The sequence below is a fragment of the Berghia stephanieae genome, chromosome 1 (assembly GCF_034508935.2).
Source record: "Berghia stephanieae isolate SIO BIC M18660-M18661 chromosome 1, UCSD_Bste_1.3, whole genome shotgun sequence".
NCBI lineage: Eukaryota > Metazoa > Mollusca > Gastropoda > Nudibranchia > Aeolidiidae > Berghia > Berghia stephanieae.
In genome coordinates, this window is record NC_088360.1 from 47,414,548 (window position 1) to 47,467,047 (window position 52,500).

Genomic DNA, 52,500 nt, shown 5'->3' on the forward strand with positions numbered 1-52,500 from the left:
TATAATTCTTTATACATGTAGAGTACGTGATATGATTTGTTTTGGCTTTAAAAAAAATTAGTTTCGGGTCTCAATCAACACAAGTCAGGTTAGAAGAAAGAAAAGAAGATTGAAGATATTGATATGACCTAAGTCTATAATAGAACAGGAAAGAGAAAGGATGTTTCAAAGATCCTTCAAGTTGTCCTAGGGGTGTTTCTAGTGTCACCAATCTTTACTTTTGTCAAGTGGTTGGTTTAAGAATAAGTTGGACTATTATTGAATTGGGATTCCGACAAGGGACGGGTTTTAAAAAAAAAATGAAACAGTACAGCACCTAATGTGCAAACTATAGCAAGTGAAATATTATCTATCTCGAACTATATAGGTTACTTTTCTTCGTCGAGAGGAAATCTAAAAAAAGGAAAGATCAGGTCGGTTGTATTGTGCTTTCTCACAATCTATTGCTGAAGACCACTGACTTGTTTTTGTTCCCCTCTTTTTGGGTTGTTTTTCCTCACCAGTAACACCAGTAATTTGATTCCATATTGTAAAAAAAAAAAAATAATAAAAAAAAAGAAAAAAAAATTAAAAATAACAAACAACAAAATAATAAATTCAATATAATATATACTGTCAATTATTATGAGATATTGAGATCACATTGAAACCAAACCAAAACAAAAAGAAACTGTATCTGTCACCGGTGTTACGCGCAATGTTATTTTTAGACGTGACATAATATGGACGGCGATAACTGCTGTCCAACAACAGCTGAGTGACCCTGAAAAAGAGTTCAACGGAGAACTATGTGGGAAGGAAAATGAAACAACGTGCAATTCAAAATAATGTACAGATACTTATAAGATACTTGTTTAATAAGATAATGTTATGTGCTCATGGTCAATTGCAACATGTTATTTTATTGTTCGCGTGTTTGGCTATGTGTGAGTGTGTGTGTGTGTGTGTGAGAGAGAGAGAGAGAGAGAGAGAGAGAGAGTGAGAGAGAGAGAGAGAGAGAGAGAGAGAGAGAGAGAGAAACTCTTCCATTTCAAATGTAAATTTTCTAATTAATGATATGCGTTGCGGTAAAATACTCACAACATTTACCCGCCAGTGGGCCACCAACTATAGAGCAGTAAAGTAAGGTGCCCCAAACGTAAACAAAGGTCGAGAAGCACGTGGCAAACCACATGTTCCTGTCTTGACAGCTCACGTTCCAATGTAAATAATAGAAAAAAATAACCTTTAAAATTTGGCTGTTAGGTGGCAAAAGAAACACATATTCATAAATACTCGATCATGCATCAAATAATGTCTAGATATGGATATTTTATGGAACAAAAGGTAAAATTTTCTAAAATTTATCAAAAGTTACAGTCTATCTATTTTTAGACCAGAGCAAATTATTGCGCTGGTGTGAACAAAACGAGAATTATTCGGAGCCTGATTTTCATAATAATTTAGCCTTATATTATTATTTCTGCAACTGTTAGATTTTATGTAAACATATTTTCAATACTGAAAGTGTATTGCCTACAACTCAAACTACAAAATTGGGAGACCTATATTGTGCGTAAATTATTCCGGTCCCTAACGGAAATCACTAGCAACTTGTTATTGTTTACGTTTGGGGCACCTAACTTTACTGCTCTATGCGTAACCTTCCATGTATAATAAAGTCTGGTTATTTATTTTGTTGAGTACTATCACCCAACTGAAGGTCTGAAATAAAAAACAAAAAACAAGGAGTGGAATGACACATCTTCATTCGTTCTGTCGCTAGCGTAAATTTTTAAATCTCTTATCTTGACACCATCATATTCTTTGATGACGTCACGCCGCTGCTTCCAAGGATTTAGGAATCAAAAGAGTAGAGGGTTTGATGTCACGACTTTTCTTCATTATTGGCGATACAGTGTCAAGTACCATTTCCGAATATAAAATTTCCCTGCGTTTCCGAATATCTATTTTGTGAGTTGTTTCCCTTGAAATGTTTTCTAAACAAATCATGCGCAGTGTGCTTGAAACAAAATGGCTGAATCCAGAGATCAAACACTGATCGACTTTCAGGTAATTACCAATTTCACCATTCAAAGTGAAACATGGCTACGAGTTTTCGTTAAGTGTCAAAATTCGGAAAATTAGATAATAACAAGACCAATTTTGTTGCCTATTCCCAGTTATTTTGACAACTGGTCCGAGTAAATCCGTTGATCCAAATTGCTTTTTTTTGTTGACGTTCCCTTCCAAATCAGCTGTTTCATTGCTACATTGTTGAGTCACTCATTCAGGCTGGCTTATCCGCTGGACCGTTGATTATAGAATTGAGTACAAATATTTACGGTAATTTTACTATTACACCTAACCCACAAGCCGTTTGCCAAACCACATATTTTTTTTATTAATGCCAATTAGTAATCTTCCTTTCGGACTCTCACACTCTCCTCACTCACTCAGTTTTGTCACTCACACTCACTCTCTCATTCAAATTCGTAATTCATCTCCTTTGTCTGTGCTTCTTCTTCTTCTTCTTCTTCTTCTTCTTCTTCTTCTTCTTCTTCTTCTTGACTTCTTCTTCTTCTTCTTCTTCTTCTTCTTCTTCTTCTTCTTCTTCTCTTCTTCTTCTTCTTCTTCTTCTTCTTCTTCTTCTTCTTCTTCTTCTTCTTCTTCTTCTTCTTCTTCTTCTGCTTCACTACAACTACAATGACAAGTGTCGTGTGAATTTTGTTGGAAAACCAGTTTATATTTTGAGTTTGAGGTTAGACTTTGGTGGTGCAAGTGCAAGTGGTAGAGAGGCGAGCCGGGGTTACCAATACTTAGCTTCTTAATCCTTACTAATCATTCGTTTGGACAGAAAAAACCCCCCAAAAAAACTTACCTATCGCTTACCGTCAAAAGCAGTTTAGATTTGAAGATGCATTTGTTTTCTATCAAAAAACATTCGGTACTAGACAATCCTTGATGAATTTCAAAAGTTGTGTTTGAAATTATATCGTAAATTTTTTCATGATTCATTCCTCGCGAAATCGTGGAGTTTACGTCTGTTTCAAATTCAAATGGTGCCGTCGCCATAAAAACAAAGGTTTTAAAAAAAGTTTATTGAAAAAAAGTATCCCTAGATAGGTATGCAATTTTGTGCATAAGTGCAGTTAAAATTGGTGCGCAAAATTAGTTCGTAGCGGATGTGAGACTCTATGTGTGTGTTGTGTGTGAGTGTGTGTCTTTTTTTTGTTTTTTTTTTGAGTGCCTACGTACACGGTAACGGGGCATCTACCCTCAGGATCTATGTACACGTAAACTGGTTTACCGTTTCAACACAAGCAATAGATGGTCCTCGCTGTCGTGACCGCGCGCGTTCGTGTGTGTGTGTGTGTGTGTGTGTTATTTTTAAAAAAATCAAAACAATTTTAACCATTAATGGCGAGATTCCATCTTACACTCCCCAAACTCCAGATCTTAGTCTTAATGTTATTAAAAGACAAGCTTTGCGATTTATAGTTTAATTGAAGCCCGAGTCGAAATATACTCTTACTACTGCTCTCTTGGTGGAAACGATTTATTCTGCATAAGCAATCTGGAGAAAAAAATCAGTGTCACTGTAAAAGGTTAAAATTTCACGAAGTACGCACCGTGAACACCGCTGTAACAATCCTTTGATCTACGTCATCAGGCAACCCATTGTTTCTTTCATCTTTTCCCATTCCCCCTTACTATTCCCCCGGCCATCTCTCTCTCTCTCTCTCTCTCTCTCTCTCTCTCTCTCTCTCTCTCTCTCTCTCTCTCTCTCTCTCTCTCTCGTCATAGTGTTATCCCTTCCCATTCCCATCTCATTGTAAAATGAAAACGTTCTGCAGTTTGCAGATACATGTATGATTGTATTGTTTTTTCTCTCTCACTAGGCATTTGAAAAAAACAAAAACCTGAAAAAAACAAAACAACTTAACCTTTTAAAGGCGAATATCAATCTTACTTGGACCAAAAATAAAATCTTACCGTTTTCATCAAAAGACAAAAAACAAAATACAATTTAAAAACATGAGCTTTTATATAGGGCAATATCCACCCAACGTGCTCAAAGCGCTTTTTATCAATATTCTTACTGCTCTTATGGTGGAAAGGTTTTTTTTTCTGCGTTAAAAAATAATATAAATGGAGTCTATTATTTGAAAACAAAAAAATCAGAGTCACTGGCAAAGGGTTAATTGCAGTACTCCTGCATCCTGTGAGACTCCTACAGCACTTGCTAATCATAAAAAAGGAAATAGCAATCAACAATACTAAGTTGAAGGGGGGGGGGGGGGGGGGGAGAGCAAACCCAGTAGCAATGCAACCTTTTAGCGGTGAATTCGATCTTTGACCTAACACCAAATCTTCTATCATCAAAAGACAAGTAACGGCAAAACGATTATAGACAATTGAAGTCCGAGTTGCGATAGTCTGACTGCACTCTTGGTGGAAATGCTGTATTTCCCGTTAACAAAAATAAAGATAAAAGCAAACTATTATCTGAAAGCAAAAAATTAGCTTCGCTGTTAAGGGGTTAAGAACACATGCAAGCATCCTTGATGTGCTCTACGTCACCAAGGTCACCAAGCGACACGTCTCCCTTCGTCTGCATGCACCCCCCCCCCCTCCACTCTCTCAAGGTGGTGGTGGCGGCGGATAAAAAAGGCCTTTTTTCTTTCATTCAATCAAGTTGACTGCTGTTGGATCCTAGGCCTCTCTACAAGTACAAGAAATAATACTCACTTTTTTTCTGCTCCAACGAAAATATCTACCCCCCACCGGTCTAATTATTTGTAGCAGACGACAAATTTCTCAAAACGGTCACACTGTAAAAACAACACTGGAAGTCCATGAAAGCTTGTTTACGGCATTTCCTTTGAACCGTGTAAATAACAAAATTTCGTTTTCATTCGACTCAACGGGTCAGGTTGGCCGTTATTTTTTAACGAACTAAAGTTCTGAAAAATCAAAATGTTTCTTAGAAAGCTGAAAGATGCTAGTTTTTGAAACAGAGGTAGGTTTAAAAAAAAATAATTATCTTTTACTTGAATGTGTGCTCAAGGCGAATTGGACGTTCAGCGGAGGTTGGTAGGCCAAAGGCGCACCTCTCTAGTTCCTTATTATTAAAATTAAAAGTGGCGTTTGACTCTCATTTTCACATTTGAGAAAGGTAGACTGTTTCAGAAATAAATAAATATAATAATATAATTTAGGTTGAGTTGTATTTAAAGGAAATTGTGTTATAATTTCATTGGCTATTATGTTCATTTTCATAATTTTTATTGAAATTTAATAATGAATATTGAGTATTGAAGAATATCAATATCGAAACTGCTTAGACGATAGTTGAATCAATGCTGCCCAATAAAGTGCTTATATCATTTAGGATGTCGAATCTGGCCAGGTAAGTTTAAAAAAAGTGTCAAGCTTCAACCAAAATTATTAAAACAGTATGGAACAAATTAAATAATAATAATAATGATAGACTGGCTAAAAATCCCATAGCATGGCTCAGCGGTACAGTCTTTGCTTTGTACCCAAAAGGTACAGAGTTCGATCACCCGCCGCTGCTCTGTGTGGGCTTGAGCAAGTCACCTTGCCCTAGCTCAATTTGCGGCGCTGCACTGCTGCTGATGCCTGGGTTATTCCAGTCTTCCCTTGGAATAGACCCTAGAGACAAATTTCCCCTATGGGATGAATGAAGAGAAATTTATTTTTTAATTTTTTAATTTTAAGTAAGTTCCTCTTCCTGAAAGGATGGATGTAGTTAAATGAACATTATCTTACAATGCAGATGACAAACTCCTGAAAATGATCTAATGACATAATGAAAGTCATTTTTGCATTAATAACTGCATTGGTTGCCAGTGAAAGAAAGGGTTGAATACAAGATCACCCTTATCTGCTTTAAATGCCTTAGCCTTAATGGTTAAGCACATGTATCTTAATGAATTCATATATATGTCTATTCTCCATCTAGAATGTTACGGTCTTCATCTGACCACACTAAACTTCAAGTAAAGAACAAATAAAATTATTTATTGTATGATGGGAGATCGTTTTCAACATTTGGTCCTCAAATATGGAACTATCTTCCCAGGGCTATTCGCGAAGCATCAAGTGTCGACTTTTTAAAATCAAAGCGAAACATTACTTTTTTTTTACAAAAACATATTTCTCTGTCAATGTTTCACATTTATTCGATATAGATGTTTTTTGTTTTTGTTTTTGTTTTTTATTTGTTTGTATTTTCCCCTTCTTTTGAGTAATAAATGAAATTGTGTCTGTTTGTGTATGTGTTTTTGTGTTAGTGATATTTTAGATTGTCATTGTTGTAACTGTGAAACGCATAGAGCATGACCTAGTCATGGTTATGCGCTATACAGGTACAAGTATGATATATTATGATATTATTATTATTAAAAAATGTTGGGAAAGCTATTGTTTGTTTCTGATGCTGAAAATAGCAAATGGTGTCTTATCTATCAAGGATTTTAAAAAGGCAGTTTTTTTTTGTGTGTTTTTTGTGAACAAACGTTTTTGAAAGAAAAAAATGCCAATAAAGCTGAAACATGTAATTCTGAAATACTGTTTTTTTTGTGTGTGAACAGATTGCTTTTACTTTTAGAAATAAAAGTATACAAATATTCAAAGTCGCTAAGTTGGCTTAATTGAGAGTGCTTGTTTACAGGGACAAATATCTCTCATTGTAACTTGGGTCGACAACTTTTTTTTTGCTTTCTTCAGAAAGGGCAGACAAATAAAATAATAAAAGTTTCAATATTTTTTTTTTTTTCACTACAAACAGTTTAAATTTGGAGAGGCCTTTCATACAAAAGAATGAAACAAATGAACCCCCCCCCCCTCCCTCTAAACTACGTATACCTAATACTAATAGACTTTGAAAGTCACAGTAAAATGTTTGGTTTAGCAATCCTCTTTATTTCACTTTCAACAAAGCAGTCTTTCCCAGAAGTAACAAATAATAGATGTATGTTTTATTAATATACCAATCTGTATCGGAAAATATGAAAAATAATTTCATCATTACTGTTGATTTATAAATTTTATTTCACAGGCAGTAACTGGTATCGACGATTTTGACCTTTGTACAAATATTTTAACACAGCATGACTGGAACTTAGAGGTAACTGCAATTAGATTGAAATTATCGTTTTTACATATACCAATGTTATTATTATCACCCATCATGTTATTATTGTCTTCTCATTTTTTCTTTTCTTTTCTTTTTATACACTTATATTGGATTAGACTGAACCAGAGTGATTATTATAGGATCTTGATATCTTTTCTTTACAATCAAATACTTTTTCATTTTCCTATGAATAAGAAATTTTGTTTTTCTTTGTTCTTCTTTTTCATCTAACCTTAACCCTCGTGAAGCGGTCAGGTCAATACCGGAAGTGCATAGATAAGCGGCTGTTGCTACGTATGTAAACACAGGGTACCTCGCGCAGCTGATTTGTGGCAATATTGCATGTATATACACAAATAGCTGTTTACTGATTTTATTTGCAATAATTTGCTTTACAAACTATACATTTTCTGAAAGCTGATGTTTTGCCTATTTGATCAAATAAATATAAATAAAGACATTTCAAATTTAGATTTTTAAGGATTTTTTTACATTAATAGTTTTTGCATAATACCCTGGATAAAAATGCCCCCCAAAAAACTTGAGCGTTTATATAGCACAATATTCACTAAACACAAATCTAGAAAAATACGAAAAACACAACAATCTACTTTCACTTCCCTTCCTGATGAGAGCTAACGCTTGAATCAATATTGTAGAAGATTAAAGAAGATTAATTAAACTTGAGATGTTTATATATATATATATATATATATATATATATATATATATATATATATATATATATATATATATATATATATATATATATATATATATATATATATATATATATATATATATATATATATATATATTTTATTATTATATAGCTTGCCATTTTAAAAGATATTTCCCTTTTTAAAAACTCTTATTGGTTAGTAAACTCTTATTGTCATTGGCACACTTTCATGATTTTTCTCATTCAAGAGTTTTTAAATTTATGATGCCATAAAAAAATGATCAATTCAGTTTTGTGTTAGCATGAACCAGATGAACTATTATAATGGCAAAATAGTGAGAATTAAGAATTGTTTCCCCTCTTTGCACCGTAAGGACCATCCTCTTTTTAAGAAAAACATTTGAGTTAAAATCTAGGCATTCAATTTTTATTATCAGCACCAGGTCTACTCTGAAACAATTTAGCTCCTCTTTTCTTTCTGAACCAATAAACCTGAAGCCTTGAACTAGAAGACTTTGGTCATCATGTACTTAAAAGCAAGCTAAAATCTTTTGGTGATTGCTCTTTTCATTATTATCACCTTAAACTCTGGAACATCATCCCCCGGCCCATTAGAGAAATTGAGAATATCTCAAATTTTAAATCTGCTTTAAAAACCCCACTTTTTCACAATTCATTTTACGCCATGCTGACTGTAATGCTTGTATATGTTTTCTTTTAGAAATATGTTCCTTTTTTCCATGTTTAATTTAAAGACCTGTGTTCATTATAGTGTAATTCATTATCTGTAAAGCGTTTTGAGTATTTTGTTCATGGAAAGTACTCAACAAGCATCTTTTATTATAAATACTGAACAGAGATGTTAAGTCAATAAAAAGTGTATTAATAATTAAATTTACCTGTGTTTCAATTCTATATAATATTGCTTTGATTACATGGTTTGTTCAAAGGTGGTAATTACCTGTTTCTTAGGCGTTTACCTTCAAGTGAAATCAGGTACTGCCTCTAAACCACTATTTTCCAATCTTGAACCAAAAAATGCCTGTATATGTATATATATGGTGGCATTATCGTCTTTTCATTCACGTAAAATGTTTTTACAAAAATTGTATTTATTTATTGCATTCCTCTATTACTTTATAATTTATGAACATTCGATGTTCAAACTAAGATATTGCTACATTCTTATTACCATTTTCATCATCTGCAAATCATAAATATTCAGGTTTGTTTCATTTCTTTTCTGTCTCTCTTTTCTTTACTTTAATTTTTTTTTCTTTCACCCTAGAGAGCTGTGAACAATGTGATGGGATTTGGTCCAACAGAGGGAAGTGGAAATCCAGCAGATGATATTGGCCCTTCTCCTGCGACTTTCGACACGGGTGGATTCTGTGATATTAATCCCACAGGCTCTTCCTCCAGTTCGTTGAGATCAGAAACATTTCCTGCACGACCTTCAGATCATGGAGCCTCTGAAATGGCTTCAGGCCCATCTTACAGTACATCCCCTCTTAATTTTTCTAGTCGACAAATATACTTTAGTGTGGAGTACAGAGACAGAAATATCCCTGTAATTTTACCTGACAGTGAAACTGTTGGTAAGCAAGGAAATTGACTTCTTCATAATTTTTTTTCCCTGTGATTTCAAGAATTGGGATGGAGTCTGTTTTTATTGTACATTAGATATTTAAACATTGTTTGTGACCTATCAATTTTAAAATGTATTAATTCTGCGTTCAGATAGGGTAAAAACATACACCAAACAACAAAAAAATTCTTTGTAATTATATTGTTTTTGCTCGCCTTTATTTATGCAATTATTCTCTGAATAATTTGGGGAAAATGTGAAATATTAGAATATATTCTTCTTCATGGCTTTAAAGTGAAATTTTCATCATATTTGCCTTTGCTGATTGAAATGGCTCATTACTATGACAACTAATTTAGAACCAATTCATTTCATAGGATATGAATTGTAAAAGTTGTACACAGAACTCCCTACTATTTTCGAATTTTCACAATCATTATGGAAAAATGAGCGAGATTACAGATTTACAACACAATTACAACCAACATCTCCTCATCATCACCTCCACGAATAGTACAACAATCACCCCTTTGTCTACCACCACATCGTCATAATTATGTCCACCACTTCTACAACTTCTACACCACTATCATCATTACAACCACCACTACCACATCATTATCTGGGTTATTTATTTATTTTTACCTCGCATAATGGGCAGGGAGGTCACTTGCTCTGAATTATATCCCCCTATATCTTTTTTCCAACTTGCTTTATGTCTCTGTCTTGCAATGAGATTACTTAGTTTTGTCCTGGCTGGGAGTGAAACAGTCAAATGTAGTTATAGTTTTGGGAGTTTCCTTGTAAATACTCTCTCTGTCATGTACTGTTGCAGTTTTTGTTTTGAATTTATAATGTGTTTTTTACACATTTGAACGTGTTCCTCTTCGTAAGATTCTGTGTCTTTGTCTGGACCAGATTTTTAGGTGATCTTAAACTAAGTGCACCAATAAAGGGCACTTGGAATCTAATCTGTTCCCTATTTGAATCATTATTTGATTTTTTTGTTTTTGTTAGCTGTTTGACTATTCAATAAAACAATGTGACAGGTCTGTTTGATATTGATATCTTTATATTTTGTACCTTAATTTTAAAGGCAAAATTAAAGAGGTCTTAGAAGAAGAACTTGGGATTCCAAGAGACAAGCAAGAATTAAAAGGGCTTGTGAAACGTAAAGTAGATGATTCGGTAAGTTCTGGCTGAAGCTTTCTTTTATATTTTTTTTTTTTTTTTAAAAACTATCATTTATTTACTCTGTTGGGTTGAACTGTACCCCTAATTATCACAACATATTTTATAGATCACATAGTTGATACTGTTTTTACTTTCTTTAGATTATTGTATTAGTTACATGGTACGTGAAATCGGTTTTGTATGTTGTAAATTGATGTTAAGATTTTTATAGAGATGTTTGATATCATGGGTGAAAGTTCGCCGGCATATGCGGAAATTCCAGTTTTTTAGTAAATGTAATAATTGCCTTCCGGCATTTTGACTCTTCTTATTGCACCACCGGAACGTTAACTTTTATTACTAGGAAATACCGACTATATATTATTTCAAAGTTGACAATTGAACACATGTGTCACTTATTTTTCACACATTTGATCTGTTTACACATCAGCTGATAAGTCACATTTTGTACTATATTTATCTTTTCAGTTTGTTATTAAACCCTGGTTTTCACTTAAACTTTCACACCACTTTTGAAGATTTGCATTAAATTATGCATATACGCTTATTTTATACTTCAAATGGTCTCTGATCTCATTTAAGCTTCTACTTCTTATTAAGTAGAACTTGTCAAGTGAAAGTAAAATAGAACCAACATCTTTGACAATGAAACCTTCAATCAAGGACTGTTTTGCCAATAAACATAAACATAAATGGGTTATGTCCCTTTTATAATATAACTGAAAATACTTTATTTTGATTGTTTACATTTATAATATTTTTTTCTTTAATATTTTGTATGAATCTAATTTTTAAAATTATTATTAAATGGGGAGCTGTAAGAACGCTGTAGGTTTTTTAAAAATGCACTAAGACTATTTTTGGGGTATTCAACTTGTATATCACATAGGTGGGTATTTCCCGTATTTGAACTAAAAGTGGTTGTTGTAGTAGTAGCAGTAGTAGTCACCACTGCTACAACCACCATCACAGCATTGACACTGCCAAAACCACTACCACCACATCATCATCATTATCACCACGACCACTAGAGCATCATCACTACTACAACCTATACCAACACTAACATCAAAACAAGTACCATGGTTGGGGTCTCTTGATCACTTCTTTGGGGTGTTTCGAATTGTAATAGCCCTTGGTATTTGCAATTTCTGAGCCTTTTACTATGCAAATTAAAGTGATAGCTTATCTTGGTGTCTCCATAAACCGGGTAATACTGTAATCACTAGAGATTGCTGCGAATGAGTGTTTAAATGACAAAGATCATTTTGCTTTGGGTTTAGTGGTAGCTTTTATATAAATTTTGTTTTCAATCATGCAGACTAAATTCTATTTTCTTATTTTTTTTTTTTGCTAAAAAAAACACATTTAGGGTCATAGAATTAAATGTACTTTTCACTCTGGGAAGGTTGGTACTCAACCAGCGAGTCGTAGATCGCAAAAAATTAAATTGGCATATTTTTCAGGCAAACCGGCTTCACCAGTCTGTCTTTCAGGCAAATTGATCCCCGTTTACTTTCACCCATGTTTGATATGTTGTTCTGAGTTTACAATCCTTTGACTGTTCATCTTAGAATGATTAATTCATTCAATGTTGTGTTGTTTTTCTCTTGGACAGACCATTCTTAGAGAGTTATATCTTCCAAGGGAGAATTCTTTGTATCTTCTCACTCCACAAATAAAAAATCCTACAGTGAATAAAGTGGACACTCATGAAGGAGAAGGGTGAGTGCTATGTTGTTGTTTTTTAAATTGTAGACATTCTGAATACATGGCTATTATGATATTGAGAATTTAAAGTATGTTATCATATTACTATCATGGTGGACGAAAGTGATTCACATGAAAAGATGTTTTTTATGTTAAAATCCCTAAAGCAAGAAAAACATTATCCTTGAAATTTAAATTTCTGGGCGTGGTTTCCGACATCCCATAGTGGGCAGGGAGGTACTTGCTGTGTCTTCTCTATCCCTGTATCTGTTTACCAATTGCTTTCTGTCTTTGTCTTGGAATGAAATTGTTTAGTTTTGTCTTGACTGGGAGGGGAACAGTCGAATGTATGGTTATAGTTCTGTGAGTTGATATTGTGTAATTAAAAAAAAATTTTTTAATTTAATCTGTAAAAGTTTAAATGTATTCCTCTCAGTGGGATCTTGTGCTGGTGTATGGGTGAGACTACATCTGTTCCCACTTTGAACCATTCCCCTCTGTCTTACTTTTTCCTCGTCCTCTTAATTGTACATCTAGAATGTTTTTACTATCCAATTTTCTTCCTTTTTACTGGCGCTGATATGACCTAAATGTGTTGCAAGCGCCGTAAAACCCTTAAAAACATTAAAAACAAAACAAATTTGAACTTTCTTTTTTATTGTATATTGTTTTCAGAACATCTCAAGGTCTAGAGGATGAAAAAGAGTATACGTTAAAAATATCCTTTAATGATGGTTCAAGGTACAGGCAATTCAGTATCAACTTTGACAGGAGTAAAAGTGTTGGGGAGGTAAATTGTTTCAGGACAGACATGTCACTTTTGATCTAAATCTTGCCATCCACCGGCAATTATCTACAAGTACTTTGTATTAAAAGGGATTATTCCTTTTTCTATTAATGAACTGTCATTTTGGTAAAATTTACGCCCTCCACCAGGGGAAATAACATCAATTATTATTATTATTATTACAGTGATGCCAAAACTCCGGTTTCACCGGAAAAAAAACTTCGGTGTGGAGCAAAATATTCCGGGTTCTGGGCAACTTCCGTCAAATTCCGGTGAGGTCAATTTGTTCCAAGGAACAACTACAACTACCACCACCACATTATCATCACTACCACAACTACTACTACAACCACCATCACATCATCATCACTACCACTACTACTACAACCACCACTACATCATCATCACTACCATTTGTACTACAACCACCATCACCGCCACATCAACAACACTACCATCACCACCACTATACCACCACCACATCATCATCACTACAACTACTACTTCAACCAACACCACCACCATATCATCATCACTGCCACTACTACTACAACAACAACCACTATCACACCTTCATCATCACTAGTACTATTACTACAACCACCAACACCACATTATCCTCACTACCACCAGTACTACAATCTCTATCAATAGGTTTTGGCTCTTTACTTCATTTGAAATAAGGAAACTTTGGGATTGTATTTTGCAATGTGTTTATGTATCATAATATAATTCTAATCAGTTATCTATTTAGAACTATACAATATGTAAACACAATGCCAAATACTATTCCAATTCCTTTTTCTTGTGTGCGGAAATTCCTCTTTCGGCATTGAAATTCCTACGAGTGGTGTCTGAAACTCCTGTGAGCCAAATTTAAAGTTGGCGTCTCTGTTATTTATTATTATTATTATTATTATTATTATTATTATTATATTATTATTATATTATTATTATTATTATTATTATTATTATTATTATTTTTATTATTGGCTGCTTGTAATCTTAAATTTAATTCCCACAATATGGTGATATATATCACATCCAATTTTACTTTTACTCAGGTAAAAAACAGTTTAGGTGTCTTGACAGATGTTCCAGCAAGGTTGCAAAAGTGGTCTGGATGGCCGAAAACAGTTTCAGATCAGGTAAAATTAAAAATGTATTGTTTGCTGATGAAAAAGAAAATAGATTAAACGTAGATTTTCTGATATCCCAGACCTGCCACTTATACTAGATTTATTAGGTTTATGTTTTATTGGGGACCATATTTGGTCAAATTTAGATTTAAAAAAAACTCAACATTTGAATTTTTAAATTAAAATTTTGAGGGAGGGGTCTAAAATTATTTTTGCTAAGAAATGGTATATGATCAGATCTAATTACATTACATCACCCCTAAAATATTTAAAATTGATAATTCATAAACATATGATTTAAAATTTTGCATTTTGGGCTGATACGTCTTTTCAAATTCAGATACCCCCCCCCCACCCCCTGAATATAGAATTTTTATTTTGTGGCTTGTACCGGGTCTAGTGTTCTATTCTGATACATGATTCGGGGATGCTGATATTCCAGATATGTTAAGTAATAACAAATCTGCCCAAAATTGAAATTATTCAAATCTGAACATGCCAGATGTGTTCGGGCATGACAGTTTTTTGGCCTATTCAATGCAGATCTCTCAACTCTTAATTTATGATTTCCCTTATATCCAGCTTAATCTGATTTTTTTCCTGATTAAAAAAAACATTTAAATTAATATTTGGATCATTAATTAAGTATCTATTATTTTTTATTCTTTTCCTTTTCCTTTTTTTTCAATTGTTTTTTTTATTTTTTTTTGAGAACAGGACAAGCTATTTGCTTGCAGCTTGAATTATCCAACTCATGAGTTTGAGGTTTGCAAATCAGAAAGTCCTACATTATCAAAAACAGTTGAGGTGAGGATGATTTTTAAAAATTACTCTTAATTGACTCATTGCAGGCATGCATACTGTCCTGGAATTTCCGGATTTGTCCCGGAAATTTGAAAAACAATAATGTCCAGGAAAATACAGAAGTTTTCTTTATGTCCTGGAAATTAAAAAAATGTGCGTTTTGTCCTGGAAGCTTAATAAAAAAGTTAACCATTATATTATCATCTGGAAATAAGAAATTTATGCAATCATCATCATCATCATCATCCCAAGTACCATAATCACCACCACCACATCATCGTGATCCCCACCACCAAAACTACCACATCATTATTATCCACACCACCACTAATACAACAACCACCACATCATCATCGTCTCCATCACCACAACTAAAACAACCACCACCATATCATCATCTCTACCACCACCATATCATCATCTCTACCACCACTACTACAACAAGCACCATGACATCATCATCTCTACTACGACTACTAAAACAACCATCATCACATTATCATTCCTACTACAACTACAATAACAACCACCACCACCACATCATCATCATCTCTACCACCACATCATCATCTCTACCACCACATCATCATCTCTATCACCACTCCTACAACAACCACTACTATATCATCATTCCTACCTCCACTACTACAACAACCACCAGTCATCATCTCTACCACCATTACTACTACTACTACAACAACCACATCATTATTCCTACCACCACTACAACAACAACCACCTCGGCATCATCTTTCCTACTGCCACTTCAACAACAATAACCACCACATCATCATCTCTACCACCGTTACTACTACAACCCCCACCACCACCTCATCAGCATAAAAAACAAACCATATAATTTGGAAATTGGTAAACTAGGGTCGATGTGGCTCAGCATTATGGACTTTGCTTCGTACCTGAAAGGTACCGAGTTCGATCACCCACCACTGCACTGCTTGGCCTTGAGCAAGTCACCTCGCCTAGCTCAATTTGTGACGCAGCATTGCGGCTGATGCCTGAGGTTATTCCAGTCATCCCTTGGAATAGACCCTAGAGACAAATTTCCCCTGTGGGTGAATAAAGGGAATTTTATTTATTTTTATGATTTTCTAATTTATTTATTCTCTATCACAATGGTTGTGAAAAAATTTCCTCCTTGTTATGGTCAGTTATTCACACCAGTGGTGTTGTTATCTTGAGGAGTTATCCAGGTAATGTTATAAGTTTAAACCAGCTTTTGTTACAAGCAGATTAGTAACTACTAAGTATTACCTTTAGCACCATTTTAACCATATTATGCGTTTGACTGTCTTTCAGACATTACTAGTGCGCGGCGTATTGTTCCTAAAATTTGAGGTTTTCTCCATAAAATGACCTTGAAATTTGAAATTAAGGTAGGCATGCCTGCTCATTGTTTAGTTATCATGAAACAAAATATGTTTGGGGATGATTTGTAGACATCTTGCTAGGGCTAAGTGTTTTCTAGAAAGAAATCCATCCAAACACTAAAAGCAGATAAACAGGGAATGCCATGGATATTGTGAAGCACATTGAGCATGATGAAATTGTTGAATGCACCACATATTTATAAAGTGCCTTTGTTGACACAGGCTCTCCAAACCCAATCTGTCCAATAAATTTGACTGAAGCAAAAAGAAAAAAAACAAAAACAACAAACTAACACACACACAAAAACAAAAACAAACCCAATATAGTTAATCAAGCAATCATCCATGGTCTCAGAAAAACGAACAAAAAAAAAAAAAAAACAAAAACAAAAATATTTATATACTCACAGCTGCTGTAATTGTATTGCTTTTCTCATTAAAACAAGGTATGATATATTATTTTCATGGAATAAGTATTGCCTAGTATCAGTGAGCATTATTTCCATTAAATTTACATCTATGATCCATAATTACAGTTTATACAGAACAATTTTATCGGAAATGAAATGCCGCCATTTTTCATGTTGTTTCATGCACTGTAACTATTCTTTAAGCTCTACTGAAAATTTCATATATGCCAAATTCCACCAACAATGAATGCTATTATGTTTTACTTTTTATATTAAAAAAAAATTCTATGTTTGATATTCTTCTTTTTCTTAGGTGCTTCACTCCGGCTGGAGCATAGGCCATCGATCAATCCCATCTATTTTGTCTGGCTTTGTGCCATCTTTTCAGCTTCTCTCCATGCTAAACCAGTTTTTAGATCCTCCATCGATACCTTTCTCCTGCTATTCCCCTAGGCCACTCTCTCTTCCTCGATCCCTGTTGGTTCCATGTAAGAGCCTGCTTGGTAATATTTGATGCAGGCCTTCTCAAGTTGTGGCCCGGCCATTTCCATCTCCTCCTTAATTTCTACCTCTATTTCTTCTTGGCTTTTCATTTCCTATAGATCTGCATTTCTAATTTTGTCATGCCATTTAATTCGTAGTATTCTTCTCATACAGTTATTGATGAAGGACTGTATTTTATGACTTGTATTCTTATTCAAGCACCATGTTTCATAGCCATATAGGAACACCAAAATTGGTATTGAAAATTTTAATTTTTGTTTCCTTCATATTTCTCTAGAAGACCAGACTTTTTTTCAACATGATAAAGGCTACTCTTGCTTTTCCTATCCTAGCTGTAACGTCTCTCTCTCTGTCCCTTCCTTCTTATCTATGTTTGATGCACGTTAAAAAAAAAATTTGGTATTTATTATCAGGACATGGACATCGACCCTGATAGTGATGATGATGATAATGCTCTTGAAAACACATCATTGGAGGATGATCTTTTCTCTCAGGACGACCCACCTTCATTTAGATCTCAACAGCCTCTCAGTAAGTGAATCTTTTAATTATCCCTACCCCTCCCTCCTCTCCTCTCACACAAATGATTGGATGAAAGTTTAGTACCCGACTTGAATAATAAGTATGGCTTTCTGAGTGAAATGGCCGCTTGCTAGGGAAGTGCTTTTAAAAACATAGTTTTAATTACTGAATGGTTAACCTAATATTTTTGAGTCATATCTTAGATTTTAATGCACTGAAACATTTTTGCACTGCCAACTTCGCTGGTTGCCAATTTAAAAGGAGCATGGGGTATATCAAGTTTATGACACAACTATTTGTTTCAACTCAAGGTTGAAAGACCATCTATGATTATCCAGGGTCCCAGATATAGCGGTATAGCATGATTTTATGGTAATGATAGTAATGACGATGATGATGATGATGATAATAATAATAATAATAATAATAATAATAATAATAATAATAATAATAATAATAACATTTCTATATCAACTTTTGCATTATAAATGGTGAAAAGCTCTTTACAATTTCATCTGAATTTTGGCCCCATTTCATACCATCACGCATACTAAAACACAGGCACATGCTCTTAGAGCTTAAAAGTGGATCGCTATAAACAATGAAGAATGGTCGCATACCCATGAACTTATCTACCAATGCACATACGGACATACACACTCCCAAATTTTATACTCGTAAAAATAAATCTTATATTTTCATATCTGTATAAATCATTTTGCAAATCATTCACAAGTTGACATGGGCATTTAGTTTCCTTCAGACTTCATATACAATTATTAATTTGTTTTTCTTTCCAATTAATGTTCCTATTTTAGTAATCATTTGCATTATTTTTATTTTTCTCTTCTCTATTTACATTTTTAACTGTTTAGTGCCAGACGGAGTCACAGACGACAAGGATGCGTTAGAGCATTTTTCAAATGAGTTTGCCAACAGGTGAGCCCTCTTTTCCCTCAACCCCACTCCTCCCCCCTGCAGGAAAAAAAAATAAAAATAAAATTGGTAAACATTGCTGCACATTTTGGACTGATTATCTTATAGTATTCTCACTGGACGTCATAGATTCTAGCTTGCATCAAGGACCTTCCTTGCTGTTTCTGGATCATCATCATCACGATTATCATCGTCATCGTTATCATTATTGTCATCATCATCACTTCATGAACCTCATCATATTCATCAGGACTACTAAAAGTAACATCATGACTACCTTGATCATTAATATTATTATTATTATTATTATTATTATTATTATTATTATTATTATTATTATTATTATTATTATTATTATTATTATTATTATTATTATTATTATCATGATCATCATCAGCATCAGTGTCAACACTACCAGCGTCATTTTCAATATTATAAATCTCACAGACAGTACTATTGTCATCAATGCAATTACCTGTAGTTATATATTTTAACCTCTCACTTTCAATAAACTAAGGTTAAAATAACTCTACTCCATGCAATATTTGAAGGCCTAATCAGAACATTGATCACGAATCTATTGCAAATTTTCCCACAAGATTCAGGTTCTTTTACATTTATTTCTGTTAGAATGTCAGGTGAGTGATCATGTTGTAAACTCATCTAGTAGAATAGTCAATAGTGACCTCGGCCACACATGCGATGGGCGAGGATTGCAAAACACTGCACAAATGACCACGCTCCACTCAAATGTGAATGAGTACCTGGCTATGTGCAGTGATGGATTTTTGAAAATAGTACAGCAATTTATATTTTCTGACATGGAAATGTATATATGGTCTGCTGTGGGGTTAGAAGAGCATTGTGTAATGTAATATTGAGCACCTATGAAAGTGTGATATATAAAATATGTGCATTTATTTATTAATTTTTTTTAAAACCTGCAACTGATTGGCAGGGTAGACTCAGGCATTGCATTAAAAAGTATCTTTGCAGTGACTCCATCGATGGTGAGAAACAATGTTGCATATCCAAAATCTTCGCTTTGATACATTATGGAAATCTACTTAATCTACTAAAACTGAAAAAAAAAAAAAGTAAAAAGAAAATAATCAAAATAGAGATGGTACTTTTCTCAGTGATTTTTTATTGTCGTCTTGTTCAATTTCTCATGTTTAAAGACATTTGAATCCTTAAATACATATTTCATGTTATTGTCAACATTTTTTATAATTAAGGGGAGACAATCCATTTCTTTGTCAGCTTTTGCCTGGAAATGATCTTAGCAGTTTTCCTTGGTATTTTATACTACAAGAATTATTTTTTTTAAATATTAAAATTATTTTGTCTTGGACACTGTTATGTTTAAAATAATAAATTTATGATATATGGAAAATAATTTTAAATATCCATACTCTTATGGAAATTATTGAAAACACCAACATGTCCTAAGTCGTATACTAACGATATATATGTGGTTTACAGTTCTTCTTGTTTATGTGAAATGAATTGGTAGAGAGAAAATGATGATATGTTCCGGACCACTGAAATTTGTTGACGACATCAACGTAATAAGCTTCCATAACAATCTGATCTCTCTCATTAATGTTTTTAAATTATCAGCGTTATGTGTTACGCCATAACTTTTGCATTTTCATATTGAAAATGGAGTATTGTTTTAAGGTTTACAAAGTATTCACTATTTCAATTTTAGATATGGAGAGTGTCACCCTCATTTTTTTATTGGTACCCTTGACGATGCAATACAGCAGTCATTAGCCGTTAAAGCCTCAGAGGTAACTTTTGTATTTTGAGTCACAAATTTTTGTCCTCTTATTGATTCTTGCATTAATCTGTCTTCAATTGTAAGATATGCTCTTTCCTTAATGTGTATATACCATTAATTTGAAATCCATTGAATTCCATTAGTCTTTCCACTGAAAAGGCAGTTATGGTATGCAATCTAACACTCTTTTTAGCCTGCATTATGATGCATGACAAATCCCAGAAAGATTATATTTTAATTTCTGTATTTTATATCCTTGATTATATTCATAATAATAATATGAAAAAAATATATAGATAAAAAAATAAAAGGACAACAAAAGTTTAATGAAGCTCTGAAATTGTTTCACTTATCTAGCGAACATTTCAATTATATTAAGAAAATCACAGATTATTCAAATTAATAGGCTGTTTCGATTAAGCGGCATTCCAGTTACCGGGTTTGATTTCAATGGTGATAGTGATTATAATCTTTTACAAATCTGCAGATTTCCAGGATTTAGTGATTTTTAAAAATAGAAAACTACCGCTAATTTTGTTTTGTCAAAAAATTTCCTTTGATAAAAGCTCAGGCTGCTTAGTGATGGATCAGCGGAAAAAATCATAGTCATATTTTGAGCCCTGTGCTATTTTGCCTAAATTTTGGTGTCATCTCACTGTATAAAATCACCCTAGACAGACTGGTGACAAATGTCAAAAGGGACACACGACCAGTGGTGGTCTTTGAGGAGTTGATAGTTGACAGGATTGGGGATGGGTCAAGTTTGTCTAGATTCTTTTTTGTTTTCTGTGTGGGTGCAGCAAGATAGCCTAATATAATTGTCAATCTTATAAGCTATAGGCGCGTATTGGGGTTGCTTTGTTTGCTTTGTATATCATTTATTTTTTTTTGGATATGGAATTCACAGGCATGCCTACTGTCCTGGAATTTCCCGATTTGTCCCGGAAATTTGAAAAAAAATAATGGTTGTCCCGGAAAATACGGAAATTTACTTTTTGTCCCGGAAAAAAAAAATCAACCATTATTCTACCACCACATCATCATCCCTACTACTACAACTACCACCACATCATCATCCCTACCACCACTACTACAACTACCGCCACTACATTATCATCTCTACTACCACTACTACAACTATCACCTCATTATCATCCCTACCAACACCATACAACTACCACCACATCATCATTCCTACCACCACTGCCACACCATCACCCCAACCACCACTACTACAACCACCCCCACCACCAGATCATCAGCCATCAATAAACCATATAATTTGGACATTGGTAAGCTATTCTCTCACACAATGGTTAGAGAAAAATGTCCACCTTTTTTGTGGTCAATCATTCTCACCAGTGGCAGTGTTATCTTGAGTTATCCAAGTAATATTATATTATTAAAACGGTGAGTGAGGATAACCCTTTTGTTGCAAGCAGATTAGTAACTAAACATACTACACATACATGCTATATTCTTTAGCACCATTGTGATCACATTATCCTCTTGATATCAGGCATTTGACCGTCTTTTAAGACGTTGCAATTGCGCAACTTATTGTTCCTGAAATTTGAGGTTTTATTCGTAAATTGTCCCTGAAATTTGAAATTGATGGTAGGCATGCCTGATTTCATTGCAACCTCCTAATTTAAATCACTTCATAAATTATTCTGGCAGAGAAGTCTCTCTCTCTCTCTCTCTCTCTCTCTCTCTCTCTCTCTCTCTCTCTGTCTCTCTCTCTGTCTCTCTCTCTCTCTCTCTCTCTCTCTCTCTCTCTCTCTCTCTCAAATGTTGCAATAAACATGGGTTTGAAATATAAGCAAAAAATTCAAAATCTGATAAAATTGTTCAAATCAAAACTGCAACTAGAAATTTGATAACAATACATCGAGGAAGGATTGATCTTCATTTTGAATCTTTGTAAAACAACAAAAATTTCAGTATGGGAAACTTACTAATAAAATAAGCCACCATTGAGCTAATTTTCTATATTGCCGTTTTGATCAGAGTGAAACACAGACCTTGAAAAATTTTGGTTTTCCTTGAGAAAGGCATAAAATTTATAAGGATTAATTGATACCAGGGTTTTTATATATTTCTGTCAATTTTAGTTTGTAAGAATTATAATTATAATGATGCAATGTCACCCTTGGCCTCTTTTAATTTCTTATCATTCTCTTCCTTATTTTAATGTCTTATTGTTATTTTTTTCATCATAATATTTTTTCCCCAGCGCAAGTTGTTAGCCATTTACCTCCATCATGATCACAGTGTGTTCGCCAATGTATTTTGTTCTCAACTGATGTGTGCTGAAGTTATCGTCAATTTTCTCAGCAATCATTTTGTCACCTGGGCCTGGGACCTCACTCATCGAGCCAACACAGACAGGTGAGTGGGTGGATAAGTAAATTAATGACTACATACTTGTGGTTAGAAAATCAATCTGTTTCAGATGGCCAAAGTGATACCTTTTTATCCAGAATATTTATTTTTGTACCAATGTCTTGGAAGAAATAGAACTTTGGAACCATAATGTTGAATTGTTGCAAGAAGGATAAAAGAATAAATTGAAGAAGCCGAAATCACAACAGGTTTATTAATCTGAAAGTTGTCAGTTGTTTTTTTTTTTTTTTTATCTTGCCAGTCTTTGAAAAAATGCAGCAGAATTGCAAACAGTGCAGTTGCTTTCTTCATTTCCTCGCTTTTGTATTGATTAATCCTGAATCTACTTCGTTTTTTCTGTTTGAGCTTTTAAGCTCCTTTAAATTCAGTTATCTATCGAACGTTTTAGCATGCAGTAATTGCTATAATACAACTAAAATCAAACAAACAATGGAAAATATTTTAATACTAATATAACTATTCTGAATGCAGTTAAAAGAAATGCATTTTAAAATCTCTTCTCTAAAATATATTTTCAGACTTTTACAGAATGCAACTCGCCATTTTGGTGGGCTGGCAGCAAATCAAATGAGATTGTATAAACCAGAGCAGCTACCGTCACTTTTACTCATTTCTCGTTCTAAAGCCACCAATGAAGTCATTGATGTCATACAAGGTAAGCATTGAAAGAAAGGAAAAAGAAAAATAATGACCCACATATGCAATGAGCAGAAATTGGGCTGTACAGCCTGACAGAAAATACTTTGTTATTGACTAGCATTTTTTCCAAAGGGAAATAAGCAGTTATTACTGTCCGTTTAACACTACAAAATCTATTATTAACTTATGCTCAATGAATGGCACAATATCTTGTTTACATTATTTTCTCTTCTTTAAATATTGACAAATGATCCATAAACTGATAACTGAAAGCAAACCTTGATTACTTTTTACATATGCATTATGGTGGACAAAGTTGATCATATATTTTAAGAGGCAAAGTCAAAACATTGAAAAATTATTTTGTAATTTTGTAATTGTAATGCGCTTTGAGCACATTTAATGGATATTGTGATATATAAATGCTCAGTTTTTTAGAATCTAGGTATTTTAAACAGAGATGATCATATCCAAGTAATTTTGTATCAGTCGTCTAGTTAAGTGTATTTTGACAGAGCTGCCAACTGCTCCAAAGAAGCATGTTTCTATGTTTCTTTCTCACCTCTTACGATTGTCAGGGATTCCCATTTTCTGGCTTTTAAAAATCTTCTTGCTCATTTTGGTCAGTCTTGGATTTTATTTTGTTGTTTCAAAGATGAAAGTTGTGATTGTTATGGCAACAGTTAAGGGGAAGCTAGGTTGATAGGCAGACCTGTCTCTTACTATGAAAAATTCGTAAAATTGGCTTTTGGCTCTAATTTCAGCACTTGATGAGCATCTCTAAGTTATTGAAACATGTCGAAAATTAATTTGATGCCAGAGTATATAATTTTAAGGATTTTGAAGTGTTACTTAAACATTGTCAGGGTAAATTGTTAATATAAAGTTAACTATAGCGACTATAATTTTTATCTCCTAAAAATTATGAATTTTGGAATTTTCAATTAGTCAGGTCTGGATATGTATCAAGGGTGATACCATTTGATGAAGAGACGCTTTGTACAAAATATTTTCATGAATGGCTCTTCACAAGAACAATTTTCAGGCTTTTAAAATAAAAAATCAGCAAAGGGCCTCCCTTGATTGTAAGCTTTTTCTTTTAAATGGTATGATATTTGACATGTCATTCAACCAGCTCACAATATTTTAATTTTTTTCTTATAATTTCTCTCATTCTTGATTTTCACTGTCTACATCATAACTTTTTAGAACTGTACACTTTTCAAAAAAAAAAACAACAACAAAAGAACTTAAATCTTTTTGATAAACTATCTTACACTTTTTCTTGTAAATGTTTACTAGTTGTTATAATATTGGAATTACTTTGTCTTCACACCACAAACAATATACAGTGGAACCTCCTGATAATGACATGCCACGGGACCGAGTTTTTATGTCGTTATCCAGAGGTGTCGTTATTTAGAGGTTTTCCAAGATGGCGGACAAAGTGGGCGTGGTAAGGCCCGCGGGACCAGTTTTTATTAACATTGACAAAATAAACAAATCATTGTAGTGTATTCCTCTTAGAGGGTAATTGTGCGTGTGTCTTTTTATTAACATTGACAAAACAAACAAATCATTGTAGTGTATTCCTCTTAGAGGGTAATTGTGCGTGTGTCTGGATGAGACTTTTAGGTGATCTGAACTGAGTACACTGATAGTGTGCTCCTGGAATCTACATCTGTTCCCTATTTAAACCATTCCCCTTTGTCTTACTTTTTCTTATGTCATTTCAATTGTAAATCTAGAATGTTTTTTACTATCCAATTTTCTTCCTTTTTACTGGCGCTGATATGACATAGATGTGTCACAAGCGCTATACTTATCCTCTTCGGGCCTTGAGGCACATAGGGCATCCACCAGAAATCTCAATTTTTTGCGATCGGCTGCTTTTACAGTGGCTGTATTCCAGGACAGGCCTACTTCCTTTAATTCTTTCTCCATGGTCCTTCGCCAGGTTTCTTTGGGTCTTCCCCGCTGTCTCTTCCCATCTGCTGTCCAGTACAAGGCTGTCTTGGGAAGTGACCCTTTTTCCATTCTGGCCACATGACCCAGCCAACGCCATATTCTTCTTTTTATTTGGCTTTCAATGCTAGTGCAGTCAGCTTTCTTTAATAGATCCACTGTTTTTATTTTTGTGGGCCAAAATAAATTAAAAATTCTTTTTAAACACTTGTTCTGAAAGGCTTCTCGTTTCTGTATTAAGGAGGATGTCATTATCCAGCTTTCACTTCCATAAAGCAGTACACTTAAAACATTGCTCTTGTATATTTTCACAAGCGCTATAAACCCCTTTAAAACAAACAAAAACAGGTAATTCGGACGCTGAGAGTTAGATAAAATTCCTCCTCCTCCTCCCACAAAAACACAACTACTACTACTACTACGACTACTACTACTACTACTACTACTACTACTACTACTACTACTACTACTACTACTACTACTACTACTACTACTACTACTACTACTACTACTACTACTACTACTACTACTACTACTACTACTACTACTATCACCACATAAAATCACATTTTCCAAGATTTTGCGTTTACTTGTTTACACATATATTTATACCTTGGTTTTTGTTAATGCACATCAGCCAAGATTCGTCAAAAAAAAAGCTGCGTTCTCATTGGTTTCAAAAGCTGCGTTATCATTGGTTCAAGCAGGAATCGTTTTTATAAACTTTGAGTACTCATACTCGATATTTTTAGTATCAGATATCTACGAAAACTGCTGAAACTCGCCAAAATTATTTCGTTATTCAGAGGTTTTATCAAAAAATGCGTCGTTATTTGGTTTTCTTTACTGATCTTAAATAGAAAAAAATCAGGACCACGGGCCAATGTCGTTATCAGGAGGTTGTCGCTATTCGGAGGTGTCGTAATCGGGAGGTTCCACTGTATGTGAAACAATCCTTTGGCACAGCTTTATCTTTGGTCAAGGTGCTTTTTGCAAATAACCCCGTGCTTCCCGTATCATAAGTCTGGATGATGAAGGTTTAAGTGAAGAGGAGCATGGAAGCTTTCAATATTAACCATTAGATATGAAGTGAATAGAAAAGTGCCAGAAGACAATAGAGAATAAAAATTTTTCGCGGCGGTGGTGGGGTTTGAACCTGCGACCTTATTGGTACGACAACTCCGCCTGGCAGGTGAGAGCGTGGCTCTACCGTGTGAGCTATCCACGAACACAAAAAAATATTCGTTTCAAACTCAAAGTCATTACTAGATCCCTCTCTCACCTACTTCTTGAGACCGCCGATTCGTTCGTACACCACCATCGCGAATAATTTTGACCAGCAGTTAAGCTTAATAGCCAATATTCTCAACACAAACATATAACATAGAAACGATTGAGACATTGAGTATGCTCCGGTGTATGGGGTGAATTTTAATTCAGAAAAGTGAGTGGAGCAGGCACTTATGTTGGTAACAACAAGATATGAAGTGAATAGAAAAGTGCCAGAAGACAATAGAGAATAAAAATTTTTCGCGGCGGTGGTGGGGTTTGAACCTGCGACCTTATTGGTACGACAACTCCGCCTGGCAGGTGAGAGCGTGGCTCTACCGTGTGAGCTATCCACGAACACAAAAAAATATTCGTTTCAAACTCAAAGTCATTACTAGATCCCTCTCTCACCTACTTCTTGAGACCGCCGATTCGTTCGTACACCACCATCGCGAATAATTTTGACCAGCAGTTAAGCTTAATAGCCAATATTCTCAACACAAACATATAACATAGAAACGATTGAGACATTGAGTATGCTCCGGTGTATGGGGTGAATTTTAATTCAGAAAAGTGAGTGGAGCAGGCACTTATGTTGGTAACAACAAGATATGAAGTGAATAGAAAAGTGCCAGAAGACAATAGAGAATAAAAATTTTTCGCGGCGGTGGTGGGGTTTGAACCTGCGACCTTATTGGTACGACAACTCCGCCTGGCAGGTGAGAGCGTGGCTCTACCGTGTGAGCTATCCACGAACACAAAAAAATATTCGTTTCAAACTCAAAGTCATTACTAGATCCCTCTCTCACCTACTTCTTGAGACCGCCGATTCGTTCGTACACCACCATCGCGAATAATTTTGACCAGCAGTTAAGCTTAATAGCCAATATTCTCAACACAAACATATAACATAGAAACGATTGAGACATTGAGTATGCTCCGGTGTATGGGGTGAATTTTAATTCAGAAAAGTGAGTGGAGCAGGCACTTATGTTGGTAACAACAAGATATGAAGTGAATAGAAAAGTGCCAGAAGACAATAGAGAATAAAAATTTTTCGCGGCGGTGGTGGGGTTTGAACCTGCGACCTTATTGGTACGACAACTCCGCCTGGCAGGTGAGAGCGTGGCTCTACCGTGTGAGCTATCCACGAACACAAAAAAATATTCGTTTCAAACTCAAAGTCATTACTAGATCCCTCTCTCACCTACTTCTTGAGACCGCCAATATTAACCATTGCACTGTTTGAACTTGGATTTTGCAGGTTTACAATTCAGATTTTAGATGAATCTTTTCCACCATATCTGTCTTTACACCCTCTTTACTACCTCTCTTCGAGTCTTGCCCTGTTCCCTGAATTTTAAAAAATTATTTACCTTCTCCAGCTGTTCCTTGACCAGCTTTCTTTCTTTCTTTTTTGTTTTTTTTTCATTTCTTGTCTTTTTTAAAGGTTTTATCTTTTGAGTGGTCTGTTAATTTTTGTTGTTGGTTTACCTGTTGTTTTCTTATATTATTATTCAATCATTTTCATTTCATATGAATTTTCTCTTTTTGTCTCTTTTCTTGTCATTGGATAATAAGGTATTATTACACTGGATGAAATGATGACGCATCTTATTCATGCATTGGATGTGTTTGAAAGGCAAAAACAGGCTGATGTTTCGGAGGAGGTAATGGTTTACTTTAAAATTCCACATTGATCAATCTAAACAGCAAAAGCTGGTCCACCATTCAAATCAGCCTCTAGAGGCATCACACTACAGTGTAGCACCAGATGCTCTGCACTGAAATTTGAGTGGCTGAATAAGCCGGCACTAACTCGTTCAGGACAATCTTTTTCAGACAGGTTGTGGCCTTTGTTGGTTGCAAAAATGGAGGGATTTCCCCTTTCTTTCAGGACATTTTACCACTTGTGGTATATATAGGCCAGTCAATACGCTTCAACAGTTGTAACGTCATTTCCCTTGAAATGACGCATGGTAACTTAGTAACTGGCTCTAAACTATCAGAACAGTGGCGACGCCCTTATGATATATTTCTCCCGACGAGCATGAAAGCCTATCCAGAGGAAAAAAACCCATTATAAATCTGATCATGTTTTGACTTTTAAACATTCTGGTCACAAGACATATGAAAAGTTCTAGCCAGCATGAAGAATAAAAAGTACCGATTTTCTTTGTTTAGAACCACGGTGGCCGCTGTTGCTGGGCGATGAGACATCAGACTATTGAATCCAATTGCAAAGCCCTTTCAGCAAAATTAGATAAGACCCTCATTGTGAATGGCATTTAAGAAAGTCTTTCAAAACTCGAGTCAGTTGATATTGAAAACATATTACTATAACTGTAAGGAATATTTTCAGAATATTTGTACATATGATATTTTTTATTGAATATATACTTACTTTATATAACTTATTAGATATCTCTCTCTCTCTCTCATTGCCATCACCTCGATCGGTGTTAACCATTGCACTCAATGATGCCACATTCCTTCTCTGCTCTTTGTCTTTTATGACTCAGGCAAATTCATGTACTTTGAGTCCTCTTGAAAATGAAACGCTGCTGATCAAGCAAGAGTAATTTATGACAAACAGGGTCCCCAATCCTTTAATTTCTTTCTCTTTTTTTTTGAAGTCCATATTCATTCCCAAAGAAGGTATTAATTATAGATCTTGTCTTTTTTCAAAGTGTCGTGTATAAATCAAGAAATGCTTTATACTTATAATATATATATATATATATATATATATATATATATATATATATATATATATATATATATATATATATATATATATATATATATATATATATATATATATGTATATATATATATATATATACATAAATTATAAAAACAAAAACCGTGAAATAATACTGCTCAACTTTTTGATAAAAGGAGCAATCTATAAAATATTTCAAGTATGATTATGATCTACTTCTACAATATTGTTTCGAGAATTCACTCTCATCAGGATGATATATATATATGTATATATATTAATATATTTATATATATATATATATATATATATATATATATATATATATATATATATATATATATATATATATATATTATATTATATTACACTCCGAGACATAGACAAAAAGCAAGTTGGAAAGTTGGATATAGGGGGATAGAAAACACGGTATGTTCCTCCCTGCCCACCATGGAAGGTCAGGAATCCCACCCAGATATAATATATTTATCTGGGTGGGGTTCCTGACCTCCCATAGAGGGAAGGTACATACTGTGTTTTCTATCCCCCTATATCTATTTTCTAACTTGCTTTTTGTCTTTGTCTTGGAATGAAATTACTTGGTTTTATCCTGGCCCTGGCTGGGAGGGAAACAGACAAATGTGTTTAGTCCGTTTTTGGGAGATGATATTTTTTTGTCCTTGTAAATCCTCTCTCTGTTATGCACTGTATTATTTGTCTTTTTACACATGTATGATTTGTGAACAGTTGAGTGTGTTCCTCTTGGCGCGGACCTGTGCTTGTGTCTGGATGAGACATTTAGTGATCTCAAACTAAGTACACAGATGGTGTGCTTTTGGAATCTACATCTGTTCACTATTTGAACCAATTCCCCTTTGTCTCCCTTTTTTTTGGATACTTTAATTGTAATTTTAGAACTTTTTACAATCCTATTTTCTTCCTTTTTATTGGCGCTGATATGACCTAAATGTGTTGTAAGTGCTCTAAAACCCTTAGAAACATAAAAACAAAATAACATATATATATATATATATATAATATATATATATATATATATATATATATATATATATATATATATATATATATATATATATATATATATAAAATATATATACATATATATATATATATATATAATATATATATAATATAATATATATATATATATATATATATATATATATATATATATATATATATATATATATATATATATAATATATATATTGTTGTTTTTTTTTATTAACAGAAAGAGAGAGATGCTCGAGAACAAATTAAACAAGAGCAAGATGCGGCCTACAGAGAATCCTTGGCAACAGACAGAAAGAAGGTAATTGTTATTACTGTCATCAATGTCATCACCTTTTCAAAACTGGACATAATCTTTAGTACCACATAACATAAATTCTCCAATTTTATTTATTTATTTATTATTGTTTTTGTTTTTTTGTGTATCTGATGTGAGAGATATTTTGTTATTTATTATACACATTAAGGGTGTCCCATGACAATGTTTTAAAGTAAGTTGACGAAAAAAGGAAAGCATTTGGATATACAAGTATGTTATCTCATAAATGTGACCAATCTCTCAAAATGGTATTATGTCGGGGTTAACTTGATACTTAGTATTGACATTTGAGCTTAACTTTTAAAAAGTGGACTTATTGAGGAAACGATTTTTTTTTTGTTTCTAAACCTTTAAAAAATATTTAATTTTCTCATTTTGAATAATTTTATGTCTCTTTTCATCTGGTTCATTCTGATATGAAACCAGATTGACATTTTGGGTCATAAATGTTCTTGTTGAAAATTTAAAATAAGTCCCATGTTTTAGTTTTTGGTTTTGATTTTTTTTTTCTTTCTTGAATTGCTGTCACTATTCAGGCTGAAGTGTTGAAAGTAGAGCAAGACAAACGAAGGGAAGAAATGGAGAGAGAAATGGAGGCACAAAAGAAGGAGGAAAACAAAAAGAAGGAAGCCGAACTTATCAAAGAGGTTAATGTTTTAACTTTTCAAAATTAAGGCTGTATGTGTGTGTGTTTGTGTGTGTGTCTATTATTATTATTTTTTTCAGGAATGTATCAAATGTTATCAAGTGAGTTCAGGTGGATTACAACAATGTTAAGATCAGGCCCCACATCTGACTTTTGAGTGTGATTTTCCTATTTAATGAAATATCTATACTGTTGTAATGAGTACATTGTTCCCTAATTGAATTGAAATGAAAATTTGGACCTCCCTGGTCACTTTTTCTTATTTAAATCAGCTTTGAAAAATATTAGCTTTGATAAAATCGTATAATTTCGCCAGTCTCCATCTTGCTGGCAGTCTTTAACTACTTAAAAAATGTCCAAATAATTTACAGCAGTAAAAATATAGAAGATAACCCATTCTTATTGTTAGAATATGCAGGAAAGAATGAGATAGAACAGTGAAAAGTGGAACAATTTTGGGAAAGCCTGCAGGATCGAGTGGTCTCTCAGAGCCAAAGTGCAGGAATTCATCCCAGTGTATTGAATGTTAAACTGACAGTAATAATTATTTTTTACCTTGGGCCTTAAGATAGAATGTTATTGCAAACGTACTTATTGCCACATATAACAAACACAGCAAATCAATCTTTGATGAGTGGGCAGCGAGTTAGCATTTTTTTAAAAAGCTTCCTCGAACTTACAGTTCCTTTGCCTGTGGATGTTTTCTACCAACTGAGCTGTGGTGACTCCTAATATCTTGGATTGGCTGCTAGTCATAATCTGGAATGAACATTTCTAAACAATTACTCACCTCTGTACATCATAACGAAATGCTGTTGACTGGGCAAACAACTAAGGAATACAGATATATACCAAAAAAAAAAAATCTAAAGTCATCAGAAATAACTCATATTGTCCAAATGAGCAAGCAGGGGTTAATGATTTTGCACAAGGAAATACATCCTGAAGTGTGGCTTGAACCTTTGACCCTCTAGATAATGATGCAGTGCCTGATCCACTCAATGATCTCGTCTTTCTAATTAAAATGGTTAATCAAAAAGTAAAAATGGCCTCGCATGAAAAACCCCTGTTTGGATATCAGGTTGAGACTATCCATGTGCAATGTCTGTGACCAAAACAATAAAACCCTCATACAGCCTCAACATTTACTGTCTGTATCACTATCACACTAACAATATGTATAATATATTATACATGCACTAAGGTTTATTATTTGAGGATTTGATAGTTCTCAGAAAGATTTGCTCAAGTCTTTTGACTAATCATATGTCTATAATTTATAGTATATTGTATTCATTTCAGGCCATCAGCCAATCAATAGCAACCTCAGTCCCATCAGAACCTTCAGCAGACGATCCTGGTCGCATCTCCTCTCTTCGGTTCAGACCTCCTAACAGAGAGATTTTCACACGCAGGTTTTATGCTGACAACACTGTCAAAGACTTATTGAATTTCCTCACATCCAAGGGCTTTCACACAGAGGACTTTAAAGTTTTAACCACATATCCACGCAGAGATGTAAGTTATTTTAATGCCAATAATTTTATGGTTGAATCAATAAGTAATAAATAAATAAGTAAATTTAAAAAACTTCATTCATCCATAAGTAAATTGGTTTTAACAAATGTGTTAAATTTACACAATTTTATAAAGAAATATAGTATATGAAATAAAAATAAAAGGTATAGTAAAAGTGCACCCATCAGGGATGCCACTTTTCCGGTTTTAGCCGGAAATCCGGGTTTTTTTTTTTACCACCAGCCGGTTTTAATCCTGAACCTCCGGTTTTTGCCGTCGTCACTATTCAAAAAAAAAAAATTTTTTTTTTTAAGAAGAAAAAAATCGCGATCGAGATTTGAGCCGGAACTTTTTCGCTGGGTGAATAATTTGGGCTGTCACCACCGGTCGAATATTTGGGCACCTAAATGGTAGTTATCTACGCCCATCCCCATCACAATTCCTCCTTTAAAGAAAATTTTTTTTTGATAAATAAACAGTGATTTTGAGAATTTCTCAGAAATTTTCCGCTGAATTTGCCGTGTCAAACATTTCCCTCCAAACCCCAAAATCACCATTATGTCTTATGTCATATTTTGACACCTGTGCAATAGTCTCGTGAAATTTGGTGACGGTCCCGTTTTTATGACGCCGGGCCAGATTAAATGGCACCAGATGTCACAATTGACACAGACGACCAGTGGTGTTCTTTGATTAGCTAGTTGATTGTTGAAGGGAAAGGACAACTCTCTCTCTCTCTCTCTCTCTCTCTCTCTCTCTCTCTCTCTCTCTCTCTCTCTCTATATATATATATATATATATATATATATATATATATATATATATATATATATATCTCTCTCTCTATCTCTCTCTCTCTCTCTATCTCTCTCTCTTTCTCTATTTCTTTCGCAACCATCCATTAAATCATCGGGTTATACAGAGATAGTACATTAGCCTAGAATAAAGCAATGGTGATTGGCTTAGTATATTCTTCCTTCTTTTTACCTTTTGACTATGGCTTTAAATTTGTGAGATTCTTGGGTTGTATTTATAAGCTGAATAACCACTAGGTTTCGGTAAAAAATAAAAGATATTGTAGCCTGTTTTATAAAGTAAAAATCAAAACAAAACAACACTTTCTGGCCTGTTGAATAACATTGTAGGCCTTTAACATGTGGAAAGGACAATTCATTAAATGCTTACAAAAAGTAAATTTATGTTTAATGATAAGAATGGATTTATACTAGTAATAGTAATATATTACATAATACCAATACAAAACTATGTTCCTGTTATTTTTACACTTTGCTTGCATTTGACCGATAGACGGAGACATTTTCCTCCTTTTTGAAAAATTGCTATTATTATCACTGAATAAAAAACAGTCACCAAAACCACTACATCATCTCTACCACCACTACTATTACAACCACTACCACATCATCTCTACCAACACTACTTCTACAAATAACACCGCATCATCCCTACCACCAGTACTACTACAACCACATCATTCCTACCACAACTATTACAACCACCACCACACAATTATCTCTAAAAGACCACCACTACTACAACCACCACCACATCATCATCCCTACCACCACTACTACTACAACCACCATCACATCATCATCTCTAAGACCACTACTACTACTACTACTACTACTACTACTACTATAATCACCACCACATCATTATCCCTATCACCACTACCACATCATCCCTACCACCACTCCTACTACAACCACCACCACACCATCATCCCTAGCACCACTACTACTACTACAAATAACACCACATCATCCCTACAACCACTATTACTACAACTACCACCACATCATCAACCCTACTACCACTACTACAACTACCACCACACCATCATCCCTAGCACCACTACTACTACAAATAAAACCACATCATTCCTACCACCACTACTACTACAACTACCACCACATCATCCCTACCACCACTACTACTACAACCACCACCACATCATCATCCCTACTACAACCACCAAATGTAATTACACTTTCAACTTTTGAAATTCTCCAAGTCTTGTCAGAAATTGCTGCGAGACAAATTTTGGATCGCATCTCAGTGAATTTGAGTGAAGTTCAAATTTTTGGTTATGGTTGCATGGGTGGGTCATGATTTTCACAATGAAAAATTTCTCCTTTTATGTGACCAGTCATTCTCACCCCTGATAGCTATTGATATTAATTTGTCTATATTTTGTTTTCAGCACCTTATTTTATCAATTTGAAAACTGTTAACTCTCCTTTCTTTTGTGTGTTATTTGCTCTCAATTGCAATAATAAGTACTGAAACAATATTCCAAATTTAATATTTTTCAAATCCCTACAAAGCCCTTGACGTTGATTTGTATCTCGTCCGCGCAAGTTTTCAGGCTTTTTAAAATTTGCCTGGTGGCATCCCTGATCCATAATATTAATATTAATACATTAAGATGTTATATATTTGATATACTTTGTCTAATGCATAATATAGTAGGATGTACAGGGTGTCCCTCCCAACACCAAACATTAACTTTGTGTCTTAGCAAATTTAGAATGTCTGTTTCTGTGGTTTGTTTTTTAATAAATTGTTTTCATTTCTTGTAATGGTCTGCTAAACTGGGCTATGGATCTTTGTTGAGCCACTTTTGGTAATTTCATTTATTTTAGTCACATTACACAAAGAAAATTTTGTCGCACTGTTGTGTCTCCTAAATAGAAGTAAAGAAAATTGAGGTCTTTCATGTCCATTTAGCTAACTTTGGTGATGCTATGATCAATGGGCATAAATTTATGATTTTTCCTTATGAGATGGTGACCACCAGAAACCAGGGAAAGACTTCATTGGACACCCTGTATAAGAAAGGGTAGATTTTAAAAAATGAATTTCGAATAAAAATATATCTTTTAATTATCAACAATAAATGACATTATAATAATTTTTACAGAAGTCTTATATTGAAAGAATACCCGGTTTTCTTTTTCACTAATGTTATACGGAAAGATGCAGACAGAGGACCAAGAAAAAACATTGACTTATGTAAAAATCAATTTATGTGGCCAGCGAACCATGAGATATCAGTTGCCCATTTTGTTGTAGTTGTTGTTGCTGTCATTGTTATTATTATTAGTACTATTATTGTTGCTATTTTTGTTCTCACTCACAATATTGCTATATTGATCAATCTTTTCATTTTGTTCTCTTTAATAGATTACAACAATTGACACGTCTCAGAGCTTAGAGTCAACAAAGCTTTACCCTCAGGAAACCCTTATTCTAGAAGAGCGATAGTAAAACTTTTAGAGTTCTTTTACTGTTTATTTATTCTTATATTAGGTCGATTTGTTTATTTGGTGAGTAGGATTTTTTTTGGTTTTGTTTCATAAAGGAAACAATCCAAGTTTTTACTAAGATGATTTTAAGATTTGGACTTAAATTTTATTTGTGTATTTATAAAGGATTCATCTAGTTTAGGTGATATTTCAAGAAGTTGATATCTTCAAAAATAGACTCAACAATAGCTTAAATGTTGTTCAAATGTGTGCTTAAAATTCAGTTAGGATTCTCCATTTGAAGAGCACAGTGGTAGAAAAAGCAGAGTCATAAATAATTTTTTTTTCAAATTTAAATCTAAAATTTAAGATATGAACATTTTAAAAAAAATTAATGTTTTGCAATATAAAAAAAAAAATTATCTATCTAAAAATGCTACCTGAACTTACATCCTTTGAATAATTTTAAAAATATATATGTTCCCCAATGCCATTCGACATCAGAAAGTGACTCCGCCTCTTTTACCCTGTGGTCTTAATTTTTACAACCTGCCTTGAAAGTAGAGGGATGGGTGAAGGTCAGTTAAAAATAGCTAAATCTGTTTGAGAACGGGAAAACATTTTGTTCTTTAATAATAAAAATAATAATAATAATAAAAAGAAGAAGAAGAAGGAGTACATTTATAGAGCACTCTAAACTTAATAAAACATTTAAATTATAGTGAATGTCTCGATAGCTTAGTTGGTTATATAGGCAAAGGGACTGAGATTGATCCAAAATGAAATCAGAATATTTTTTTTCCTATGACCTCTTGTCCACCCAGCATTGATTGGGTAGTTGGGTATGTTAGATCTGGTGGAAAGTACTTTGCGATAGACTAGCGTCCTATCCAAGGGTAGCAAGCAAGGATTACTACTGCTTTTACATTGTAGAATTAAGTAAGAAAGACACTTGCATGTAAACAAAGGAGAATATTTGCTGATTTATTATAAGTTTCACAACCATGGAAATAATAATATTATTTTGTGTGATATCAATACAGAATGGCTGTTCGTTTGTTTTATTTAAAATCAGAAATGCATTCAGTTCTAGACTTGTCAATTAAAACGGCATTGCTGTTATCAATTATAATTATTATTTTTTTTGTTTAAAATGTATTTTACATCAAATTATCACCCTCTTGTGTAATACATTGATTTTACCAACCTTCTCTATTCTGTTTTGTTTTCTTGTTTGCGTTTTATTTCCTTGTTTATATATATATATTTTTTTTTCAGTCTCTTTATCGGCAACTCTTATCCTAGCTTCTTCAGGTGGGGAGGGAATGATCATATTAATATTATTTTTTTTCTTTTACAAAATTATAATCTCGTCACTCCCTGACCAAACCCTCATCTTCTCCTCACACTATTTCCTACTTGATTACTGCAGTATTTAATTGATCTCATTGCCTTCATGAGGTATGTTCATTGGTCTACAGTCAATTACAGCTGAATTCCTAAATGCTGTGTCTTTTATCCCTCTTATGTCTGTTTTCCGAGTTGTTTTTGTCCTTGTCTTGGAATGGGATTACTTAGTTTTGTCCTTGACCTGACCGGAGTCCTTGACTGGGAGGGAAAAAGTTAATTGTATACTGATAGTTTGGGAGATGATGATTTTTTTCCTTGTAAATCAACTCTCTGTTATGTACAGTTACATTTTTTTGTTATGGATGTATATTGGTTTGTAAGCATTTAAGTGTATTCCTCTTAGCGGGGACCTATGTTTGTGTCTGGATGAGACTTTAAGTGATCTCAAATTAAGTATAGTAATAGTGTGCTCTATGAATCTACATCTGTTTCCTATTTGAACCCTTTCCTTTTGTCTTACTTTTTCTTGTGTGCTTTCAATTGTAAATCTATATCGTTTTGACTCTCCCATTTTCTTCATATTTACTGGCGCTGAAATTACATAAATGTGTTGCAAGCGCCGTAAAACTCTCAAAAACAAACACAGACAAGTCCTAGATGCCATATTAACGTTTATGTAGATTAAGCCTCAGTTATGTAGATTAAGTCGCAATTTGTGGGGTCCTTTGACCTTCCATGATGGGTGGAGTGGTCACTCTTGCTGTGTGATCCATCCCAATATATCTGTTTCCCTTCCCGTTTTGCTCTCGTCTTTGTTATGAATTGACATTTCTGGGTTTTTTTTCATGGTCATGGCAGGGATCTTTTTTTTTTGAGAGGTTTTTTCCCCTGCTAAATCATCTCTCTGTTATTTACTATTATTGCATTTAGTTTTGAATAGATTGTACTCTGTAAACATTTGAGTGATCTTCATAGCGAGAGCCTTTGCTTGTTCCTGGATGGGACTTTTAGGTGATGTCTAAATAGGCACATTGATAGATTTCTCATAGAGTCTCTTGTATCCTATTCAAACAGATCTCCTTCATCTTGCTTTTTCGTTAGTGCGTTTAACTTCAGATATACAACCCCAATCATCCCCCCTTATTACTGGTGCTAGAATGATCTGAAAGTGTTGCTAGCGCCGTAAAACCCCTTAAAAACAGATCCTGTCCGATACGGACAATGGGGTTGATCTATATTATCCTTCCATGTGCTCGGGGTCATTGGTCACATTGCATAATGTGCTCAAAGTGACCCTCATAGTGAAAAGTGTTCACAGTTGTTGAACTATTCAATATAAAAATTGGCCATTTTGTTCAGCTTGACACATGTGTATGTTTACAGCATTCATAAGCAAAGCAGCGTGTTTATATTTATTAAGAAATGTCCAATCCTCAGACATAAACACATGTGATTGATGACTCAAACGAAAACTTGAATATAGATGGCTCCCATTGATTGGAGACACCCTGCCCTGGAAAGTTTTCCAGCTGCAGCAACCACCTCCCACTTTCACTTGCTCTATGATTGTTCATGGATATTTGTGTGCTGTATTTGTGTGCATACATATGAGTAAGAGAAGAAAAGTGTATTTGTGTGTTTCTGTTGTCAAGTACCTTGCCATGTAGTCTTAATGCAGGGAAATTTGAGAAAGTTTGCATGATTTGATGGGATTTCTTGTGTTGCCACAAATACATTGAATGCAAAAATACCTTATAGGTCCGTTAATTTTTTATGGAGGGGTGTTTATTTGCTACAGTAGAGTGGGGTCAATACATCGTAATCCTTCAAAATATTTGACCTCCTGCCTCGATATGAAGATATGAAATTATGTCGGTGTGATTTAGATGCTTAAATTAAATTTATACTCTTAAAAATATGACACTTGGGTTGAGATTCTATGTTTTATAGAGGAGAATGGGTATAATCTAAGTGGGACATTCAAGAATTTCATATTTATGGTTATTTTGGAACTTTTTAATCCCTTGTTAACATTAGCATCATGTCGATAAATAGCAATTTTGGGCAATGTGGTCTTGTGGTATGACACTCGCTTTTGGATCGGAAGGTCCTGGATTTGAGCCTCGCTCGGCGCATAGTTGAGTCCTCGGAAAAGGCTCTTTACTCACATTCTCTCACCGTACTCACTTGTAAAATGAGTACATGGCTGTTAACAGCGCTGTCTCTATCGGAAAAAAATGGTGTAATATCGCCTTACGGGCGTCATGTCTCGTTCTACATGTTACGTGTTGCAGTTGGTCAGGGACCCTTTGTAAAGCGCTTTGAGCACCTTCAGTGGATATTGCTCTATATAAAAGCTCAAGTTTATGTGTCACATTTTGAGTAAAATATTTTAGCAAAAAAAAAAAAAAGTGTGTTTATTAATGTTAGTCAAATAACAAAATGGACACTAATTGTTCTTCACCATCAGGACATGGATAATAACATCATGATGGGACAATAATTTGATTAAACTGGGTGTGGCTGAAAGGCTATAGATTCACGTCAAACTCGAGCAAGAGAGCCGACTTCCTTCAATAAAAAATATAATTAAATTAACTCATCTCTTTACTCAACCATACAATCAAACTCAAATACATGTATTATTATTATTATTATTATTATTATTATTATTATTATTATTATTATTATTATTATTATTATTATTATTATTATTATTATTATTATTATACGCGTGTTGATGCCGGTGGCTTAACTATACTGTACGTGTAATACTATAATATACTTGCTTGGAATCATCCGTTTGGTCACCTCTCATCGTCTGCTCGAAAGCAAGTCTGTCAAAAATTATAGCCTAAGCATGGTAGTTACTTTTCATTTTCTCCCTGGCGCCAAATTACGTGACAGCGTATAACCGTTATTCGCGGCTACGAGTCTCGCTTTCATTAGAACCAGTAGTTTCATAGTATAAACATGCAACGATGCAATTACTTACCTTGGCACCTCACTGGAAAAACAATAAATAATAGACTGCCGACGGCAGCACCCCGTGGACTGGAGCTCATTCCTGTACACTTGCTCGTTGTGGATACACAAGAAGAGGGAGAGAGAGAGAGAGAGAGAGAGAGAGAGAGAGAGGGGGGGGGGGGTGATATATTTACACAATTATGAACGTTAGCTTTGGATTGAATCATTATGGCCTACTTAGACGTACGGATTCCCACAAATCGTGGATAATGGACCAAAACCACGAGGTAACTACAGTAAAATTATCTACGCCATGACCAAAAGTCATGAAAACTGAGCGTGTAAACGCGGAATTTCAATCTCGTCCGACGGATATAAATCATTTGGAGATGCAGGGTTAAGTTTCCTGGTGTGGTTATTCAACGACATCTTACAGAAAGAGAAAATGCCAGAAGAATGGGCAAAAAGTACATTTATTCCCATATACCAAAATAAAAGAGATGTTCAAGAATGTGGCAACTGTAGGGGCATCAAGTTAATGAGCCATGCAATGAAGATATGGGATAAAAGGATTAGAAAAGATGTAGACATCAGTGAAGAACAATTTGGATTTCTTGCTGGTAAAAGTACAACGGATACTATATTTGCTCTAAAAGTGAACGCAGAGAAGTGTAGAGAAAAGCGAAGAGAATTACATTGTGTGTCCATTGACCCTGAGAAAGCATATGACAGGGTGCCAAGAGAAGATACTGTCTAAGAAAAAAGGGGGTAACAGCGAAATATACCAAAGTTATCCAAAATATCTACAAAGGAAACAAAACAGCGATAAGGACAGCTGCTGGCTCAACTGATCCATTTACTGTAAGAGTTGGATTACACCAAGGATCAGCCCACTGCTGTTTGCAATAGTAATGGATGTTCTAACAGAACTCATTCGGCGAGAGGCACCATGGAACATGATGTATGCGGATGACGTAGAACTATTGAATGATACAAAGTTTTCAAAGTTTATTCAATCTTAGGCTTTCGCCAATAAATTACAGAATTTGATGACAACATACATGAAAGTGGAAAAAAAAGGTAAATGGAGCCAAAAAATAAACTGATACCATTAATAACCACAAAAAATACAACAATCTCAATACCACCAATTCGTACAATAATAATAATAATAATAATAATAATAATAATAATAATAATAATAATAATAATAATAATAATAATAATAATAACTAGAAGAAGAAGAAGAATAACAATAATAGTAATAATAATAATAATAATAATAATAATAATAATAATAATAATAATAATAATAATAATACCATCATCATTACCACCACCACCATCATTATTACTACCACCACCATTACCACTATCACTACCACCATCACCATCATTATTACGTTTCCAATCAGTTTTTCTCGTTTAAAAAAAAATTGATATCTATTAGAACTACACATTTTTGGCTAAAACACGAGCTGTATATAATAAAGGTTTTTAATTAAATCACATTTCTTGAAAACGAAGTTCTGGTGCCAGAGCTATCACACAAAGGAGTTAAAAATATTTTCCCCACGTATTATAAAGACAAGCTAGTGATTTTTAAGGGTAATTAAAATGTCTACGATGTTATTACCCCTGAAAACTACTATTTTTATTTTCCTATTTCAAGTAGGCAGGTCTGCCGTGATAAGTCTCAGTTCCATAGTCAAAATAAGACAAACAAAAACAAAGTTTATTTAATCAGACTTTCGCCAATAATTCATACAATTTGATGACAGCATACATGAAAGTGAGAAAAATAGGGTAAATGGAACCAAAGAATGAAAAAATACCATTAATAACTACAAAAATACAACAACTGTAATACCACCAATACTTACAATAATAATAATAATAATAATAATAATAATAATAATAATAATAATAATAATAATAATAATAATAATAATAATAATAATAATAATAATAATAATAATCGAAGCACAACAACAATTGTATCTAGTATTGTTTTTGTAAATGAGGACCACGCTTATATCCCATTCGTTGACAATAAAGAAGATAGGAATTATATCATGGTAATTCTGTTTCGGATAATAAAGCTATTGACATTTAGTAATATTAGGTGTACCAAAATGCTTTAGTCAGGGTGATCTTTATCCTCGTTTACTCGGGGAAATTCCAACATAAATAGCCCACTCCCTTTCTATCGTATTTAACACATTTCTATCGCTAATTAAAATTCTAGAAGAGTGGAATTTTGCGAACATTGCCTAGAAGTTACAGACATATTAGTTTAACGTATTGTTTGGTAGAATTACAGAATTAATTCCCAAAGACAAATTAGTGAATCTTTTAGAATATCACAAAGATTTAAGTAATTTTCCGTACTGATATAGAGCGATAGAAACAACCTTGTGTACTTCAATTATTCCATGTTAAGGATTGTTTTCTTTGTTTTTAAGAATTTAACGGCTTTTTTGACACATGTAGGTCATTTCAGGGTATTGAAAAGACAGAAAATGTATAAGACAGTCTAAAAGTATACTTCTGTCAAAGTCACCTGCGAATAAATAAGACAAAGGTAAATGGTGCAGCCAGGGCACGGATTTATAAATGTTATACAAAAGCTGAGGTGGAAAAGGAACTGGAGGGTTGGAGACGGGTGTTGGAAAGGAGGGGAATCAAGGGTAAACAAATCGAAGATAAGAGTATTTGTGCAACGGACAACAGAGAGCAGGACCATGAATAAAGATAGGAGAAGAGGATGTGCCAAACCAATTCAAATACTTAGGAACAACAGTACAAGGAGATGGGCGCAATGCGATGGAGGTTAAGAACAGGATACAGGCAGGCTCGAATAATTGGAGGAAGGTAACTGGAATTATGTGTGACAAACGAATTTCCGCAAAGCTGAAGGGGAAAATATAGACAACAGTTGTAAGACCAGCAATGTAATATGGACTAGAGACAGCAGCTATAACAAAGAAACAAAATAAAGAAGTCGAGGTGGCAGACATGAGGATGTTGAGATGGTCACTTGGCTGGACAAGAGAAGATAAAGTGAGAAATGAACGAATTCGAAGGTTGACTGAAGTGAAGAATGTATCAATAAAGATGAGAGAATATAGATTGAAATTGTTCTGACAGGTAAAGAGACGAGAGAGAGGGAGCATGTGGGAAGGAAAGTATTGGACTTACAATTAGCGGGGAAGAGGAAAAAAGGACGCCCAGAGACTAGATGGTGGGATAAGGTAAAGGGCGGTATGAAAGAACTAGGCCTGGAGGAAGATAATGTTCTGAACCGAGATGCATGGAGATGTGGCATTCATTATCGAAACCCTGCAAAATAACGGATAAGCTGAAAGAAGAAGAGTAGAATGTGTGTGTGTGTATGTGTGTGCGTGCGTGTGGGTAGATGGTTGTGGATGTGAATGTGTGTATATGTGTATATTTATTAATTTTACTCATTATTTGCTATTGCCATTGTGAAACGCTATTGAGCATTGCAAATGGATAATGGCGTTATATAAATTTCCCATTACATTACATTATTATTGTGATTGTTATTGTTATTGTTATTGTTGTTGTCGTTGTCGTTGTCGTCGTCGTCGTCGTTGATGTTGTTGTTGTTTCCATCAATATATTATCACGATACGACCTCTCATTTGTTGTTCTCAACAATAGGGAAAATTCTACAATATTACGACACTACCTACTACTTTCAGTCTGATATGCTGTTTTCTGACAAAACACATTATTTATATTTGACCAAAAACATTTTGATTTTAATTATCGATTATTTAGAATGACATTCAATCTGTCAAAATTCTCTAACCTGACACTTGAAAGAATTCTCCAGTTAGAACTTTTTTTTGGAAAAAATGAGGGTCATTAAAAAAACAAAAAAAACTTGAGCTTTTATATAGCGCAATATCCACTAAACGTACTCAAAGCGCTTTACAAAAGATCCCTGACCAATATGCAACAAAGAGAACGAAAAACGACGGCTGTTGGGCGACATTACAATTTTCCGACAGAGACAATGCTATTTAACGGCCAGGTACTCATTTCACACATGAGTACGATGAGATAATGTGAGTATAGAGACTGTTCTAAGGACTCAACTTTGTGCCGAGCGAGGCTCACAATCGATATCTGAAATAAATTAATGTTTTCTAGCAAAAAGTATGTTTTTTCAGAAGACTGCAGTGCTGTTATCCTCATTGTGATTTCGTCACACTTGTGTCGATAAATACCGCGTTTTCTCTACTAATTATTTTATCGCAGCTGGTCTCTTAGTTCCATAATGGCATCTTCAGATTTCTCACCCATTACACGCCAACAATAAGTCAAGGTGGTATTGGATTCTGATGGCCAGAGACTATAGTTACGGTGGGCGTTACAATACTATGGCTTACAGCAAACTCTGATAATAATTATGAGTTGTCATGGAAACAGCAGAAGTATCCTCAATAGGCATGTACAGTGGTATAAAAGTGAGAATGAACATTTCCAAAAATGACGAAGCTCTTATTGTTTATCTGGGTTGTGAATATTGGTATATTATAACATATTTTAAAATAAAAAAATCTCTAAGAAGAAATCTTTTTTTCTACGCCCAATTTTCTCTCGTTATTTAAATAAAGATATCGAATATTATATCGATCAGTCAGTTCTAACGAAAAATGTGTATAACAGTTGAATATAACATAAACATGTTCAGATGAAAGGAGGACATTTCAAGGACTTTGGAGGTTGAAGCACGTTTAGTTTGCATAAAATAAACCGCTTTCCATAAATAAGAAACCCCGAAGGAAATAAAGATGGTTACAAACGTTTCTCGAATTTTCGATAGACTATGGAGCAGAAATTTATTTTTGATTATTGTCTACTGTTATACCATAGCTGTGGTCATAAAACCAAGCAATGCGTCAAACCATACCAAGCATGACGTCAATATTGTCATCTTAGAAAGCACAGGCGTGACCGACAATGGATCCACTTATCACGTGAGATATTTGGATAGTCTTCTAAGACTGGCTGTGCACGATGCTAAAAGCAGATACGGTGAGCACATCAATCTCCATGTCAAACACGTAGAAGTTGTCTGTGGCCCAAGTATGATTGGTTATTTGGCTGCTCGAGAATTCTACAAATCGAAGGTTGACCTGTTTCTAGGACCAGGTAAGTTGGAGATGGCTAATATTTATAATTCCGTCATCTTGTTACGCTTGAAAAAAAATATTCTGGTCAACATTAAATCTCTGTCAATTAGCGTTTTTACTCCTCATCCTCCTCCTCCTCCTCCTCCTCCTCCTCCTCCTCCTCCTCCTCCTCCTCCTCCTCCTCCTCCTCCTCCTCATCCTCTTCCTCCTCCTCCTCCTCCTCCTCCTCCTACTTTTACAACACCACCAAAAGGACTGAGATAGATCCTGGGTGAAGATAATATTTTTTTTCTGACCCTCCTGTCCACCCAGCATTTATTGGGTAGCTGGGTCTGTAAGATCTGATGGAAAATACTTTGCGATAGACTCACGTCCTATCCAAGGGTAGCTAACAATTTTTATTGCCCGTTTAACCTCCGGTTCCGTTGGCCGAATGGCTCTGAAAGACTATTTTTTCTTTTTTTAAAAATAATTTTATTTCTTCCTGACATCATACTGTATTGAGACTATTGATCACACGTCTTTAAAATGTTGTGTTACTATTTGTTTCCAGCCTGTAATAGTGGTCTGTTACCTCTGGGTTACATGTCTTTGCAATGGAATCTGCCAATCATCTCACCCCGTGGGAATACTCGAGTCATTCGTAACACAACCATCTTTCCCAACATTATCTCACTGCACCCTTTTGACAAGTTTGAACTGGTGCGGTTCACAATCTACTTGCTCAACAAGTACAATTGGGAACATATATCCATCTTCACAGACAAGGATCACAGACAGCTGGCCACAACAGGAGATAGTTTTTATAAGTATATCGTTATTATTATTATTATTATTATTATTATTATTATTATTATTATTATTATTATTATTATTATCATCATTATTATTATTATTATTATTATTATTATTATTATTATTATTATTATTATTATTATTATTATTATTATTATTATTATTATATTATTATTAATATTATTATTATTATTATTATTATTATTATTAATATATCAATAATAATAATAATAATAATAATAATAATAATAATGATAATAATAATAATAACAATTATCGCTTTTGTCATCATTATCATCATCATGATCATCGTCAATATCATCATCATCATCATCATCATCATCATCATCATCATCATCATCATCATCATCATCATCATTACCTTACCATCATCATCTTCCTCCTCCTCCTCCTCCTCCTCCTCCTCTTCTTCTTCCTCCTCCTCCTCCTCCTCCTCCTCCTCCTCCTCCTCATCATCATCATAATCGTCGTCGTGGTAATCGTAATTTCAATCATAAATTTGTGTTCTCTTATCAGATACCTGGAAACGTCTCCTTTATATTGGTCCTACATTCCAATACGTTCCACCGATCTTACGGCAAAGGACTGTGATAAGAAGTTAATTGAGGCAAGCAGAAATTCACGAGGTAATGCAAATTGATGTAATATTGCAATAGGGTAGAGAAGTCGTGACGTCACACCTTCTACTCTGCGGATCCAAAATCCTTGGAAATGTATATGTAACCAGTTCTTCGGAGGAATAAAACAATGAATAGGTTACACATTGAATCATAATGCGGCATACCTATTTTAGTAGCAGGATGTTTAGGCAGTTTTCTTTTGGGATCACAGGACGTAAAAGAGCGAGGATGATTGAACTTAATTGACGAACAGCATATCATATTTAGACTAGAAAACAAGATGCCATCACCAACTCAACCATTAGACAAGGTAGGATCCAGTCCTCCGGAATAGTGTTTTTACACTTCCAATGAGACTGGAAACAGTTTTTGGCATTGCACTTTTGTTCCCTATTGCTCTAAAATATATCACATAAAGTGGTGCAAGGTACCCGTTTTTTTTCTTTGGGGGGGGGGGGGGGGGGGAGGGGGGCATGTTAGATGATGATTTGCAGGTGTGTGAAAAAATAATATTTAATTATATTAGATTTAACACAACTACTGGTAGAAAGAATGCTTGCGCCATTAGATATTAATTGCACTTCTGTGTTAGAAGTAAAACATAGCAGAAGAGTTAATATAATTATGTTATGTAAGAATTAATACATGTGGTGTGTGCGTGTGTGTGGCGTTAACACGTTTAATTTAACGCATGCGGGGTTAGTTGTGTAACAATTTGACGACTGACACACAGGGTCCTTATTCATGACCTGGGATTAACCTGTGGAGAGGCAGTTTGCATGTAACATTATTTCCTCTTGCTTAATAGGATTCAATAGTCTGATGTCACGTCCGCCCAGTAACTAGCAGTTTGGTTCTAAATAAAGAAAACGGTATTTTTTATTCTTCATGCTGGCTAGAACTTTTTCACATGTCATGGGATCAGAATGTATAAAAGTCAAAACATGATCATATTTAGAATGTTTTTCTCCACTTTTATGTTCGTTGGAGAAGTAGGCTATTTCATAAGGGCGTCCGCTATTGTTCCGATAGTTATTATTAGGGAAGTGACGTCACGACTGTTGAAGCCTATTGGGGCTCTTTGGCTTTCTGATTGATCAAACCTTCGGAAAAAGCCTTTCTTACTGTTAATGCTGGTAAAAAGAGAAAAAGAATAAAAATAATCAAGTTGTATACGTCGTCATTTAAAAGAATAGTATAGATATTATGGCACTGTGAATCATGACGCATAAGGTTTGTTATAAATGTAAGATTTATTTAATCAGTTAACTGCCTTGCTCTGGAAAAACTCGTGTATAAAAATTTGTCTAGAAAACTCGTCCTTCAAATGTCGATCGATTTAAATGACCCTCATCTTGGCAAAACTCTCAACCCTAGGACTTCGTGAGGTCCCAGGTTTAAGAGTTTTTGCCAGGATGAGTTATCTGGCCAATTTTTTTTTGTATTCGTGTTTTTCCATAGTATGGCAGTTAACTGGTTAATGATCGTTATCATTATCACTTCCAGAGCGACATTGTCTTCCCAATAAAATAATACTTATTCATAATACACGCATTAGGCAACCAAACGTTTCGAAATGTCCGTATTTTCCAATCAATTATTCAATGACATAACTAGTATTTTATTTTGGCCAACATATACTTTCCCTCTAGTATCGACGGATCAAGATGGCCCTATAATTGTCATAATGTCAAGGTAAATCTTTTTAAAAAGAAAAAAAAAACAACCCCCAAAACCAAGACAAAATAAAAAAAATAAATAAAAAGACCAACCCATCTCCTCAAAAAGCAAAATAAAACAAAATAAATAAAAACCCCAAACAAAACATTAAAACAGACAAACGAGATTTCAAGTTTTGACAAATAAAAGCAGATAATATTATTGGAAGTATACAGTTTCAACCCAAAATGAGAAAAAAGATGTGTTTTATCTCATTTTGATTCTTTCATTCCCAGAAGCTAGAGGTGCTTAATTGAACCAATTAAGATGGAAAGAAAATTTAAGTGAGTAAATATATGACCCATATAAAAGGGCAAACGTGTTGTCCACCTTTATATGAATCACATTTACTCACTTTATTTTCCATACATTTCATTCCCAGTTTTTGTGCTCATCATGAATATCAACGATGTCCGATTCCTACTGCTTCGTGCCAAAAGGCTAGGAATGACATCAGGGGAATACGTATATATTGTCCCAGAATTCTTGGGACTTGCGAGGATCTCCAGTGATGTTTGGCGTCGATATGATTCCACAGACGTGGTAAGTTAGTATGAAAATGATGATCCTAAAATTTTTCATATTCTACTCCAGTGCGAATATCAACCTAGCTCTAGAAGGAGACGGCTCAAATATTTGAAAGAGTGTTGGTTTTGTAACCAACACTCAAGAAATTTCTCTTAAAGATAGAACAGCAAAACTTTTGAAGTGGTATCAAGCACGGCACACCCAGAGCTGCCAACCTGAAATCCCATTCGTAGTTTCCATGAGAAAAATAATAGTGATAATAATGGTATAGATTTATAGTGAGCCAAACATCCCTTCTTCAGGAGGGCTCTGGGCGCATTACATAGATTAAGCCCTAACACAGTACACGAACAACGCTAATTATACACATAATCAAAAGAAAGCCTGTCGGAATAAGAATGTCTTCAATCGACGCTTGAATTCCTCTAATGAAGACGAAGAACGTATCTCTAGTGGTAGTTAATTCCACAACCTTGGGCCAGAATGCTGAAAGGCGCGTTCACCAGCCTTCACTCGACAGCGGGGTGTTTTCAATTCGAGGTCGTTTGTTGATCGAAGCGATCGCTGTGGGTTATACCGTTCAATGAGGTTTGAGAGATATGCTGGTGACGAGCCCTCCAAGCATTTGAAAACGATAATTAAAGATTTATATTTAATCCACTGGTCCACTGGCATCCAATGCAGCTGCTGTAGTAATTCGGGAGCTGCAGTTTTCCTGTCTTTCTGCAGTACAACGGAAAAATTCGTGTATAAAAAAATTTGTCTAGAAAACTCGTCCTTCAAATGTCGATCGATTTAAATGACCCTCATCTTGGCAAAAACTCTCAACCCTAGGACTTCGTGAGGTCCCAGGTTTAAGAGTTTTTGCCAGGATGAGTTATCTGGCCAAATTGTTTTATATGCGTTAAAAATAGAGAAACGTCACTATGAATAGCTTTAGAAATAAATAATTTACCTTAAACATTATAAATATGCTCCAGTATATATGTCCCCTGGAGCCAAGCTTCCCGTTTTACATGATTTATTGAATCAAACACGCCCATGCTATTCTGTTGCTGGAGCCAAAAATTTGTAAGAAGACGAAGTTTTTAATTTCGTAGTACTAAAAAAGGTCTGCAGACTGAAGATTTCCTTTATAGCGGGTTTTAATTAATTAATACTTGATAAGAAATTGATGAATTCACAAAATGATTATTTTTTACCACTCTGGATGCTCAATGTAATTGGATCTAATTTAATATTAAACATGATATAGTAATAAATGAAATAATCAATGACGGATATTGTAATAGCACAAGTAGAAATATGTAGACATGACCAGCAATGTGTATTAAGAGATGGAAACTCTGGTTTTGAATTGGCAGTTGAGAAATACACGAAGCAAGTTGAAGTGTACTGGCGTGGTTCACTGTATAATTGATTGTTTTTGATTTTTATGCATTCATATTAACATTTATCGATTATGACAGACTCGATAGTATTGTGCAAATGTAACCAAAATGTAAAAAAACAATCATTATTTTTCACATCATCACTGAAAACCCCCCATCAGAAAGCAAGACAGGCCTTCCGATCTGTTCTATTCATCAATGTTCTTACCAAACCAAGAAGTATGTTCGACGATATTGTTGAGACTCTGAACTACATGACGTTTGGGAACCGTACAGATCTCTACAAGCAAGATTCAGGGTCAATGGTAGATGAGGTATCATTAATACGTTATAAGTTATCTGGAGCGAAAAGTTTTAATTTAGGTACATTTGAGTATAGCAGCGTTAGAAACGCATGAAATAACAGAGAATTAAAAGTCTTTCAATACGACGACAACAACAGCAGAAAAAGAACATTGAATATAGGATACGATAAGTTTTGGATCTATCATATCTATTGTCTGATTTTTTATTAATGGCGCGTGTTTTTCTGGTTTTTCTCAGCTGTCCCTCTATCAAAAGTTGTAAAAATTTGTGTCAACCTCCGAATCAATTTGTCTTAACTGAATCTAGATTTTGGACCATATTGATGCCATATTAAATAAGTCTTCTTTTTTAAGACCTATAAAAACTACTTTAAAACAGCCGACATAAAATTCGATATTTTACACTGTAAAAAATGAAAACAAGTTACGCACCACAAAGTATGAATGAATTCATCTATAGAGCAGTAAAGTTAGGTGCCCCAAACGTAAACAAAGGTCGAGAAGCACATGGCAAACCACATGTTCCTGTCTTGACAGCTCACGTTCCAATGTAAATAATAGAAAAAAATAACCTTTAAAATTTGGCTGTTAGGTGGCAAAAGAAACACATATTCATAAATACTCGATCATGCATCAAATAATGTCTAGATATGGATATTTTATGGAACAAAAGGTAAAATTTTCTAAAATTTATCAAAAGTTACAGTCTATCTATTTTTAGACCAGAGCAAATTATTGCGCTGGTGTGAACAAAACGAGAATTATTCGGAGCCTGATTTTCATAATAATTTAGCCTTATATTATTATTTCTGCAACTGTTAGATTTTATGTAAACATATTTTCAATACTGAAAGTGTATTGCCTACAACTCAAACTACAAAATTGGGAGACCTATATTGTGCGTAAATTATTCCGGTCCCTAACGGAAATCACTAGCAACTTGTTATTGTTTACGTTTGGGGCACCTAACTTTACTGCTCTATATCTAAAAAATCTTGTGCTGACGCAGTATGCGTTCACGTCATACTTCTTTCCAAATAATAATAATTCGCTTTAAGTGTTATAAACATACCACTTATGTAGTTTGTATTAAATTTGAATTTATTATTTATGGCATATTATCTACATCATGTCGCAATTACCAAAGATTTATATGAAATCTTTCGCTTTAAATCATTTGAAATAGTGATTGTATACTCAATATTGTCAAATTAATAAACACTGTTTATATAACTTTGACAAATTTTTGTC

General features: G+C 34.2%; 2 protein-coding genes across 6 annotated transcripts in view; both read left to right on the forward strand.

Annotated features, from left to right (window-relative positions):
- The first annotated feature begins 1,959 nt into the window (after positions 1 to 1,959).
- Positions 1,960 to 37,596, forward strand: LOC144976512 (FAS-associated factor 1-like). Its single transcript, XM_078920806.1, has 18 exons — positions 1,960 to 2,052; positions 7,067 to 7,135; positions 9,115 to 9,424; positions 10,511 to 10,602; positions 12,227 to 12,333; positions 12,994 to 13,108; positions 14,170 to 14,253; positions 14,962 to 15,051; positions 17,764 to 17,881; positions 18,748 to 18,811; positions 20,523 to 20,604; positions 22,831 to 22,985; positions 23,519 to 23,655; positions 28,455 to 28,543; positions 30,851 to 30,931; positions 31,486 to 31,596; positions 32,898 to 33,113; positions 36,324 to 37,596. The coding sequence occupies exons 1-18, from the start codon at positions 2,014 to 2,016 to the stop codon at positions 36,402 to 36,404; spliced, it is 2,040 nt and encodes a 679-aa protein (XP_078776932.1). The 5' UTR covers positions 1,960 to 2,013; the 3' UTR covers positions 36,405 to 37,596.
- Positions 37,597 to 45,203: 7,607 nt separating this feature from the next.
- LOC144976530 (atrial natriuretic peptide receptor 1-like) overlaps positions 45,204 to 52,500 on the forward strand; it is a 52,930-nt gene continuing 45,633 nt past the window's right edge. For 3 of the 5 annotated variants that reach the window (XR_013646117.1, XM_078920824.1, XM_078920830.1), the window contains exons 1-5: positions 45,226 to 45,889; positions 46,424 to 46,679; positions 47,203 to 47,312; positions 49,408 to 49,568; positions 51,106 to 51,258. Coding sequence is in view for 4 of the 5 variants with exons in the window: in XM_078920824.1 (XP_078776950.1) it covers positions 45,529 to 45,889; positions 46,424 to 46,679; positions 47,203 to 47,312; positions 49,408 to 49,568; positions 51,106 to 51,258 (1,041 nt within the window). In the remaining variant the exon portion in view is untranslated. Of the gene's footprint in view, positions 45,890 to 46,423; positions 46,680 to 47,202; positions 47,313 to 49,407; positions 49,569 to 51,105; positions 51,259 to 52,500 lie in introns of all 5 variants that reach the window. The other 2 variants (XM_078920827.1, XM_078920838.1) reach the window with 2 other exon arrangements.

Excerpts from the sequence above, each read along its gene's own strand:
- LOC144976512 (XM_078920806.1), top strand. The coding sequence starts at position 2,014 with ATGGCTGAATCCAGAGATCAAACACTGATCGACTTTCAG. Across the intron at positions 7,136-9,114 it reads AGCATGACTGGAACTTAGAG|AGAGCTGTGAACAATGTGAT; the intron begins GTAACTGCAATT and ends CTTTCACCCTAG. Across the intron at positions 28,544-30,850 it reads AGGCTGATGTTTCGGAGGAG|AAAGAGAGAGATGCTCGAGA; the intron begins GTAATGGTTTAC and ends TTTTATTAACAG.